The sequence below is a fragment of the Tachypleus tridentatus genome, chromosome 7 (genome assembly GCF_004210375.1).
Source record: "Tachypleus tridentatus isolate NWPU-2018 chromosome 7, ASM421037v1, whole genome shotgun sequence".
NCBI classification, from domain to species: domain Eukaryota; kingdom Metazoa; phylum Arthropoda; class Merostomata; order Xiphosura; family Limulidae; genus Tachypleus; species Tachypleus tridentatus.
The window spans coordinates 39,014,234-39,075,181 of NC_134831.1; the positions used below are offsets into that span (position 1 = coordinate 39,014,234).

Consider the following 60,948-nt stretch of genomic DNA (forward strand, 5'->3'; position numbering starts at 1 on the left):
CTTCTTTCGGTAACATATTGTAATTCTACATGTTAAGCTACTTATTGACCTTCCAGGGCGTATTAATGTCATCTACATGTTAAGCTACATATTGACCTTCCAAGGACGTATTAATGTCATCTACATGTTCAGCTACTTATTGACCTTTCAAGGACCTATTAATGTAATCTACATGTTCAGCTACTTATTGACCTTTCAAGGACGTATTAATGTAATCTACATGTTAAGCTACTTATTGACCATTCCAAGGACGTATTAATGTAATCTACATGTTAAGCTACTTATTGACCATTCCAAGGACGTATTAATGTAATCTACATGTTAAGCTACTTATTGACCTTTCCAAGGATGTATTAATGTAGTTGACAGGTTGAGCTATTTATCGTTCTTCTTTCGGTAACATATTGTAATTCTACATGTTAAGCTACTTATTGACCTTCCAAGGGCGTATTAATGTCATCTACATGTTAAGCTACATATTGACCTTCCAAGGACGTATTAATGTCATCTACATGTTCAGCTACTTATTGACCTTTCAAGGACCTATTAATGTAATCTACATGTTCAGCTACTTATTGACCTTTCAAGGACGTATTAATGTAATCTACATGTTAAGCTACTTATTGACCATTCCAAGGACGTATTAATGTAATCTACATGTTAAGCTACTTATTGACCATTCCAAGGACGTATTAATGTAATCTACATGTTAAGCTACTTATTGACCTTTCCAAGGATGTATTAATGTAGTTGACAGGTTGAGCTATTTATCGTTCTTCTTTCGGTAACATATTGTAATTCCTCAAAATCTTACCCTTAAATTTATATTAAAAACCATAAAGCGTTCAGACATTAATTACGAAGCAATACAGATAGTATACAGAACAGCAAAGACACATATTGATTTGTAAGCATAAGTTATTATAGCACTTTAATTGAGTATTTCTTGTTATGAATTTGAGTTCGTTGTTTTCGTAAGTAATACAATAAAATAAAGGTAAGATTTACTCAAGGTTCTCCTTTGAACCCTTTTATTAATATACCTAAATCGTTTGTGCGGTATAAATTTAAGTTGTAAAATTCTATGTTTGATGATGGTACACCAGTAACATTTATCTCTCCTAATACAGAATAATTATAATTTAAAATAAAAAAATTGAAAACGATAATAAATTGAATTTTAAAATACGTTATCTATTAATATAGATATATGTAGATTAAAGAAGACGTTTGTTGTTGAGTTAAAAATAAAATCATTATGAATTAGTATGGTATTAAATTCTATGGTTACAGTAATGGGTGTGTGCATAATAAAAAAATTAAATTTTGCAGATTAAAATCAGATGCTTTAAAAATATGTTGGCTTACAAACTGATAAAAAATTAGCCTGGAAACAACATGTTAATCAAATATTTTGTAAAAACATAAAAATCTTATCTATTCCCCCCCCCCTCTGTAGTGACACAGCGGTATGTCTTTGGACCTAGCAACTGAGTTTCGTTACCCATAGGCAGAGAGAGCACGGATAGCCCATTTTGTAGGGTATTAATAGTCCAGATGTTAAGAAATCTTTGTTTGTCATTGATAAAATCAGTAATTCAGTGTGGAATGTCCACTTTGGATGGAACTTGTCCAAATACACTAAAAGCAATTATTGTATCACAGAATATTACAACAAAAATACAACATTTTTATGGAATTATAGAAATAAAACCATTTCCAAGAAATATATTTTACTGTCATTTTTCTTCTAGTAAATATATTAATTTTTAAAATATTATTATTAATAAATAATAAATGCTGTTAGTTACAAATACAAAATGATGTTTATACAGGGGTCAAAATACAAAATTCCAATTTTTAAAAACGAGGTTTTAATGTGTAATAGTTTTTGTTATTTAACACCAAATAGATTTAACCATAAAAATACATTTTTGTGGTAACAAAATGATCTATTGTAATTCAAGTTAAAAGTTCTTAGGTTTTGAATATATTTTAATATTTGTAATACCCGTATGTACCATATTAGAGTCTCGCTGATGTCTTTACTCAAACTGTATTGTTATATGTTAAAATAGTTCTAAATAATATTTTGTTTTAAAAGTGGTGTTTTTTGTATTCGCTTCTCAGAAATGTTCTACTTGCGAGCTGTGGATCGTGTGTTCGAATTCCGTGGAGGCGTTACTACACTTTGGCTAATCCCAATATCTGATAATAGAAGAGTAGCCCGAGAGCTGAGAGTGAGTAGTGTTGACTAGCCGTTTTTTTCTTTAGTTTACCACTACTGACTTATGTACGACTGGCACATATAGCACTCGAGTTGCTAAAACAAGATAAACAAAGAAACTTAGAAACGTTTGCGAAAATAAATCTTAAAATTTGATGTAGTATTAAATATTAAACCTTGGAAGAATTGAGCGGGTTAATTAAAGTGTGTTTTTGAAGAGTACAGTTAGTGAAGTGTGAAGAAACTGGAAGATATTTTTTTTAGTTGTAAAGAAACAAGTTCACAGTATCGCCGACTAAACGTTTTGTTAGAAGAATACCAAATTTAGAAACGATAACTCATTTCTCTAAAAGTGTAAAAAATGAAATAAGAGAGACAGTGTACAAACTGACGAGAATAAGAACATTCACAGAATTTTATATAATGTACTGTGAACGAGATTATCACCTGACAGATAATACATGTTAAAACGAGCGATACGTTTTTGTAATTGTAATTAACACGTTATATTCATCGAGTGCTTCTAGGCACTTGAATCTTGGAATCTCCTTTGTTGTTTTTTTTACAACTTGGGCGAAAGCTTTTAAGTGCTTTACACACAATAACAACCTTTGTAGCTCACCATGACAACTTCAGTAAGTAACTATGGCAACTCAAATGTATTGCTTTCAATAAGTTAGTAAATATAAAGTATTCGTGTAACAATTTTACTAGTAGAGATTGTTTGTTTCAAAGATATTACTGGCTCCAAATCTCCGTAATTTTGAACTGACGTCAAAGGAACTGTGTATTTATTCGACAACATCCAGCGCAAATTGTCGAAATACTGTAAACTAATTACATGTTTATAAAGTATGTACGGCCACGTTGTGCGGATTTTGTTTTCGAGGTAACGGTAAGCGATCTATGGGCCTTTAGGTTCATAATTCACTAGGCCTGGCGCAGTCCAACAGAAACACGGATAATAATCAATACTTCTAAAGACAAACTGGTTTTTATTGTCATTTTCTTCGATCGAATTCACTTCGTTTTATGTAATTCAATTAAAATGCTCACAGATGTACATTGCACAACACAAATCAATCAAAATCGCATATATATTGTTTTGTTCTTTAGTCTTAACTCTTGGCCTTTTAAAACATTTTTTACTTGCGTTTACTTAACTATCTCTCAAAATTGATCAAGTCCTTATATCATTCAAGGTGAGGGAAAGATAAACCCTGACGAACGTGCCTAATGTCTGAAGTCTTATCGTGAAATAATTAGCTACAAGAAGTATTGAAGGACGTCTATCGATAAATTAGCCACCTTCTACCCAACTCGTCGAAATAAACTTGATGTGGTTGTCGCGGAGATCAATATCACGTAATTTCATTTATTTTTTTTTTTCAAATTTCAAGAAACCACAAAAGTTTTGAGGAGGTCTTTAGCTGCTTTATTCCTATTTTCAATCGATGTAAATGAAGACTGAAATTATTCATTACGAACAAGAACTGGTTCATCATACATGTGAAGTTTAAACTGCATATCACTGGGGTCAAATTCGACGTAATAGGACCCTGCATGGGCAGATGGACAGAGCGCTGAACACGTAATCTGAGAGTCGCGGGTTTGAATCCCCGTCACACCAAACACGCTTGTCATTTCAGCTGTAGAAGCGTTAAAGTGTGATAACCAATCCCCCTACTCGTTGTTAAAAGAATAGCCCGAGAGTTGGCGGTGGGTGATGATGACTAGCTGCCTTCCCTCTAGTCTTACACTGTTAAATTAGGGACGGCTAGTGCAGATAGTCCTCGTGTAGCTTTGCGCGAAATTCATAACAAACAAACAATCGACGTATCCGTGCTGAGAATCATAATGTATGGGTGATCATGTTATATCTACTCTTCTTGGTACAACTATATAAGTGTTCATTCCTTTGCTATAGGTTTACGATCCAAGTGCGCGCTTAAGAACACGCAAGATCCATTGTAAGTCCGTCATAAGATTTAACAAGTATAGACTTCATTTTCTTCCATAATCTTTTTATGCAAACGTTTATTGTCTTCCATATGAACCTTCTTGAGCTTAAACACCAAATAACTATCTTCTGTAAGTACAACAGGTGATATCTGGGTCGGATAGGACTCTTTCTTAACCATAACTTTCATTTCGCAAACATTTAGTAAGCTTAACTTCGTGCTATATCAGTAGTCACAGACACGTGCTGAATAACTTGTTTGGTGAACCTGGTGTTAAATCAGTAGTTACACACATATACTAACCAAACTATTTCTTAGACGTAGTATTGAATTAGTGGTCTCAAACATGTACTGAGCAACAGTTTGTTAGACCTGGTGTTAAATCAATTGTCTCGAACATATACTAAAGAATGATTAGTAGACCTACTGTTAAATTAGTAGTCTCAGACATGTACTAAAGAACTGATTAGAAAACCTGCTGTTAAATCAATAGTTTCAGACATATACTGAACAATTAATTGGAAGACCCACTGTTAAATCAGTTGGTGTTAACCAGAGAAAACAAATAACATGTCTAATCAGATTATTCTTCTGGTGTAGCTCAAGCGCGGTACTGTTAAGTATTTGTCTTTTATCTGGTTTTCTTTTTAACATCGGGGACTATTGGTGTGGATAGCCCTTGTTTAACTTTTAAACATGAGGACACAGTAGGTCTACTAATCATTCTTTAGTATATGTTCGAGACAATTGATTTAACACCAGGTCTAACAAACTGTTGTTCAGTACATGTTTGAGACCACTAATTCAATACTACGTCTAAGAAATAGTTTGGTTAGTATATGTGTGTAACTACTGATTTAACACCAGGTTCACCAAACAAGTTATTCAGCACGTGTCTGTGACTACTGATATAGCACGAAGTTAAGCTTACTAAATGTTTGCGAAATGAAAGTTATGGTTAAGAAAGAGTCCTATCCGACCCAGATATCACCTGTTGTACTTACAGAAGATAGTTATTTGGTGTTTAAGCTCAAGAAGGTTCATATGGAAGACAATAAACGTTTGCATAAAAAGATTATGGAAGAAAATGAAGTCTATACTTGTTAAATCTTATGACGGACTTACAATAAAACCAAACATTAACTAGACATGAAATGCTTAACGTTTAACTCCATTGGTAGGCTACCTCTAAAATTCACAGATATTTACTAGAGGTGCAGTTTTATGTCGGTTTCAGTGTTAATGGTCAAAAAAGTGACCTTACAAACCACACCTTTAAACCACACTACATCCGTTGTGTCTGAAGCCAACATGGGCTTCTGATCACTAATAGTAAGAGAGAGAACCAAGATAACTGTGGTTCAGTGTGTATTAAAGGTGAACCAGGGTAAAACATATAGTAAGAGAATTCCGTGGTAAGTTGTATACAAATGGATACACCATCTAAACTGTGTATCAATAGAGACCTGGTGTAAGATGTGAAATAAGCTAACCCAGGAAAAGATGTATAATAAAGTAAAGAAACCCGGAGTAAGATCTTTAGTACGAGACCGAGAATTCCAGGGTAAGATGCGTGATAAGAGATAAGCTGTGGGTAAAATGTGTAGTAAAAATTAACGATTTTGAAACAACTGATTTATGTTTCTTCAGTTTCGTCCATCTTCCCTGTCAATATGTCACCCATTTTGAAACAATATGATTTCTTGATAAAATTATGATGGAAAAATATATTTTCCAAAGTGGTCGAGTATGTTTTATTCTTCATTAATTTGGTCATTTTCACTGGCCCGGAATGGCCAGGTAGGTTAAGGAGTTCGACTTGTAATCCGAGGGTTGCGGGTTCGAATCCCCGTCGCACCAAATATGTTCGCCCTTTCAGCCGTGGGGGCGTTATAATGTGACCGTCAATCCCACTATTCGTTAGTAAAAGAGTAGCCCAAGAGCGGGCGGTAGGTGATGATGACTAGCTGCCTTCCTTATAGTCTTACACTGCTAAATTAGGGACGGCTAGCGCAGATAGCCCTCGAGTAGCTTTGCGCAAAATTAAAACAAACAAATCACTTTTACAGCGATGTCTTTTTAAACTTATTCTATATCACACGTCCTCTTTCCTACAATTATCTTAATTTGTCCCATTACAGAGTTTAAATTAAAGGCATTTTAAATGTGTCTTCTTTGTATCGGAGTCGTTGCCTAGGATGCTTCTTACACGGTACCAGAACACGTTGACCGACTTGGACTTGATGGGAAACGACAGTCTATAGAACACGCTGTTTAACATTCAGTGCAGAATTCGTAAATAACTATTGAAGAATGTTGTGAAAGAGAGCACATGTATTCTATATGGTGATGTTCTTTTGTTGCTTTCTTTTGTCACTAACGTAGAAAGTAAGTTATGTTTTTATTTTCGATATTTATTAATTACGTCATTGCGTTCCTGTTGATAAACGGTTTTCTTTAAAATTTCTTTCGGTAACATTCGTTTATTATGATGCTCAGATTTATCAATTCATAGATAAACTCTGCTACTAAGTTTGGTTATTCTTTTGCCGTGTGGTTTTTATCAAGGCCTATCTGTCAGTCAGACTTCTGTAACAAAGTTGATAACAAATGGATGAAGAAATAAAGCATGTTGAACCATGATGCAGTTTCCCAAGTGTCTATAACTTCTTATAAACTATTAGCACGCTGATTTTATGTGCTTTTGTTTTTCGAGTAAAACTGTAGCTGGTGTTCTCCGTTAACCCCAGGAGAATGTTTTAAAATGTCACGCAATATGTTTAGTTCTAATTACGTTAGAAGCATGTAAAGAGTTATATGAAAGGATAATTTTTTTATATCTCGTTGTTTTAATGGCATAAAATGAATTAATTTGAGGAGTTTTACCGTTTTGGTTTAATGAAAGGAGTCGCGCTGTGAAATCTCGTGGTTTTAGCAGTATTAAAGTAGCTGTTTCATAAATTATGCAGCAGAGAGAATGCAAGAGTTTAATTTTTAAATTTCATCGGTTCGAGAGTATTAATAGAATAATATTTAGCTCAAACTCGTTATTATCTTGTATTTTTGTTTGCTTGTTGTTGTTTTTTTGAAGTTTATAATGTTGTATTATTTAAATTATTTGTTTCATCCAATATTATTTTTCGAACCTTACCCACACCTCACCCAGTTCTGTTCGACTTTATGTTATAAATATGAGCGGTGTTCACAAGTATAAGGGCTAAAAGGAAAATTGTATGGGCAGGAAAATATTGACTACTGCCAACAATTGAGAACAGGACAAAGGGAATAACGTTCTGTTATATGTCTTAAATTAAATATTTATAGTGATCGGGCTAACAGCTGGGTCCACCGAGGGGAATCAAGCCCCTGATTTTAGCGTTGTAAATCCGTAGATTTACCACTGTACTAGCGGGGGCATTGACGTTTGACATGAGGGGCACAACATATCATAAGTGGTTAAACACCCGAAATTTTATAATAGATTGAGCCAAATATAGAGAAAGTTTTCGGTAGTTAGTTACAGTATATTACTAATAGCTTTATTATTCATTCAAAGAATATGTAAATTAATAAATAATCGTCCATAATTTAGTTTTCTATTTTTTCCATCCACTTGTTTCGTTGATGTTAAGTTCCCTATTTGTGCTTATCTCAAAGTAAGTGGTTTTTTTTAGACATTTGTTTTATTTGTTAAGACGGATCTATCGTTAATTACGTAAAACTGGAAACTTTTCTTCTTTTTACTGAATAATCCCAGAGAACTTGTTCATCAACAAAAAAAACAATATCATTATTTCTTACAATACATACTTTTTAGGCTTAGTGTATAAATTGTTTTATATTTAAAAAAACAACATATTTATCTTTGATATAAAAAGAGAACTATAGTTCAAACAGTATTAGTTACTATTTTTGCACTTTAAGTATTAGCAAAGTTTCAAGTTAATTAGTTGACTTATTGCTTCGATTTCATGAACGTATGAACTCCGGTATCGACTTTTTGTGTTTAAATAGAACCATGATAAGCTAGTTCAACAAAAAAACTTTTTTAATGTTAGATCTGCATTAGAGTGTTTAAATCTCGTTTTTTTTAAAGGAAGAAACCTAACAGTTGATTATAAGGTCTTCTTGTGTTTCAAGTTAAAGATGTTTGTTTTATTCAGTGTAAGTAGTTATACAAATTAAATCCTTAAGCCTAAGCTATTGTTAAGTCAATCTCATTGGACAAAAAAAAAACCAAAACAGGGATTTGAATTCTCTATCTAAGACGTATTTTATTCTATTGTATAATAAATTATTTCTCTTTTGACATAAAAAATATTTTTATTTGAGAGAAGACAAGTTTAATATCCTCTACGTTTAACTAATAAATTTTCGTAAGTGTAAGCTGATAAAAACAACAACTCGCAAAACAGGAATTTTAAGAAAATAAAAACTGGGGATAGTTTCTTTGCTAAGTCATTTTATATACTTGGTTTTTCTAATTTCTTTTCTTTCAGTATATATCGTAAAAAAATTGTAGTATTATATCGACTAGAGTTTTCACAACAATATGATTACTATACCATAAGGACCACAGGACTAAAGTGACAACTATAACTTATAATAAGGACCACAGGAATGAAGTGGCCACTATAGCTTACTATAAAAACTACAGGAGTGAGCTAAGAACTATAACTTGCTCCTAAACCACTTGTCTGAAACGACAACTTTAGCTTACCACAAAAACTACTAAACTGATGTGACAACTATATTTTACTACAAGAGCACTGGAGTGGAGTGAAAACTACAGTTTACTCCTGAACCACAGGAGTGAAGTGAGAGCTATAGTTTACCACTTGACAGAAGTAAGGTTGGACTGTAGTGAAGTTTACAGAGGAAATATTTGATCGTAAAGAAGCTTACAGAAGTAACATTGGGCTGTAGTGAAGCTTACTAAGGTAACACTGGGTTCCAATGCAGTTTAGAATGGTAACATTGGGTTGTAGTGAGGTTTACACTGGTAACATTGGGTTGTATTCAGGTTTACACTGGCAACATTAGGTTGTAATGAGGTTTACACCAGTAACATTAGGTTGTAATGAGGTTTACACTGGTAACATTAGGTTGTAATGAGGTTTACCCTGGTAACGTTGGGGTGTAGTAAAGTTTACAGTGGTAATATTGACATGTGAAGTGAGAAATGCATAGGACTTTACCATATCGAACTTGTTTCCGTGTATGAGTTTTGTATGTGATATTTCACCCATTGTGACAAACAATAGCTTAATGTAATTGAAACTAGTAACTACAGTTAACTGTATTTTCAGTTATTCTTCCTCTGTATATCGTCATATCGATACAGCTTTTATTTGCGCAACTGCTACACAGTATGCGAAGAGAAAAATATTCCATGAATAGAAGCACGGATCTATTCATACAGTCATCTCGTCTGATAGTCTTCGCGTCTCTTGTCCGTAGAGAAATACTGCCAGTTCAAATGCACGTTTTCAATCTAATGAGAATCTTTAAATAAAGATTTCAGTGCAAAAATAATAATAATAAAAATTAATGATTCAAACGTCTCTTAAGCTAGGGACGCGGAGACCAAGTAAACTCGCAGTTCTAATAACACGTTAATCCGGCTAGTTGAAATTCATTTCCATCTGTACACCACTGAAAAATAAATATTTTCGAAGCTCTTAAGATTTTACATTCAGATAATGTTTAAAATACCTGAAATATATTACCTTTGACCTTTAGTCGTACCAGGTTTATTATAAATGTACATTTTAGAAGATATTTAACACACCAAATCTTGATCTCATAACACATTTCAATGGGAGACGAATTTCCGGTCTTGATAAATCTCTCCTTTTTATAAGTTTTCAAAACTCTCGAATTTTTAACAAAATCTCGAGTACTTTCGTTAAAATTACTTCACATAACATAAAGGTTACTAACAGTCACGTGACTGTTCACGACAAGATATACATTTGTGAGTACTCAGTTCTGATAACTGTTCACACTTTGTACAGTTGATAAATGGAAACAAGATAAAACAAAGTGATTGCATTCGTTTTGAGCTGGTTAAGACAAATTTAACAAAACGATAAGACTTCTGGGCCAAACAATATTTTCCCAACGGTTTTGAAGGAGGTTAAAGATTGGTTATGTAAGCCACTTGCTACTATTTTTCTCAGTACTTGAATAATGGGCAGGTACCAGATGATTGGAGGTTAGCTAATGTAACTTCTATTTTCAAAGGAGGTGATAAAAATTTTCCCGGCAATTATAGGACCATTACTCTTACATTGGTTATTGAAAAGGTTTTGGAAAGTCTGATAAAAAATACTTTGCAATGTCATTTGACAAAGATTAGAAGTTTATTGGATAATTAATATGGTTTCACTAAAGGGAAATCTTGCCTTAAAAATGATTTGACATATTCATTTAAAAGGTGATTAATTATCTAGATTAGGATAATGGTGTATATTTGGTGTATCTGGATTTTCAGAAAGCATTTGACCAAGTGCCACACAAAAGACCCATATAAACTTTTCTCTATAGAGTGATGGTTTCTAGGGGATAAGTTAATAAATTGGATACGAAAGTGGCTGGATGGGTTGTTATAAATGGAGTTCAATCAAACCAGATCAATGTCATGGCTCAGTCTTAGAACCTTTACTCTTTTTTATTAACGTCACTGACATAGATGAAGAAAGAGTTAATAAACTACTTAAATTTATAGATGATATTAAGGTCTTGGGTATCGGTGGTTGTGAAGAGGATGCTGTTGATTTACAAAAGTATTTACATCATTTAATGAGTTGGACAAATAAATATGAAATATACAATAAATGTAAGATATTAAATGTTGGTTATCATAATTTGAATGGGAATAGCTTTAACAGTGTCATAAAAATCTTGGTGTAATAGTTGATTAGTCTCTTAAGACATACAAGCTGTTATTAATTGGGGTTGTATTTAGAGAAATACTTAATACAAGTCTAAGAAAATTATAATTTCGTTGTACATGTCACTGGTTGGGCCACATTTAGAGTATTATGTTCAGTCTAGAAATCCTACCGTAGGAAAGACATTGAATGGTTGGAAAGGGTTCAGAGAAGAATTACTATAATGGTGCCTGGGATGCAGGGGTTGTCATATGAGGAGAGTATGAAATATCTCAAATTGTTTTCTGTAGAAAATATAAAGTTAATGGGAATTTGATTGAGATATTTAAGATTGTAAAGGTAATTGATATTATTGATGTATCGTCGTTTTGAGTATTTAACGGTGAAAATAGCAGAACTAGAAGACAAAAGTATAAATTTTGGCAGAGAATGAGTCATTTTCAGTAAGACAGTTTCATTTTTGTAACAGGGTGGTTTGCCTTTGGAATGAGTTGTCTTCAGATGTTATCGAGGCAGTAAATTTAAAAGAAACTGAGATAAAGCTTGATAAGTACATGAATGTTAGTATTTTGTGTTTTCATATCAATTTAGTTTATAGAGTGGAACAGACGAGATATACCTCCAGGTTCCGTGCTGTCTCAAAACTTTATGTTGTATTAAAATGAACATATGTTGTAAATACACTTAGATATGTTAATCTAGGAGTTGCCAGCGGTCGCGTGATTGTTCAACATAAGTTGTTTGTTCTGAAGAGTAACCGGTTCATCTTTAATTATATAAAATCATGGCATTTCTTTATAGCTGATTTAATATGGCCGAACAATGATATTTACAGTAGAAATACATATTATAGGTGTACATGCACCATGAACTGATTACTTGCGCACCACGTGACAGAGTGATTAATATGAAACATGTAAGAATAGAGAAGAGGTTTTGTTTGTTTGTTTTTGAATTTCGAGCAAAGCTACAAAAGATCCATCTGCGCTATCTGTCCCTAATTTACCAGTGTAAGACTATAGGGATAGAGAAAAGGCAGCTAGTCATCACCACCCACCGCCAACTCTTGGGCTACTCTTTTACCAACGAATAGTGGGAATGACCGTCACATTATAACGTCCCCACTGCTAAAAGGACGAGCATGTTTGGTGTAACGGGGAAAAATAAAAGGCACGTAAAGTTTTGTTCGTATAAAAGTATGTGATATCTGTTTCAAGATGTAAGAAAATAAATTCTATACGTAAGTAATTTTGACGATAAAACATAAGGATGGACGGGATCTGGTACAATATTTTTTAGGCTTAAACTTTCAGTCAGATCTACAACGGCTATTTATTAAAGTTAGTCCAAGCTCAAAACTTGCTGATAAGAAAAACATTTTATTGAGTCATAAATGAACAAATAGAAAGAATCCTGTAAAATTTACGCGGTTTTTACTTTTTTAATGTCGATTAATTTCCTTCATAGTTTAGTCCACTAAAACTCTTCAAATAATAATTCTTTTATTATTTGGTGAAACTTTTCCAGAAATAAATTTCCTTATAAACATGCCTTTGAAATATATGGATCAGTAAACACTTTAAATTACCTGAAACAAAGAATATGAGTCTAAAAGTTGTTAATTATTTAGTGTATGAATTAATATATGTTTACGTAGGTTCCAGGTATCATAAGTAGAGTAATACTTACAGTAGAAATGGGACAGATACCAGTTACATGCAATATGAAATATTTACTTACATAGATACCTCTGACAACCAAAATATTCAAACGTACTTGAGAGACAACTCTAGGTGATAAAGAAACCACGTTAAAATTGTTAGTCATAGAACCATTTGAGAAAGCCAGCAGAGCTCACGCAAAACATTTCTCAATCTCACTGACTAACTACTATTATTGAACACTTCTAATTGTGTAAGGAACAGACTTATGAAAGTTATGAGTGTATCACTAGACCAATAGCATATAGATCACGTGCTAGTGCTAGCGTGACGTAGTTAATTAAATTAAGTAACTAATTTATCAACCCATAGTGCATACATGCACACAACCACAACACATTCTACATCACTAAAATACACTGCACACTATAATGTGTACCATCACATGTGCAACACATAAGCACACTCACAATATGCAATGCACACCACATACATACACCATTATTTGCTCATACCTTAGTATAATGACGCACACTCACACTAATGATACACACATACAGGATATCAACACAAATGAATGAATGATGCATAAGATAACACCTCCTTATGTGAATAATAAAGGAAACAAGGTCGGATTGGTTGATTTAGTGTTTCATGGCACAAAGCAGCTAAGCTATCTGTGCGAAATTCAAAACAACAACAACTTTTTACTGGATGTTTGGCTTCCCTCTAGTCTTACACTGCTAAATTATGGACGGCAGCTAGTCATCACCGCCCACCGCCAACTCTTGGGCTACTCTTTTACCAACAAATAGTGGGATTGACCGTCACATTATAACGCCCCCACGGCTGAAACGGCGAGCATGTTTAACGCGACGGGGATGCGAACCCGCGACCCTCAGATTACGAGTCGCACGCCTTAACACGCTTGGCCATGCCGGGCCTACCAGTAAAAAGTTAAAAGTATGCTAGTAAAATTCATAAAAGGGAATTAAGGTAAAACAAAATAATGTTTAAAAAAACACAAAGAGCATAAAACCAATGTTTACATCAAGTTTACAATGTCAAGAGAAAAACTACAGTAATTCAAGTTGTAAAGGACTTTCTGTAGCGTAACTGTAATAATCATAACTCACCAGGAAGACTAACAAGTAAGTACCAAAACCACCGTTAGTCACCTGAAGTTGGACTTTCTAGTCTTGGTTCTGAGTTATTTAATGTTATGGCCAGTTTCAAATTTCAAATCGAACTAAATGAGCTGTGATTTTTAAAGGGGAGCAACATCAAAAAGGTCTAATGTATAAATTTAAAAAATCTTAAATGGCTTTAAAAAGATTAATGGCCCTTAAAAAACTAAAACCATTGCCAAGGTGGACAGTGACACCATCACCAATAACACTGTCTAACGTTATGGACAAACCTTGGGACAGAACATGTTTAAAATGGTGCCGTTGTTGTGAATCATAACGATGAGAAGAAAGTAAAATGTGGCTCATTGTGATCTGAGTGTTACACAAACTACATACTGGTGCATCAGTTCCAGATGAAAGAAAACAATGAGTTGAAAAACTGTGACCAATGCATAGTCTAGTTAGAACAACTTCCTCTTTCCGATCCTTACAGAAGCAAAACGGCCAAAGTCCAATAAAGGGTTTTATTTTGGAAAGCTAGTTTTCACGTTTCTCACTCTAAGTCGACTGCCAGCTGGCACGGAGCTGAGCCTTGAATACAGGACCATAGTCCATGTATGGAAGAGGTACAGTAGTGATAGTGCCAGAGCAGATATATTTAACTGTAGTGTCAGCAAGTTCGTTCCCGCGAATACCAATGTGGCCCAGTATCCAGAAAAACAGGATAGAAGTAGATGTTAAAGAGAAATGGCCAAATCAGTTTTGAATATAAGCGAGAACCGGGTGTGAACCAACGTGAAGCGATTCCACAGCCAGAAGAGAACTAAGCGAGTTAGTATAAATCGTGCAGTTCGAGTACTGCTTAGCTTCTATGTGATTCAGGGCAATAGAAATGACATACAGTTCAGCAGTGAACACAGAATCTTTAGAGGGGATTCTGTGCACAACCACCAAACACAACAAACCATGGCAGAGCCCACACAGTCACCTGATTTCGAACCACTTGTATAAATAGGAATGGAAGGATGGTTCGAAAGATATTCAGCAAATAACAGACAGTATTTCCAATCAGGAGTGTCTACTTTTCTCAGATGACGTAAAAATAGATCACAATTGGGGACTGTAATAAGCCATGGTGGGATGAGCTGACCAGTAGATACAACAATGTTATCCAAGGACAGATCCAATTCATCCAACTGCGCCTGGATACGAAGGCCAAAAGGAGCAATGGCCCATCGAGGAAGGAAAACACAACCCCAGGTGGGATGCTTTGGTAAGGAACGAAGTTTCGAAGCATATAGTAAAGACAGTTGCAAACGGCGGAGGTGCAAAGAAGGTTCATGAGACTCTATGTACAAGCTCTGAACTGGGGAAGTGCGGAAAGCCCCAGTGCAAAGCCGAAGTCTTTGATGATGAACAAGGTCTAGCATCTTTAAGGCAGATGGTCTGGCAGAGCCATAGACCAGTGATCTATAGTCGAGTTTCGATCGAATAAGAGCACTATATGTCTTTAGTATAGAACGTCGATCTGCTCCCCAAGTGGTGGAAGAGAGGACACGGAGGATTACAGTGCTTTTGTACATTTGACCCGTAGCTGCTTGATGTGTGGTATAAAGGTCAGTTTACGGTCAAAGATAAGCCCCAAGAACTTACTCTTAGAAACCACAGGCAGCACAACTTCACCGATACGGAGTTCAGGATCAGGGTGAATACCCCGTTGGCGGCAAAAGTGCATGCAAACAGTTTTAGAGAGAGAGAAGGTAAAGCCTTTTGCTGTGGTCCTCTTCAGTAAACAATTGAGGGCAGTCTGTAGCTACCGCTCAATATACCTTATGTTCGATGACTGATGAGATGGGAAAGTCATCGACATAGAGCCCGTTTGCAACAGTAATAGGGAGTTGTTCAGTGATGGCATTAATTTTATACTGGAGAGTGCGACACTCAAAACACAGCCCTGAGGGACTCCAAGTTTCTGTAGAAAAGAATGGTAAAGTGTCGAACCCACACGAACTCGGCATCTCCTGTCCATTAAAATTTTTTTAATAAAAATGGGCAACTGGCCACGTAACCCGTATATGTTGAGGTATCGCAAAATGCCAAACCTTCATGTTGTATCATAAGCATTTTCAATGTCAAAGAATATTGATACAAGATGTTGTCGTTTGAGAAAGTCTTCTCTGATTGACGTTTCAAGTCGAATCAGGTGGTTCATGGTGGAGTGCTGTTGTCGGAACCCACACTGGGTGGGCAGGAGGAGGTTGTTTGATTCGAGAAACCAAACAAGACGAGCATTAACCATCCTCTCTAACGTCTTACAGAGACAGCTCGTTAAAGCAATTGGACGGTAGTTTGAAGGAATCTTGGGATTCTTCCCAGGCTTGGAGAAAGGTAGGACAATAGCCTGCTGCTGGGCATCAGGGAAAACATTCTCCTGCCAGATCTGGTTAAAAACAATCAGAATGATAGCAGGAGATAGATGGCGCAGCATCTTATAGTGTATATCATCAGATCCAACCGATGTAATGCCAGACCGATGAAGAGCCAGTTTGAGTTCCACCAGTGTAAAGGGACGATTATAGTCATAGAGACAATCAGCTCGAAAGGAAAGAGGTGATCGCTCTGCCTGAGTCTTGATGGCTAAGAAGGTGGAAGAGGAAGTAGAACTGCTAGATACCCGCAAAAGCTTTCACCTGGAGTATCGGCAATGTATTAGCCACTTCCTGGCCATCAGAGAGCAAGATCGAGAGAGAGACAGAGTTATATTGCCCACTGACCTTTCGAATCTTGTCTCATATGACTCTGAAACTGGTGGTAGAAGATATGCTAGTTGTGAACTTAATCCAAGATTCATTCTGGCTTTGACGTCTTACCCATCGAGCATGTGCACGGGCCCACTGGAAAGCGATGTGGTTCGAGAGTGTGGGATATCTACGAAAGGTATCCCAGGCTCGTTTTTGAGCCTTCCGTGCTATGTGGCAGGCAGGATTCCGCCATTGACGAGGATATAGTGGAAAACGTGTCGAGGTTTTAGGAATACACTGAGCAGCTGCTTGTATAATACAGTCAGTTACTGCTGCCAAACAGTCGTCTATTGATGGCTTAAAGACAATGGCAGGAACAAGTTCTGTGAGAGCAGTGAAAGTGGGCCAATTTGCGTGATTCAGCCTTCACCGGGGCATGCGGGTTGGGTGGCATCGACCACGGCCAGTTTCTCTCAAAATTATAGGAAAATGATCACTGCCTCGTGGATTATTGTCAACCCTCCATGAAAAATGGGAGAATAATGAAGGGGAGCAAACTGAGAGATGAATAGCAGTAAAGGACTTACTAGGTGTGTGAAAATAAGTGGAAGAATCAGTATTTAAAAGAGAAAGGTTGTGATCAGAGAGCATACGCTCAACAGAGTGACCCCTCCTATCAATATCAGCACTTCTCCAGAGGGGATGATGTCCATTAAAGTCCCCCAGGATGAAAAAGAGAAATAGCAACTGTTCAATTAGAGCATCAAGGTCTGATTGATCATATGTCTCTCCAGGTTACAGAGAGAGATAATAAACAGTGATGGTATGACTCAAGGAAAAATGGATGGCTACGGCCTCCAAGTGTGTATCGAGTGGCAAAGAGAGGGTGAACACATGCTGATCAACCAACAGTGACACCCCTCCGTGCACTCGTCCATCACACATCCTGTCATTTCTGTATAAAGAAAACCGCCGAAAAGTGACTTATTGGTAGGTTTCAGAAATGTTTCCTGTAAGGAAAAACAAACAGGATGGTAGGAAGCAATCATTGTTTTGACTTCATCAAGATTAGAGCGTAAATCTCGACAGTTCTATTGTATCAGGGTGGGCATTTTTATTTACGTGTAGGCGAATTGGGTGGAGAACCCTTTTGTTCATGACTACGCCTTTTTTCCTTACTGTCATTATTTGAAGGAGGTTTATCGACCTCCATGGATCCTTCCCTGGGTGGATTGGGCAGGTCTTTGTTGTTGGAGGGGGATTCCTTAGACTGAGGACGTGAACGAATTATTGTTTTGCATCTTGGGGTGAGAAAAGAAGATGGATCCGAGGAAATGCCTGTATCTGGAACCAAAGGATGTGGATCTTGAGATTTGGTGGAATGTATATAAGGGACAGTGATGAAGTTGATTCATCAATTTTTTTAACCATGGAGGTCAAAATATTTTTCATTTGTTTGGAGAACGATTCTTTAGGAGGCACAGAGATATATGTCTGCACTCCCACAGTAGCTGTGGAACAAAGTGCAACAGCATTCGTCCGAGATAAAGTGATGGACAGCAATTTTGAGACTCAGGATAAGTAATGTTATGAATCGTTTTCAAACGCTGCACCTTTTTTTCTTCCTGGCCCGGCATGACCAAGCGCGTTAAGGCGTGCGACTCGTAATCTGAGGGTTGCGGGTTTGCATCCGCGTCGCGCCAAACATGCTCGCCCTCCCAGCCGTGGGGGCGTGATAATGTGACGGTCAATCCCACTATTCGTTGGTAAAAGAGTAGCCCAAGAGTTGGCGGTGGGTGGTGATGACTAGCTGCCTTCCCTCTAGTTTTACACTGCTAAATTAGGGACGGCTAGTACAGATAGCCCTCGAGTAGCTTTGTGCGAAATTCAAAAACAAACAAACTTTTCTTCCAACCATTTAGGCAAGAATGAAAGTAGGGCATGTGAGAGTCATTGCATTTGACACAATGAGGGTCCGTTTCACGCTCGTAGGCATCATGGTCCTTGCTACCGCAACAAGCACACGTCAAGGAACCACAACATGACGTCTTCGAGTGACCGAACCGTTGAAAATGGAAACATCGGAGAAAGTTTGGAATGTACAACCATACCCCGCAGTTAAGATAACCTGCCTTGATGTTGGCAGGTGGACATGGTAATGTAAATGTCAGAATGAGGATATTGGTCGGCACCATAATTCCATCTTTGCGAGTGGAGATACGCCTCACTGCAGAAACTCCTTAGGTGGAGAAACCAGCGAGAATCTCCGGCTCTGGAATATTCTTCAAACCCCTCTCAACAATAACACATCGTGATGAATTCAAAGTAACATGAGGTGTAACCTCAATAGGTATATCCCCAATTGCCTTTGAATGCAAGAGGAGTTCACTATGTTGAGATGTGGATGTTTCAACCAATATATCACCAGATTGAAGCTTTTTTTCTGACTTTGGAGACCCAGCAAGTCCCTCTAGTCCCTTCTGAATGAAGAAGGGAGACATTTGCCCTAAAGGTTTGTCTGAAAGTGAGTGCAGTATACAAAAATGAGATACAACAGGTGGTACGGATGGTGAGGATTTCTGCTCAGAATCTCCAAGTCGTGGTCGTTTACCTGTGTACTGTTTTTTCACTATTTTATTAAGATTTTTAATTGGAGTATCCGTAATAAAGAAAAGGAAATTTCTGTGCCCACTGATCCCACCCACCATGGAGGCCTACGAGAGAACGCACAACAATGTCAAACAAGGACATTGCAGCAACTCCAGGGTTTCATGAACACTATACCCAAACACCAGAATCAGATATAATGTCCACAACACCTGTTGAGAATATTCAACACTGGTACTTTGTTGACCCTAGCCCGAATGCACCAGCCGATTGACCCAAGGGGGCTACCCCAAGGCCGCCCGTCTACGGGAATTCAAGGTTAAAATGTTGTGTTAGGTTTGGACCCCTCAACCACCAGGATCCTCTCCTCCCCTTCACGGGTTGTCACGCACGGCAAACACATGGGTGGATGTTTAGATCCAGATGAGGTAAATTGAAAGAACATAACTTTCCCTTGGAGGTCCCTTCACCACGTACAGGAATACACATCGAGGTCAGAATGGGCATAAACATTTTCTCTGTACTTTTTCACAAGAGGGCAAGTTCAACATTCGGTTCAAGCATACTCGTTTTTTTGTATTTATGATATTATACAATTTATGAGACATACAAAACGTGTCTGTGATTATTCTACTTTTGAATTGAAGTGACGAATCCATGACGTTGATATACAGAAATCTCTCTAACGATTTCTTATATTCGTATTTTAATCCACCTTTATAGCTATGTACGAAATACATTGTCTTATTATGCAACTGCAAAAGGGGGACAAGTTTGAAAGAAAAACAAGCATACAAGTTATGAGCCCGCACGAATATCTTACTCTTCTGGTGTCATATAAACAGATTTTATATATATATTGCATGCTTTTAGATTCACAGAAACCTTTAGTCATTGTTTAACAAACATAACTAAATTTAATCATTTTAATGTACCTGTCTTATTGTATACACAACAGAAGAAATAAATGGACAGATGATAATGTTCAGAGGAAGTTTTATTACACATGTCCGTTCCGACCTTGTTTCCTTAATTTCAATTTTAAATATTTTTCCACTTGCTTGATAACAGAGCAGAGAACAGACTTTAGCATGAGTTACTTTTATTTTCCTTTTGCCACCACATTTTTATGACTTATTTTTCCTTTTTTCTTTCACTTCATTCTTGTGTGACTCTTTGGTTTTGCCATCATATTTTTGTGTGACTCGCTTCTTTTTCTTTTTTCCCGCAAGATTCTTGTGTGACTTACTTTTTCTTCTTTGTGCCGGTTATAAAACTTGTCCTTAAAAATTAATTTCGTTGAAGTCTCTTCTTCTTTTTACAACATTTGAAAGGTTTTCATTAAATATTAATGGCTGAATTAGTTCAATAAGAAATAAGCTTGACTTGTGCACAGAGTTGTGGTTATAGCTGCCAACACACCCATTCCGTCAGGCAATCGACATAATGTGATTTACGAATTATTCGCACATGGATGTTACTTCTTTTAGATGTAGAGAAGAGTTAGAAAATAAACATTTGTTAAACTCTGGATAAGATTGAACATCGCTTAGTCATTGAGTGAAACCATTACAATGATGATTATGTTATAGAGCTCTGGATAAGATTGAAGATTAGTTATGCGTTGACTGAAACCATTACAATAATTATGTTATTTAACAAGTGTTTCTTAAAAAAGATATATATATTTTTTAAATTCCACAGTTTTCTAATTCGAAGCAAGAGAGAGGTAGGTTTTGCTGTTTTATTTCTACATTATTTTATTTGATTATTTTTCCTTGCTAAAATAAATTATCTTTTCCTTGGATTTTCAAGAGGGTTTTACTTGCTAGTTGACTTTTACGAACAAAACTTGAAAGTTTACAAACCACTGGTACCTTCAAGTGGGTTTACTCGCTAGTGACCTCATAAAATTAACCGAAAGAGGAAGTAAATGCACAAACCCACTTTTTCTTACGAGGGTTAACAAAGGACCGAAGTCTTAATAATATAATTGTAAACCCTCTCTCTCTTTAAATAAACCCATTTGGTTCCTTTTCAAATCGCCAGAAGCGAAATTGTGAATCTAGTCGAATAACAAAGACTCTCACGAACTCGATCTTTAATGGTAATCAAATGTTAGGCTGCTGTTGTTATACGTTAACCTGCTGTTGTTTTACGTTAACCTGCTATTGTTTTACATTAACCTTAAACGGTTGGATCGTCAATTGATTTATTTTGCTGCTGTTACACGATTCCATTAATTCCACGAATGATCTAACAGCCAATCGTTTACACAGAACTGAAATAGAGTTGTTAGACATTTCCATGTGCACTGGTAGGGGCCAATGTACGCAAGTCACGATTTTTTACAGAGTGTCATTCAACATAGTACTTTGTATTTGACGTCATAGTCATCAGTTGTTCATTTTACCCCATATTGTTGATTTAGCGACAAATCTCGCTGAAAGAGAGTAAATACTATATACAGTTTACAGGGACACTAAAGACTAGATATGTATTCTGGAGATTTGGAATATTATTATTTTTTTAATCTTCACAACAATACCACCTTTCACCCTGACTTGTCCGATTCAGAGTCAGACCGGTATCTTCAGCTCACAGACAGCTCACACAGCTTGAGCACAAATATTTTTTTCATACATCTGATTTATTGTTACACTTGTACATTTTACTAGAATATTTCCACATATTTTGTACAAACACTTAGGTTTAGTTCGTAAGAAGAATAGGGAATCGTTCACACGTTGTAACTGGAAGAGATCTTGGTATACTTCGCTTGCCTAACCACATGTACTTTTATTTTACAGACAGTGAGACTTAACTAAAACGCATGAAAGATATTGTAGCCTGTAAAAAAAAAAAAAGTGTGTTAGCTTCGAGAATCAATCAAACATTATGTTAGTTTCGACAACTTATCGAATAGTTATGTTGGATTCGTAACAAGAGAAAGGTAGTTAAGCCACTCGATTCGTAATCTGAGGGTCGCGGGTTCGAATCGCCGTCACACTAAATATGCTCTCCCTTTCTGCGGTGGGGACGTTATAATGTGACAGTCAATCCCACTATTCGTTTGTAAAAGAGTAGCCCAAGAGTTGATGGTGGGTGATGATGACAAGCTGCCTTCTCTCTAGTCTTACATTGCTAAATTAGGGACTGCTAACTCAGATAACCCTAGTGTAACTTTGCGTGAAATCAAACAAACAAAGAAACAGAGAAAGACGTGTTGCTTGGACAACCAGTTATCCCAGTGAATTGGGAAACGACCTTGGCTACCGTAGTAAACAACACAGCGAAATTCGCTCCCATCGACTGTACTTCGAAAAAACATGGCGAAATTCGCTCCCATCGCCTGTACTGATAAAGAACACAAAGAAATTCTCTCCCATCGCCTGTACTGATAAAGAACACAAAGAAATTCTCTCCCATCGCCTGTACTGATAAAGAACACAAAGAAATTCTCTCCCATCGCCTATACGTGTAAAGAGTACAGGAAAATTTGCTACCTTCGCCTATACTTGTAAAGAATACAGCGAGATTCTTTGTACATTAACATATAATAAACACTATTAAAGCTCCAAAACGATTCACCAACGTCTTATGTATAATCATGAAGCATGTGTTATATGTAATTTATATGTATGCAACCTGGTCATGTTTTTTTACGAAATACTCGAGAATTCTTTGATATAAAATTCTATGACGACTTGTGAAATAAAATATCTAATTTTGTAGCTCACTCAACAAGTTTAGGATGTATCTCTGTTGAATGCGCCTCCTGGTAGCGACATTATCGTCGTTCACTATTTGTATCGATTATGTCTTTCTTCCATGGACAGCTGCAATCAGTGCGCAGGCTCAGTCAGATACCACACTCACTCTATCGACAGCACCTTAAGGACTGTGATCCCACATCTCAAGTACTGTGGCGACTAGCCACTGTTCGCTACCGAACCATCGGCAGAAGAAACCGGTTACTTGTCGCTTTATTTCATAATTGTAAGGTAGGCAATAATACATTAACAAAATCTTAACGTTAACACTAATGTAAGGGAGAATTTTGGTACAATATCTTGTTAAATATCTGTGTATTTGTACAAGTTATTTATACGGGTTACACATCGTATCTCATGCAGGGCACAAGGTGTATTTTAGGTACATATTGTGTTATATAGAAGTAAACGCAGTATATTGAATACTGCATACATAGGGTTATGTATCATGTGCACAGTGTGTTGTATATTCAATACACTTTGTTACGTGCTAGGCACATGTCGACTATACGGTCCGATACATATTTGGTACCATACATTTATAACTTGAACCCTACCATACACGTTACACACTAACTTATGTACTTAGTACAGTGTGTATAATTGGATACATTGTATGTTATATATTAAGTACAATGTATTTAATTTATTGGGTGCAGTCTATCTTATACGTTGAGTATAATGTGTATAATATAGTGAGTACAGTGTATAGCATTGCATACATTGCATGTTGTACTATTCAGTACCATGTGTACAATACAATGGATGTAGTGTATGCTACACGCTGATTACAGCGTGTATAATATAGTGAGTACAGTGTGTATAGCATTGTATACATTGCATGTTGTACTATTCAGTACCATGTGTACAATACATTGGATGTAGTGTATGCTACACGCTGATTACAGCGTGTATAATATAGTGAGTACAGTGTGTATAGCATTGTATACATTGCTTGTTGTACTATTCAGTACCATGTGTACAATACATTGGATGTAGTGTATGCTACACGCTGATTACAGCGTGTATAATATAGTGAGTACAGTGTGTATAGCATTGTATACATTGCATGTTGTACCATTCAGCACCATGTGTACAATACATTGGATGTCACACGCCGATTACAGCGTGTATAATATAGTGAGTACAGTGTGTATAGCATTGTATACATTGCTTGTTGTACTATTCAGTACCATGTGTACAATACATTGGATGTAGTGTATGCTACACGCTGATTACAGCGTGTATAATATAGCGGATATATTATATGTTATACATTGATTCCAGTGTGTATAACATATTGGATGGACTGTGTATTAACACTGTAAATTGTGTACAATATAGTAGATACATCGTATGTTACACATTCAGTATAGTAGGTATAATATAGTGTGTACACTATATGTTGTACTTGGAGTACAGTGTGTATTATATGCTGAGCATGGCGTGTATAATATATTGAGTATAGTGTATATAATATATATCGGATACAGTGTATAAAACATATTGAGTATAGTGTATATAAATATATATCAGATATAGTGTATAAAACATATTGAGCATAGTGTATATAATATATTGAGTACAATGCGTATAATACATATTGGATACAGTGTATATAATACATTAAATACAGTGTGTATAATATATTGAGTACAGTGTATATAATATATTGAGTACAGTGTCTACAATATATTGAGTACAGTGTCTACAATATATTGAGTACAGTGCATATTATATATTAAATATATAGTGTATATAATATGTTGGATACAGTATGTATAATATCTTAAGTGTATTGAGTATATTGAGTACAGTGTGTAGAATATGTTGAGTACAATGGGTATAACGTATTGGGTATTGTGTGTATAATGTATTGGTTACAGTGGGTATAATATACTGGGCATAGTGTGTATAATATATTGGGTACTGTGGGTATAATTTTTTGGGCATAGTATGTATAATATAATGATTACAGTGTGTATAATATATTGGGTATAGTGTGCATATATTGAACATAGTGTATATAATATATTGAGTACAGTGCATGTAGTATATTGAATACAGTGAGTATAATATATCGGGTACAGTATGTTATACATACCTGCTACTTTCATATTCTACTATGTAAACTTATACCGATTTATATCTTCCTTTATCTTCTATTTATCCACCAAGAATCTCTCATGTTTATTTGTCTGATAAACAGCTGCGCTTTAAAGCTGAGTATCAATAAATGTTCGAACATAAGATAAAAGACACATTAATAAATGTTCATCGTAACATTCGAAGCATTTATTTAAAGTAGAAAAATTATTGATAGTTTTTGTATGGTATCGGAATTTCTTCACTTCCACAAAAGCCCTTACCGAAATAAAATCTCTTCGATGGGACTTGATGTATGAAGTATCTTCAATTGGTTTGTGTTTACCTTATTTTTTAAGACTAATTCGACTGGTAGTAGAATTCTGTTATAAGAAGTGCTTAAATAATATGTAAACCCACGTACGCTGACAACGTTCTACGTTTGAGAGTAAAAAAGTATGTGCCTACTCTTTAGTGTAGTGTTAGTTAGTTTAATGAGTTGTTTAATTACTATACACGTTATAATTATTAAATCGTTTCTCTCTAAAACAAGTTGATCAGGAAATATCTCTAACTTGCTAATTGTTTATGAAACATGTAATCTTGTATTCGTGCTAGGGACTGAATGAAACGGCAACCATTCATATAAACATATTCACTATTATCGTAAGGATAAAGTGGTAAAGATACAGATAAAGTAGTAATCCCTATTGTAACAATACAGATAAAATAGTAATACTTATTTAAGGATACAGATAAAATGGATATCCTTACAGTAAGGATATAGATAAGGGAGTAATCCTTATTGTACAGGCCATAAATAACGTTCTAATCATCACCGTAAAACCTGAATGAAATAATTCTCTTTTCAACAACAAAAACTAACAAATTAGTGATCTAGTGTGTAAGTAAATATATTTCTTTCATAGCAAAATAAAGCAGTCAGTATCCTCCCCATAAAATAGACACATCTGATACTTTTTGCCCATAAATTATATAAATCAGTTAATACAGAGCAATATAATGTTGAAAACAAAAGATGAAGCAGCTAACGATGTTTTCTCTATATTACGTTAGTTAAACTAACGTTTATTTACAAGTGTAGATAAAGAAGTTTACGGTTTTACTAGAAGAGCATATGCATAGTTAATGTTTAATTAGAAATGTAAGTAAAGCGGTTTACCAACAGGGTATAGTTATGTATATATCCTCAATTGTAAAATAAATGAACCATCTTTAATTTTCACGATCAGAGCAACACAAGTATCTGTACTTTCCACTTGGAACCAAGTGGTATGATGACACGGTGAGGATGTTTATGTATATATAATTCTCACCGGTATGTAAGGTAGACGGTGATTGGATGTTTAGTGAAGTTAGTGAATTATTGATATATTATTTGTTACCAGCGAATGTGATATTTACTGTAAAATGTTTCAATATTCTTAACAATAGGCTTTAAAAGGTTGTGATATTTTTGCCTGTAGGCTACTAAGAGATTTTACTACTCTTCTCGGTATCTCTAGATGGGAAATTGGCAATTCAATAGATTCACAACGCTAAACATTGGGGTTCATTTTCCCATGGTGGACGCAATAGATAGCCCATTGTTGCTTTGATCTAAATAAACAAAGAAATACATTTCTCACCAGTAAACAATTTCAATATTTTCAGTAAGAGCAAATAAAATATTTTAATGTTCTTGCTAATAAGCTACTAAAGAGCTTTAATATTCTCGCCAGGAGGGCACTCGGATCTTGTTTCTTTTTGGATACTTGAATAAAGCTACTCAAGGGCTAACTGCACTGGACTTGATGTGGTGTTGATAAGCTAGGAAGAAACCAACACAAAACAGTACTCGTGGGTTGATCATGCTTAACAGTTTGTTTAGAATTAAGCACAAAGCTACATAACGGGCTATTTGTGCTCTGCCCACCACGGGTATCGAAACCCGGTTTCTAGAGGTGTGAGTCCGTAAACATGCCGCTGTGCCACTAGAGGGCTGCTTAACAGAGTATTGAAATATGACTGTCACACTTATAACACATTCACGGTTCCAAAATGGGTGACATAATTTTTATTTTATTTTTGGGAGGTAAGGAAACTCTTTGATAATCTGAAGATGGCCTAAGAAGGTCGAAACGGCCTTTTCTGCTTTATTTTGGTAAAAGTGTTAGTACCCATACCAGCCGTCTTGAGACGCGATCATTGTTCTGGCACAGTACCCAGTAGGCCACGCTAGGTCCACTACATAAAGTTCTTGCTGTTTTCTCTAGCAGGCTTAATCAGTTTTACAATATTCCTACCAGAAGGCTGAATTGAGTGAAAATAATAATCAAACAAACATAGTACTTGAGATGCTAAGAACAGCAATAAAAGGAACATTCGTCTCTACTTCTGTAAACTAATGTTCCAGTGGTATCTCTGTTGTTATCATTATACTGTAAAATTATCTAAAGTAATTTAAAATACCTGATTCTAACAGAGTTTTTTTTAACCAGTTTTACAATTATATGTTTGCGTAAGATTTAAAATATTGCTAAAGAAATGTTTACTGTCGTAGCTTATCGCGTGCACTTTAATGGTCAGTATGTAATAGAGTAATCAAATGAGGTTTATAAATTCTGGTCTCGTTTTGTGTAATAAACCGTTTACAGTTTCGGCTTTCTCACAAATGTTAGTCACTTTGTATTCACAGTTATCTGTGTGTTAAACGTGTTCAGTGCTCAGAACGACATTTTGCATATTTTCAAACTATGTGAAACAAAACAACAACAAACAAAAATGATATAAATATTACATATTCATACGTCAGCGTAAAAAAAACACACTATCCATTGTTAGAAGAAACACACTCATCGTCTGGAATCGCTTTTCAACCAAACAAAAACTTGTCTTTTGTTGCGTTTATGTGGTTCTGATTGTAAGATAAGTGTTTTATTTCAGATAACCGGCTGTTCTAAAGAATGCATAGAAACTGTTTGCATTATAATAATTTCATATCCCACAATTCTTTTCTGTCCTTAGAGAGTGTAAAACCCACTTTCAAGTCGAACAGAACAGGAGTGGGCGGATGCCATCAATAAGTTCTTACAGCTATCACACCTAACTTCCTCCTTCTCACATTCTGCTTCGTCGCCTTGGTGACGATATAACTCCAAACATGCCTACTTTTTGTGGTTACAACAGCTTCTTTTGTACTCGTTAGGCGTATCTTCGGACAGAAATGTTTAATGTCCTCTTTCGTTAAAGATACCATCTTAATTAGTTAAGAAAGGTGTACTTTTAATCCGTTTAAGTTCAAAATTACGTATTTCGTACATAAAATATAATGGTACGCTAAAGGGCATTAGACTAAATCGGAACAATACAACACTAAGTTTTGAGCTTGCTTGTAACACATAAAGATAAAATTACAAAATATAAAATAACTGTTGTTGAAAACATATGTAAGAAATGATAAATAAGGATTTATAAGTGTTTGTCTATATATGTGCACATACATAATAATAATATAAGGTATGAGAAGAAAGGTGTTAAGGTTGTAGCATTTCTTACATTGTGACAGAAAAAAAACAACCATTTAACCTTTGAGAACAAGTGTGAGTAGTTTTTGAACAAGTGTGATCAAATGCAGACGTTTACAAAACAACTCCAGTGGAGATAATGTGTACTTACCCTTTGAGATTTACACCCTAAACTTCATAAAAGTTATTTAAATTAGTAGAACACTGCTGTACATAATAAAACGTGCCTTAAAATCTTGGCATTACATTTCAATGTATAAAAGTAATGTTAAAAACAGCAATATAAATACTAAGATTAATCTAGATAAACTTAAAAATATCACGGCTCTGCATGGTCGGGTGGTTAGAGCGCTAGACTCGTAACCTGAGGGTCACAGGTGCGAATCCACGTAACATGGTAAAAGGTGTGATTATATTACGTTAAATTCTACTATTTATCTTCAAAAGAGTAGCCTAAGAGTTGTCGGTTTATGGTGATGATGAGGTGCTTTACCTCTAATCTTACGCTGCTAAATTACGGACGGTGCAGATAGCCTTCGGATAGCTTTGCGCGACATTAAAAAAAAAAAAAAAAGACATAGTAGATGATAAACAGTGATTATTTAAATAAAGTTTTCTTAAAACAACAGTTTTTTGTTTTTTTTTTAGAGAGAGAGAGAGAGAGAGCCATGTGGTTAGATTTGATTTAGGACGTTGCAGGATTGAATACCTGAGTTTCACTGTTGCTTTTTACCTGCTAGTTATTATGTAACTGAACAGAGACGGTGAATCTTTAGCTCTATTTTGGTTACTTTTTTACAACACTAAAGTGCAGGGTTCTGCGGAGCACAGATGGCCCCTTGTGTAACTTTTTACTAGCATTTAACAATAATTTGGTAGAATTGCAAGTTTTGGAATTTCGAGAACTAATAACATTTTATTAATCATTTTTAGCGAGAATTACTTATAAATTACTTCTCACAGTTTATTTAGTTCTGTTAAAATGGTTGATGTCACAAAAACATCAAACATTTTAATCAGCAGAAACCTAAAAGGGTTGATCTTACTTGAGATTATTACCTTAACTAAAAAAGTCAGAAATCTTAAACATGAGAATCCTGGGATTACCAGCTAAGAAAAGAGGAGATCTTAACCAGGAGAAATTGGAATTAACCTTTAAAAATACAGGAGAGACCTTAAACAGAAGAAAGCTCAAATGAGAACAACAAGGATCTTAAACAGGAGAAAACTGTTTCTATCTTACCTAAGGACAGTAGAGACCTGAAATAGAAGAAACCTGGGATTACTTTAGCTAAGAAGAGCAAACAACGTAAACAAGTGAGAATTAAAACAAATCAGATACCAAGTTTAGCTTTATAATTATCTGATACCAAGTTTATCGTTATAATTATCAGATACAAAGTTTATCCTTATTATTATTAGATACCAAGTTTATCTTTATAATTATCTGATACCAAGTTTATCTCTATAATTATCAGGTACCAAGTTTATATTTATTATAATTAGATACCTAGTTTATCTTTATAATTATCAGGTACCAATGTTATATTTATTATCATTAGATACCTAGTTTATCTCTATAATTATCAGGTACCAAGTTTATATTTATTATCATTAGATACCTAGTTTATCTTTATAATTATCAGGTACCAAGGTTATATTTATTATCATTAGATACCTAGTTTATCTTTATAATTATCAGGTACCAAGGTTATCTTTCGTATTCATTATACATTTCATTGAGATGTGGACAAAGAATGACGGATAAAACGAAGCACGTGAGGACCCTGAAGTCGTCAATGTGTCTTTACTTCATGACAACTGAGCAATAATTTGTTTGATAATGATTGATTTAAATTAAAATATATTTTAATCCACTCATAATTTTTTTGCATTATAGCACTCGCCTTTTAACTCTCGCCAGAGTACGTGATTATGAAACTAATACGAAGAAACTTATCATAATATTGATTCTTTACTAATAACCAGATATCGTGAATGTCTGGATAATTTTAAGAAAACTCTTATTAATATCATTAAATCACCCACGAAGTGATACTTACTAAACTTTCAATATCTCTATTGTTCCAACTTATCAGCCGCTGAACAGTAAGTGATGAGATCAGTTGAAGAACTGATTTTTTTATTTTATTTTGTTTTACATGCTTTCCAGACTTACATGTTCTAGAATTTTTTATTTAAACATTTTTTTTCAGAAAACCCTGTCTTTCCTTATATTCTTTTAATTGTTGAATTGTTCGTCATTACGTGACGAAGACACGTGAGGAATAGTCACCACACGTAAACTGTTGTGTGTTTCCAACAGTGGACACTGTTTTTTTTCATATAAAAATATTAAGCGAAACGGGGGAAATTGATGGCTTGTCTAAACAAACAAGCAATGTGTCTAGTGGGCAACTTTACTGACATAGTTAATTAAAAATGTAATAGATATTAAGGCCGCTGTCAGAAAGATTGCTTGTATACGATGGAAAACGATTTATCTACTGACAATCGCTAAAGCTAATAACAAGAAAAACCTTTACGTTAGTATAATCTAGAAATCATTGTAACTTGTGAAACAAAGCTAAGCAGGTTAGATTAAACTAAGGAAAATTCTAAATAAAGAACGTGGAAATTCTTTTATTTTCAAGTATCTTATCTTTCGTAGAATTATTAGTTTCAAACGCTTAATTAGCTGGAATCTTCGGTTCTTCATTATAAATTTAGATACAAAAACTGTCTTTATTTCTTATTAATATCGAAAATTTGAAGTTTGATTTTATAATAAAAGTGATAAACTTCAGGTATTATTTTTGGTTTTACTGAAACATGAACACTGACAAACATCTTGATGTGGTTCAATATTTATAAATGTTTTACTATTTTTAATAAACGAAACAATAAACATAATAAGGTTGAATTAATGGTAGAGCTAAGTGAGAACGTTTTCGTGAACTAAATAAATGAGATACGAGTGATTAAGGAAAACAGTTACAGTTCCTGAACTTCAACCAGGTAAGTGAACTTATGTGTGAATTATGTATATTGAATTTAATTGGTGTGTACCTATGGTGTTGACTAGGGTGTGGATCTACAGGTTATAAGAGATGTTTAAAGCGGACCAATCAAATTGTTAATCCATAAACATATTTTATTTTCAGTATTATTTCATTCTGTTTCATCATCTCGACAATTAGGTATATTTTTCCCTGATTCCATCCTTGTTATACTAGGATATTAGGTAAACATGGTTCTTCATCCTTGTTCTACTAGGATATTAGGTAAACATGGTTCTTCCGCAACACATAGTTATCGTAATTCATATGTCTAGGTTCAATTTTCTAGCCAAGAGAGAAAACCCCATCTGCACGCCAATCTCTAATTACCATTTTGTTTAAAAACTACTGTTCACAGCATTCTAAAGATCTTCTTAGAGCTTGAATGTAATGGTGAAATTACAGTCTTGTATTTTTCTTTAAAATTACAAATGGCTATGTATATGTATATATATATAAAGATAAAAGGCTTTCTTTATAATCATTCGGAAATTCAACACGAAAGACTAAATCATTCGGGATTGTTAATTAGCACGAGAGTAAAAACAGTTCTTACATTCAACAGTAGTGATAATACAGTTCGTATCTTAGAAACTAAATATTGTTCAGTAAAAACCTTTTATTTCGTAACTGTTTACGAGACTAGTTTTTTTGATTAATTAATCAAAATTTGTAGTCTAATAATGATAACCCTATACCTTTACAAGAACGGCTTTCTATACTTCCTTGACTTATAACGCTAGAATTCTCGGTTCGTTCCTTGCACGGCACAGATAATCCACTAAGCAGCTTTTTTCTTTCTGTACACGAAACAATAACCTTAGAACATTTACTGGCTGGTCTTTTTAACCACATCATATATAATATTTAGTGGTTAATTTCTACTATATCAAACATGGTTTTCAGAACATTTACTAGTTAGATTTCTACAAGTTAGAACATGGTTTTTGGAATATTTACTGATTGGTTATTCAACACATAATCATTTATTATATTCTTTTGTTTCATGGTCTTCAAAATATTCAATAACAGTCTCCTTGTTTGCTATGTTTCCTTCATTTTCTTCTTAATGTGATGTTTCACTCCGTCTTATGTTTTCATCGGTACTTTTCTTTCCTTCTAATTAATATTTATCTATCACTAACTATTCTTATCCTTGTAATGTCCGCGTGATTGGGTTGTGTTTTATTTGGATTAATTATTTTTTCTTATGCACACTTCAGTCTCAAATTTAGAAATACAACAGTTCGGTTAGGAAGCTCAGTAAATGTTTCAGCCAGTGAAAAGAACTACATAAAGTAAAAAAGATATATTTCATTCGAAATAAGAACTTTGAAAAGTTGTAAACTCTTGTTTGCGATCTAAGGGGAAATCAATACCCTGTAGGACTTAGGCATTAAATTAAAAGGAAAAACCTCAGTGATATACAATGACATCAGACGTTTTAGGGAGAGAATAATTAGACCACCAAACAGAGAACGAGTTCAATCTTTCCAAACTGATATCAAAAATTCAGAAACTAATTGTTGTTTTCATGGGAACTTCCTGGTAGAGAATGGATTAACAGCAAGGTAAAGTAAATCTAAAATAATAATAAAAAGAAATGGTGGGCATATACGGTATACAAAACCTGATTTTAATATTAAAGTAATAAAACTCTCATAAGGAGAAATCTGGAGCAGTCCAAATTATATTCTATTCATTGCTTTTTTCCAGATTATTCTAATTTAGATGTTTTCTATCTAGGGGAATTTTTTGTGTTTGGCTGTAGTTTAAATCTTTTGCATCTGTGAGTTTTGTGGATGAATATTGTTTAGATGCTTTCTATCAATGAGTTTTGTAGATGGTTTTAACTTAGATTTTTTTGCACCCATAGGTTTCAGGGATAGTTTGGGTCTAGATGTTTTGAATCTACGTTTAAGGTGTGAATGGTGTAGTTTATATCTCTGAGCCCATTATTATGCTTGTTGGACTGAACTAACTTAGATATTTCCATAGAACATCCGTTTATGTTAATATGTTTTTCAAATTCCTATTATAAGGACATTCTAACGTAACACGAATGGTTTTAACCAGGACTTGAATGAGTTAATCAATATTATATGTATTGAGAATACTTCTGGTGTCACGCAAGGAAGTTCATTTCTACTGGTTTTACAACAGGTTACTATGGGCGAGTATACAGTACTTTCTAGTATCGAACATAGCGTTCCTCTTGTTAGAAACCACAAAACGTTAACTTGTGAAAGAGCGTTTAAAAATATAAGTACCTGAACTCTAGATAAAAAACTTTAAAAACTGGGATTTTAAAAAAAACAACATATATTGCTATATCTCGTACTGGTGTTCAAAGTGATTGCGTCAGTTAAAGTATTTTTGCTTTGAACTGAAATTGCAAAATACGGATTATTGTATGTTTTGAGTTACATTGGATAATATCTGGATTAAGTTCATTGGTTGTAGTTTTTAAGAAAAAAAGTACATGAAACTCCGGACTCTGCGTCTCTAACGTTTGTAACTACGTAACTCATTCCCCCTTCTTTCATCGTAACATCTTCCTTCCTTTTGGTTATTGTTATTTCTCCAAATAATGGATTCGCTTTCTCTAGACCGTATGAGATTATGCTATTCTTATTTATGTTGTGCATTCTTAAAACCACAAGATGATTAAGCCATCATGATGACGTGAAAATTCCCGATCAATATTATCTAATGCTACGATTCTACGTGTTAAAGAGATGGTTCCGTCTTTCTGGAAGATAAGTGTTTCATTGTTAAGTTTTACTTAAGAAAGGTCAGCGTGTGCAATGACAAACATTACCTCAAACCTGACGTCACCAATCTTGAAAACCAGACCGTGTTTTGATGGGATCCATCAGAAGAAACTTGTTTCCACAGTGTTCATTGTTTATCATTTATATCCTTCCTTCTATCATAACAGTTTACTTTTACTGGATTTTCTGTTTCTTTGTTTGATGTTTATAACATTTCTTCTACCATAACAGTTTACCTTTGACTGCGTGATTTGTTTTGTTTGTTGATTATGTCCTTCCGTCCACCATAACAGTTTACTTTTGGATGGACGTTCTGTTGTTTTTGTTTATGTTCTTTGGCTACTTCGACAATTTTTCCTCTCAGTGTTTTGTTTCCTTGTTTATTATTTTACTTTTTATTATTGCCATAAGAGTCACACGTCTTTAGCTTGAAGTTTTACAATAATACCCGATATTTTATTAGAAACGAACATTTCACTCGCGTAGTTATATTTAGTTCACTGTTTGTGAAACTACAGAAATCTTGAGTAGAAGATAATAATTACAATTAGTGCAATAAAGTTTCAGTTATAAAAGATACGTATATAGTTATTATCGGGTATATTATACTAGCTTACCTCTAAGTACATAACCTGCGGTGATAGGAACACAATATTATCCAGCTAGAGAAAAATAATGTAATTTCATGCATATCTTGTAGTTTATGTAAAGTATTTATTGTACGCGTTTTGTAATTAAATATCATTATTGCCATGATATGTTTGAATTTCGTGCAAAGCTACACGAGGGCTATCTGCGCCACCCGTCCCTAATTTTGCAGTGTAAGAGTAGAGAGAAGGCAGCTAGTCATCACCACCCACCGTCAACTCTTGGGCTACATTTTTACCAGCGAATAGTGAGATTGACAGTCACATTATAATACCCCTACGGATGAAAGGGCGAGCATATTTGGTGCGAAGGGGATTCGAACTCGCGACCCTCAGATTACGAGTCGAGTGCCTTAACCACCTGTCTATGCCGGGCTGTCATGATATGATTAATGTAAACAATAATTAATTTTTCTACATTTTAATCGGTTTGGAGATACTTCTTGATTCCCTAATCAAAAGGACTGTATTTGTGTCCAATGTGACTTTGTTTCGATATTTGGTCAGAAAGTATCGTGCGTTTAGTAGCTTATCACAATACATAAACATGGATAAATCGGTACAAATACAACCACAGGTTATCTGTCCAACATAACAAGTTATATCATTACAGACATTACAACCCTTTCCCTGCCCAACAAAACAAAAAATGTGTTATTTCCAAGTTAAAAGTATACACATCGTTTGTTATAGCATGGAAAGGCCCTGAAGAAACACAGTTTCCTTTGTTTATGTATAATACTTTATGTACATAGATTGTTATATTCTCGTAATATGGTGAATTTAACTGAGTAGTTTCATGTCACGCATCAGCCAAACTTTTCTGGTTAGTCAGCGTCGACTGATTTTTATGTTATCTACGTTGTTAGAGAGACAGGAATCAATAATTTATCTCTGTTTACCTGTCTTCGATAAGTCAACAAAGACACTTATCCGCCGATAGCCTAGAGAAGTGGATTCTTTATTCTTAAATTAGCAAATATAGTTTGTTAAAATCTTGACAAAAAGTCACCAAGGAAGAGTGTATTCTTCTCGCAAGGGTTAGATCTATAGAGTGTGGATTGTGTTATGAATTTCGCGGAAAGCCATACGAGGCGTATCTGCGCTAGCCGTCCATACCTTAGACATGAAAGACTAGAGCGAAGACAGCTAGTAATTACCAACCATCGCCAACTCTTAGGTTACTCTTTTACCAACGAAGAGCGGAACTGTTCGTCACATTATAACACCCACACAGCTCAAAGGGCAAGTATGTTTTATTAAGTATGAAATAAAATCTCTACAAACAGAGCGTAGGTGTACCTTTCATTTTCAAAGGAAAATTAGTAGTAGAACAAAGAAAAGAATATGTTATATTATAGGCTATATATAGTCTTGTATAATGTTAAAAATGAGTAGAATATCTTATATTATAGACTATATATACTGTTGTATAATATTAACAATGAGTAGAATATCTTATATTATAGACTATATATACTGTTGTATAATATTAACAATGAGTAGAATATCTTATATTATAGACTATATATACTGTTGTATAATAATAACAACAGTAGGATATCATATATTATAGACTATATAACATTAACAATGAGTAGAATGTCAAATATTATAGACTATATATACTGTTGTATAATATTAACAATGTGTAGAATATCTTATATTATAGACTATATATACTGTTGTATAATATTAACAACAGTAGAATATCTTATATTATAGACTATATATACTGTTGTATAATATTAACAACAGTAGAATATCTTATATTATAGACTATATATACTGTTGTATAATATTAACAATGAGTAGAATATCTTATATTATAGACTATATATACTGTTGTATAATATTAACAATGAGTAGAATGTCAAATATTATAGACTATATATACTGTTGTATAATATTAACAATGAGTAGAATATCTTATATTATAGACTATATATACTGTTGTATAATATTAACAACAGTAGAATATCTTATATTATAGACTATATATACTGTTGTATAATATTAACAACAGTAGAATATCTTATATTATAGACTATATATACTGTTGTATAATATTAACAATGAGTAGAATATCTTATATTATAGACTATATATACTGTTGTATAATATTAACAATGAGTAGAATATCTTATATTATAGACTATATATACTGTTGTATAATACTAACAATGAGTAGAATATCAAATATTATAGACTATATATACTGTTGTATAATATTAACAATGAGTAGAATATCACATATTATAGACTATATATACTGTTGTATACTATTAACAACAAATAGAATATTACATATTAGAGACTATATATTCTGTTGTACATTATTAACAATGAGTAGCGTATCACATATTATAGACTATGTCTAGTGCTGTATACTATTAACAATTAGTATAATTCATATTTTATAGACTATATATACTGTTGTACACTATAAACAATGTCTGGATTATCACACGTTATACACTAAATCTACTGATTTATATTATTAACAATGAGTAGAAAAGTATATATTACAGACTATATATACGGTTCTATGCCATTAACAATATTTGGAATAACATACTTCATAAACTATATATACTGTTATATGCTATTAACAATGAGTAGGATATCATATATAAAAGACCAAATATACTGTAGTATGTTATTAACATGAGTATATTATCACATATTTTATATACTATTAACAATGAGTAGAAAATTATACATTTATAAACAATATATACTGTTGTATACTATTAACAGTTAGTAGAATATTACACATTATAGACTCTATACAAGAGTAAAATATCACTGATTATGCACTATATATATACTGTTATATACAATTACAATCAGTAGCATGATATATATGTATTATAGACTATATATACTGTTGTTTGCTATTAATAAATTTTAAAACATCACATTGTACACAATAAATACTCTTCCTTACTATTAAAAATGAGTAGTATATTACACCTTATAAACCATATATACTGTTGTATATTATTACCAGTGAGTAGAACTTCACTCCTAATAAACTGTATATGCTCTTGTGTACTATTAACAATGAGAAAAATATCACACATTACTGACTATATATATTTTTGTATGCTATTAAAAATGTGTAGAATCTCACATATTATAGCCTGTATGAACTGTTGTATACTATTAACAATGAGTAGAATATCACACATTATAGATTATATACATTGGTGTAAGGTATTAACAATATAGGGAATATCACAATTTATAAAATATATACACTGTTGTGTGCTATTAACAATAAGTATAATAACATGTATTATAGATTATACTGTTGTATGATATTAAAATGAGTAGAATATCACACATTATAGACTATATCCTGTTGTATACTCTTAATAATGAATAGAATATCACACATTATAGACTATACTGTTGAATACTATTAACAAAGTTTAGGATATCACACTTTATAGAATATAGATATAGTTGTGTGCTATTAACAATAAGTAGAATATCATATATTATAGATTATACTGTTGTATGCTATTAAAAATGAGTAGAATATCACACAGTAATTCTCTATATACTGTTGTATATTATTAAAAATGAGTAAAATACAACACATTATAAACTATATATACTATTGAATGTAAATATATATCCTATATATATAACTATATATACTATTGAATGCTACTGACAATGAGTAGAATATTACATATTACAGACAATATATACTGTTGCATACTATGAACAATGAGTAGAATATCACACATTATATGCTATTTATTCTGTTGTACGCGATTAAGAATGTTTAGAATATCACACTTTATAGAATATACATGTATATGTTGAACTGTTAACAATAAGAATATCATATATTATAGAGTTGTATACTATTAAAAATGAGTAGAATATCACATATTGTAGACTATATATACAGTTTTGTACTATTAACAATGAGTAGATTAGCACTCATTATACACTATACATACCATTGTATACTACTAAAAATGAGTAAAATAATATATACTATAGACTCTATATAGTGTTGCATGCTGTGAACAATGTCTAGATTACCAAACTTTAGACACTACATATACTCTTGTGTATTATTAACAGTGAGTAGAATATTATATATTATAGACTGTATATATTCTTGTATACTATTAACAATGAATTAAATTCAAATATTTTAGACAATATATAATGCTGTATGCCTTTAACAATATTTAGAATATCACACGTTATAGAATATATATAGTTGTGAACTATGAACAATAATTGGAATATCATATATTATAGATTATACTGCCGTATACTATTAAAAATAAGTAGAATATCACATATTATAGACTATATATACTGTTTTATATTATTAACAGTATTTGGAATATCACATATTATAGACTATATATACTGTTTTATGTTATTAACAGTATTTGGAATATCACATATTATAGACTATATATACTGTTTTATATTATTAACAGTATTTGGAATATCACATATTATAGACTATATATACTGTTTTATATTATTAACAGTATTTGGAATATCACATATTATAGACTATATATACTGTTTTATATTATTAACAGTATTTGGAATATCACACTTCATAAACTAGATACACTATTATATACTATTAACAGCGAGTAGAATATCACTAATTGTAGACTGCATTTACTGTTGTATACCATTAACAATGAGTAGAATACCATATATTATGAACTATATATACTGTTGGATACTATTAAGATGAGTAGAATATCACACATTTTAAGCTATACGTACTATGAACAGTGAATAGAACATTACTCATAATAAACTATATATGTTCTTCTATACTATTACCAATTAGTAGAATTCATATATTATTGACAATATATACTGCTGTATACCTTTAAAAATATCTAGAATATCACACTTTATAGATTTAATATACTTCTGCATACTTCTTACAAAGAGTAGAATATCACATATTATAGACTATATATACTGTTGTATACTATTAACAATGTGTAGAATATCACACTTTATAGACTATATATACTGTTGTATAAATTTAACAATGAGGAGAATATCATATATGAAAGACTATATATGCTGTTGTATACTATGAACAATAAGTAAAAATTACACATAATAGACTATACATACTGTTGTATTACTATTAACTATATACTGTTGTAGAATATCATATTTAATGGACTAAGTATACAGTTTTTTACTAATAACAATGGGAATAACATAACTTATTATACACTATATATATTGTTGTATTCTATTAACAATGAGTAAAATATCATATGTTATAGACTATTTATACTGCAGTATGCTCTTAACAATGTTTATAATACATATATATAGTTGTGTACTATTAACAATAGGTAGAATATCATATATTATAGCAGCGGTATGTCTCCGGATTTACAACGCTAAAATCAGGGGTTCGATTCCCCTCGGTGGACTGAGCAGATAGCCCTATGTGGCTTTGCTATAAGAAAAACACACAAACACACATCATATATTATAGACTATATATATACTGTTGTACAGTATTAATAATGAGTAGAATATCACTGATTATAGACTATATATAATACTCTTGTATACTGTCAAAAATGAGTAGAATATATCATATTATAGACTATATTCACCATTGTGTAATATCTATAATATTTTCAATATCACAATTTATAGACTGTGTGTACTGTTGTATACTACAAACAATGAATACAATATCATATATGAAAGACTATATATTCTGTTATATGCCATTCAAGATGAGTAAATTATCACATATTATACACTATATATACTGTTGTATGATATTAACAGTGTGTAAATTATCACATATTATTAACTATATATTCTGTTGCATACTATTAACAATGAGTAGTATATCACATATTAAAGACTATATATACTGTTGTATACTCTTAACAATGTTCTCAATACCTGAATTTATAGACTATATGTACTGTTTTATACTATTAATAATGAGTAGAATATCACATATTATAGACTATATATACTGTTGTATATTATTAAGAATTTTTAGAATATCAGACTTTATAGACTATATGTGCTGTTGTGTATTATTAACAATGAGTAGAATATCACAGTTAAGAAAACACAACAGTATTGTATATAAATTGTCATATTCTACACACTGTTAACAGTACACAATAGTAAGTAGAATATGACATTTTATGGACCATACTGTGTGAGAGTTACACATGATACCCTCTTCTGTTTGTTTAGTTTGGTTTCAATTTCGCTCAAATCTCATAAGTGCTATTTGCGTTAGTCATACTAATTTAACAGTAAAAGACTAAAAGAAAGGCAGTTAGTCAACACCCCTCTCTCTCTATCTTCCAGCTATTTGGTTACTTTTTAAGAACATATAATGGGATTGAAGATCACTTTATATCTTCATTACACTTGAAAATACGAGTTAAGAACTTTAATTACCTTGTCATGCTGTTGTGACCTAACTGTTTTGGTTATTCGTGCATAGAAAAACACCAAGTATTAATCATCTGTAGTATCGATGTGACATGCTAGTGGAATTTTGACTGTCACTTTTATCACTTTCCGACTATTCTAAAGTACATAATTCGATTTTGAGACGATGGACAATCGAATCCAAAATGCTGAATGCTATCAACTGGGCCACGCCCGATCTGTTTTGAATTGGAAATACGTGTGTGATCAGTTCGAAATGTGTTTATGCATGATTTATAACATTCAAAGACTGATATTTTATGTGCAAAAAAATCTCAAACTCGTATTTCCTCTGCTTGCACTTTTTGTTTGTATTCTAGAGCCGAGAGAATATCTTAAAATTTTTATAACACTCTATACACTTGATCGTGCACGTATTCTAATGAAATATTTATAAACAGTCAAATTTTCTGTTTTAGTTTATAGAAAATTTTCGTTTCAACAACCTGAGCAGTCATAAATATTATATGATCTTTTTTGTTGGTGTTTCTTTTTCCTATGCCTGGCATGGCCAAGCGCGTAAGCCGTGCAACTCGTAATCCGAGAGTCGCGGGTTCGCGCCCGCGTCGCGCTAAACATGCTCGCCCTCCCACCCGTGGGGGAGCATAAGTTACGGTCAATCCCACTATTCGTTGGTAAAAGAGTAGCCCAAGAGTTGGCGGTGGGTGGTGATGACTAGCTGCCTTCCCTCTAGTCTTATACTGCTAAATTAGGGACGGCTAGTACAGATAGCCCTCGAGTAACTTTGTGCGAAATTCCAAAACCAATTCTTTTTCCAACAGTTCAGTGAAAAATCTCCTTCAAGATGCGCTAGGCTTATTCTTATATCATTGAACAAAACGAAGCCGAACTAGCAACAGAATTGTTTATTTACACGAGAAAAAAATAGGGCTTAGGCTTTCGAAATATATTTTGTTCAAGCGCTTGTTTCCATATTTAAACTTTCATCGAATGTTCTTGACAAACAACAAAAATTACGTAACAAAAGCTCTTGACTGCTACATATCTGATCGTTTTGTGACTGAAATATTCACTCAAACACGAGATAATTTGTTGTATATTTAAGACCAAAATATCAGAGTTATGTTGTTCTATGGTTTTTGGCTGATCACAATAAACGATTCTAATTACATGAGTTAATCATAATAACGGTTTGGACAAGCTGGATAAAGCTCCCTTGGAGTTGTTTATTTGTTTCAAAATAACATAGAACAAATTGTTAAAATATACAATCAAGAAAAAGGAAACAAGAGTTTATTGTCTTAAGACCCAAGTTTAGGTTAACTACAGATAATTAAAATCTGAACAGTCTGGAAATAAGCATATAAACTGCTTTTTTAAGTAGCTTTGCATATAAAACAAGTTGTTTCATGTCATCAGTAAACAAATAGACTTGTGTGATAATGAAAACTTTGCCGCTTTTAGCTCGGGATTTGAAAGATTTATAATTAGTTCTCAGGGACAATCTCAAAGCTCAACTAGTTCTATGTGACAACCCCAGTAGTTGCATTAGTTCTAGATGACAATCCCAAGGATTGAGTTAGTTTTAGGTGACAATCTCAGTGGTTGTGTTAGTTCTAGATTGAAATTCTAGGAGTTGATTTAGAGACAACAGGATTGAGTCAACAGGTGCTAACTATTCATGAGGAGGTAGAATATAGCTTCTTTACTGATGCTACCAGAGACTGTAAACTCTGCTAATGATTCTGTTGATTTTTCTCATAGTGTTTTCCAGCAGCCTCATGCTCTCAAAATATTGATGAAGACCTTTTATGGTTGCTACTGTAACTTTACTAATGCCTGGGAGGTTGGTACACTACCAGTAGCGTAATGCCGGATTCTATATGGGAGCTACTCTGGAACGTTCATCCAGATGGTGTCTTCTTATGCAATTGCTTTGCTTTTTGCTATCCATCTAGGGACCAACTATTCATTCATTTAAATATTATTTTGTTGATGGCATTGTTTTTGTAGTAACTGCTTTCAGATCCATCTTGTGTTTCTTTTAGAAACCTTGAATGTTCTACCAGCCTTATAGTAAAGGTTGTTATTATCTAAGACTATGTATATTCAAGCACCTCTATCGTTATTTATTTGGTAAGAATCACCTTTGGCTATGATGGTAGGTGATTGTCCATCATTTTCTTCAAATAGCTGATTACAGTTTGTTTTTTCTTTAATTTCTGCCTAATCGCCACACACTCTGTATAGGCCATCTTCCATAGATTTCACTGGCATCAGGTTTTTATTCTAGATGATCAAATCAGGTGGTGATTACAGGTGGTAACATCAGTAGTGAGTTTATAGAACCTATCTATTCACGCATTTATTCTGAAACAACCTTTAGACAATCCATTGTTTGGTTGGTATCAGGAGGGTCGTTGGGGAGCTTCCTCAGTTGAAAGGGCATGTCTCTATGAAGGAGTATACTGGTCTTCACTCTGTGATACCCTAGTGAATAATATTGGTTGTAGTGTTTTTGGTGCTCTCAAATTATGCTGAGTCTTATGTGTTATAATAGGGCCTTATAAAGTAGCTGAATTACGTTCAGTGACCATTCTTAAAATGGTTCATTGTATCTTTTTAAAACTCTCTGGCTGTGTAGCACTTGTACTTACTCATCATTGGTAGTGCACAATCCAGGATAGAATAAATAATATTTCGTATAGCATACGTAGGTCATTTCTTCAACTCAATTTCCTGCTGTAACTTTATGTACGTTACTAACTTTATTAGTTCTGTCTATCTTAGTGTAAATGTGGTTGAATGTACAGAAGAAAATAGCTGCAACTTTGGTAGGATTGACACTAGGAAATGTTAGTATTTAGTTGGACTATCAAGGTGACCTAGAATCGTGATGCAGATGATGAACTGGACAAAACGGTCAAAACATATTCAATCACCAAATGGTGTAGACACTTCAACTGTATTGAATATCTAGGTTGCTCTTTACAAAGAAAGACGACCGCTAAAATTCAGTAAATTTCAAATTTGAAGAAAAAAGTCAGTTCAATTACATTGTGTACCTCGCTCATTATGAGTATAAATTCACTAGTACGATATAAACCTCGATATTGAAAACAAATTACTCAAACTCTACTTAATCATATATTTTCTGACTCGGCATAGCCAGGTGGCTAAAGCACTCGATTCAATCCGAGGGTCGCGAGTTCGAATCCCCGTCACACCAAACATGCTCGCCCTTTCAGCCGTGGAGGCGTTATAATGTGACGATCAATCCCAATATTCGTTGGTAAAAGGTAGTCCAAGAGTTGGCGGTGGATGGTGATGACTAGTTGCCTTGCCTTTAGTCTTACACTGCTAAATTAGGGACGGCTAGCGTAGATAGCCCTCGTGTAGCTTTACGCGAAATTAAAAAACAACAACAGTATTTCACTTTATGCATTGATAAAGAACGTTAAACGTGTGTTCACGATATTATGTTTTTCATATTTGGCTGAATACGTTCATTATGTACATTTCAGTTAGCGTACAATTCTTGTACACTTTATATTTATTTAGACTTCATGAAATTATTACTTATGTTCCTAACAAATATGTTTAACCACATAATACAAGTTTGTATGTGTGTTTTTCTTATAGCAAAACCACATCGGACTATCTGCTGTGTCCATCGAAGAGAATCGAATCCCTGATTTTAGTGTTGTAAATACAAAGAGTTACTGCTGTCTCAGCAGGTGACAATACAAGTTTCCTTATAGAGGAGCTATCATCAGAAAAACATGTAGGTTCAAGAAGTCTTGATACAGAACGATAAACACCTTGTATGTAACTCTAGCGCTTTCTAAAGATGGATCTTTCTTCTTCAGTTTGCCCCTGGAAAAACGCCATCAGCCATAGTAACACTAGCTTTAATAACACAATTTGTAATGTAATAACATCAGCCATAGTAACACTAGCCTTAATAACACAGTTTGTAATGTAATACCATCAGCCATAGTAGCACTAGCCTTAATAACACAGTTTGTAATGTAATACCATCAGCCATAGTAACACTAGCCTTAATAACACAGTTTGCAATGTAATACCATCAGCCATAGTAGCACTAGCCTTCATAACACAGTTTGTAATGTAATACCATCAGCCATAGTAGCACTAGCCTTCATAACACAGTTTGTAATGTAATACCATCAACCACAGTAACACTAACCTTAGAAACAAAATTTATCAAGTCATACCATGAGCCCATATAAACACAATTTCCCCTTGTAAGGTGTATGCAGTTAAATATATGTACGAACAACGAAACTGAAACGAGATGAAATCCTACGAATGTGTCGTAACACTATCCGCCTGTAGCACCTTGGTAACACCATCTGCTTATAAAAACTCGGTAAGAACATCTGCTTATAGGAGCTTGATAGCAGGATCCACTAATAGAACCTCAGTAACAGTATCAGCTCCAACCAATGCGCCCTGTGCTACCACTTTATGGCTTAACAACCCATCCTATGTTGAATAATGCTCGAACTATGATGTCACGTACATCTGCTAGTAACTCACTCTCTCACAGCAGACAACTTCCGTCATCAAGTGTCATGGCAGCATGATAACTTCCACTTGTCAACTGTCATATTAGCCTATCAAATTGCTCACAGGTTTAATTCGAGACATAGTCGTTCATTGTTCATGGCACTATGACGTCATCGTCACTACCCCTTCCCTATTGCCTAAGGTCGACACTCACTGTAACTACTGGGATTTGTTAATATTTTATCAAATTTTACCAAAACATAATAATTATAACTATATATTGCAATTACAAAAAAAAAGCAGTTCTCCAGCATAAAAACTATTTCTAAAACATGAACCATGTACATGTCTTATCTTTTATGTGTAAGAGCTATTTTAAATGTGTGTTTGTTGTAGGTCGATTTAAAGTTATTTATAAGCTGGAAGGATTTCATGACATAAAGATATCAGACAAAAAAAAATCCAATACGTCTGCTGTTTTCAACTGAGGAAGTATTTCAGCCAAACCTTTAGAAACCGGAATACATTACCAACCCAAGCAAGACGTCGGATTTTAAAAGTCAGTTAGTTTTTACTAATATTAAATTGGCAACTTGCCGGATTTTATTGATTGAATATTTCTTTTCTTCAACGACATTATCTGAGCACTTTAAACAAAAACAAACAAGAAATTCAGGGTAATAGTAATAAAGTAATACATTTTTAATATTTTTTTTTAATCACGAAGGATCTTGCTACTTAAGTCAATTGTCAAAAATTAAAATAAAGTTGGAAGAAGGTAAAATCAAATATAGGACTAAGAAAAATATAAAAACACAATATGTAGTTATAATACAATATAATGTAGTTATAATACTGTAGATAACTGGAAGTAGAGGTATATCCGTGTTTCCACGTATTAAATGTTTATTTAATATATGCATAAATTGAGTTAATGGTGTAGCAATGGTTCTACCCGTTTCCTAATACACTGTAGAAGGTAGGCCAACTAAACCAACTGTTAGTGTGCTAAGAACACAAGACACATTATACTGATTAGTATAATGGGAAGAAACCAGTAATAAATGTTCTATACAGTTGGAAAATAATAAATTGTAGTTTGGGATATACCATGAAAGTGTCCCACACTACGGTATTTCGTATTGTAAGAAAAAATATATATTTTACACTTTTAATATACCAGCAAAACAACCGACAACAAAATGTTTAGAGCGGAAAAAAAACATATATAAGAGTGTGTAATAATACACTACGAAAACAACCCACACTATATGAAGAGCAACATACATCATATTGTGTACTATAATAAATACAACATACACTCTACTATTTAATGTACTATTCAACTATTACTCTAATATCTTACATAGGAATAAAAAACATTTACACTCTAGCATTTGTTTTTTTTTAAACAGAATCTCGACAAATGAGCTGCGTGTGTTGTACTCAAGGGTATCGAAAACAGACCTGAAACATTATATGTAGTATTTAGCATACAAGAAAAACAATACTTAAGAGTGTTTAGTATACTAGGAAAGTAACAAACACAGTAGTGTTTAGTAGACCAGGGAATAACAAAAGCGCTAGAGTTAAATATACTAGGAAAGTAACAAACACAGCAGTGTTAAATATACTAGGAAAGCAGCAAACACAAAAGTGTTTAGTGTACTTGGAAAGAAACAAACACAGAAGTGTTTAATATACTAGGAAAGTAAAAAATACAAAAGTGCTTAGTATATCAAGAAAGTAACAAACACAGTACCTAAGAAAGCAACAAACAATACAGTATTTAATGTATTGGGAAAAACAATATATATTTTAGTTTTAAATATACTAGAAAAGCAACATATCAGAATGTTTATTATACTAAGAATAAATACTTAACTCAATATACATACAAGGACAAGTCTGTTACTAAAACTAAACTCAGTATACATACAAGGACAAGTCTGTTACTAAAACTAAACTCACTATACATACAAGGATAAGTCTGTTACTAAAACTAAACTCAGTATACATTCAAGGACCAGTCTGTTACTAAAACTAAAGGCAGTATACATATACCCGGCATGGCCAAGTGTGTTAAGCCGTTCGACTCGTAATCGGAGGATCGCGGGTTCGAATTCCGTCGCACCAAACATGCTTGCCCTTTCAGCCGTGGGGGCGTTATAATGTTATGACGAATCTTTCCACTAAGAAATACGAAACATACTTTGAACATCCACTATTCAATAGACTTATGTGAGAAAATTGTCTCAATTCATTTTCTTAATTTTTAAAAAATGTACAGTGGATCACGTTTGTTTCTTTTTTTGCATATTGTTTATAATTTTCTGTAAGATAAACCAATTCTACACACAATAAACCTGTGACAATATAATCCTGTCAGTTAACATGCAGTAAGGATGTTTCTAAAGGAACGTTGTTACAGATGTAGATGTAACATGCAGTAGGGATGTTTTAAAGGAACATTATTACAGATGTAGATGTAACATGCAGTAGGGATGTTTTTAAAGGAACGTTGTTACAGATGTAGATGTAACATGCAGTAGGGATGTTTTTTAAAGGAATGTTGTTACAGATGTAGATGTAACATGCAGTAGGGATGTTTTTTAAAGGAACGTTGTTACAGATGTAGATGTAATGTTTTAAAGGAACGTTGTTACAGATGTAGATGTAACATGCAGTAGGGATGTTTTTAAAGGAACACAGATGTAGATGTAGGGATGTTTTTTTAAAGGAACGTTGTTACAGATGTAGATGTAACATGCAGTAGGGATGTTTTTTAAAGGAACGTTGTTACAGATGTAGATGTAACATGCATAGCAGTAGGGATGTGTTTTTAAAAGGAACGTTGTTACAGATGCAGATGTAACATGCAATAGGGATATTTTTTAAAGGAACGTTGTTACAGATGTAGATGTAACATGCAGTAGGGATGTTTTTAAAGGAACGTTGTTACAGATGTAGATGTAACATGCAGTAGGGATGTTTTTAAAGGAACGTTGTTACAGATGTAGATGTAACATGCAGTAGGGATGTTTTTAAAGGAACTTTGTTACAGATGTAGATTCATGAGATCTTTTCCAATGCCTTATTTTCCTACTTGAATTTTAATAAAAGTAAAATATGTATTGCGCGAACTAATATGAATCGAGTATCGTAGTAACACGTAGCATCAAAAGAAAAGGCGTATAACACTTAGATCTCTTTGTGAGGCATTATTTATGACTTCTACTAAAACTGATGAAAGAGAAACTGACAGAAATTACTTCAAGATATAAAGGGAAATGGATTTCCACTTGTAAGCCGTGTTATTTTATTTCCGTGTATGTATACTGTTTAGTAAAAAGTTACATACATGGTTATGGTTTAATTATATTCGTAGACGGATGCACAAAGTCACCATCTGTACGTACTTAACACTTAATGTCATACATACATTATGAAAACATATATCTATAAATCTATGTAGTTCAGTTGCCGACATTCATGTAATTAAGACTTACTTAATTTATATAAATATGGTTCCAGTTTTCACATTCAAACATACATACACATACCGTTTAATACAGTTACCATGAGCCTCACCTAAACATTGATTGGCGTAATATGTAGATCATTCTGTCTTACAGTTTTCATTTAATATAAATTAAATGCGTTGATTGTCTTCAAGGTTTTAAAGTATGACGTACCAAGAAGTAATAGTAATAAAATTAGTGTATTGTGCTCCAGTGGCACAGCGGAATGTCTGTGGATTCGTATTGCTAAAACCGGGTTTCATAACCGTGTTGGGGAGAACACAAATAGCCCATTGAGTAACTTTGTATTTAATTCCAAACAAACAAATTATTGTATCCATGACAACAAACTCTAAACTTCCAAGTGTTGCGTACCAAAGAAACTGATTTTAACAGCATTATTTTATCTAGGTAAACAAACTCCATTTAAAATTCCGAAGCGAGACGCGCCAAAGGCGAAATTTATTTAAGTCCATTGTAAGAATACCTGAAAGAAAAACACGATATAAAAATTTTTTAAAAATCCAAAACAAGCAAACTTTCCTTGTTTATATATCTCGATGTTCGTAGCTTGCGAAGGAATGTGCGAGTCCTAACACTCAATGGTTATCGATTGTTACATTCCTGGGAAAGTTCCGAATTCCTCATGCACAAGTTAAAATAGGATATAACATTCCTAAGCCTAATGAGATCTTTGTGATGGTAAACAGTAATTCAGAATTTGGAACAGTTTGATAACTAAATATTTTAGGCCTATATTAAACATGAAACATTCCACCTAAAGTTATAAGTTTTCAATTTTGATTTATTGAATGTTTATCAATCTCAGTGCTCTTTTATTGTTTAAGTCTGTTCATTATTTTGTTTTTTAAGTGTTACTGTGACTATCTAAACCTGTACATTATTTTGTTTTATCAGTGATTCTGAAACTGTCTAAACCTGTCCATTACTTTTTCTTCAGTGATTCTGTAACAGTCTAAACCTCTCCATTATTTTCTTCAGTTCAATGTTTACGTAACTGTCTCTAACTGTCCATTATTTTATTTTATTAATTCTTTCTCTAATTCCCTAAAATTATTTATTATTTTGTTTTGTTCAGTGATTCTCTAACTGCCGTCTAAACCAGTCATTATTTTTATTTTCTACAGTGTTTCTGTAACAGTCTCAAACTATCCGTTATTTTCTTTTGTAAAGTGATTCTCTAACTATTTATACCTGTCCATAATTTTGTTTTGTTCAGTGATTTTCTAACTGTCTAAACATGTCGATTATTTCCTTTCCTTTGGTGAATCTGTAACTGTATAAACGTGTCCATTATTTTGTTTTCTTCAGTTATTCTCTTACTGTCGAAACCTGTCCATCATTTCATTTTGTCCAGTGACTCTATAACAGTCTAAACATGTCGATTATTTTCTTTCTTTCGGTGAATCCGTAACTTTATAAACCTGTCCTTTATTTTGTTTATATATTTGTTCAGTTATTCTCTAACTGTGTAAATTTGTCCATTGTTTTGTTTGGTTCAGTGTTTCTGTAATTGTCTCAAACTGTCCACTATTTTGTTTTGATCAGTGTTTCTCTAACTGCTAAACCTGTCCACTATTTTGTTTTGATCAGTGTTTCTCAACTATCTAAACCTGTCCATTATATTGTTTTATTCAGTGTTCTTATAACTTTTCCAAACTATCTATTATTTCGTTTTGTTCTATCTTTCTCTGTCTAGAGCTGTTCACTACTTTAATTTCTTCAGTGTTTCTATTACTGTCTCAAACTGTTCATTATTTTATTTTGTTTAGTATTTGTCTGTTTAAAGCCGTCCATTAATTTCTTTTGTTTAGTGTTTTTCAAACTGTCTAAAAATGTCTACTATTTTGATTTGTTCACTGATCCTTTCTGGGCTAAACCTGTTTTGTATTTATTTTGTTCAGTGACTCTCTAACTTTCTAAACCTTTCTATTATTTTTGTTTTGTTCACTAATTATTTAACTATCTAAACCTGTCCATTATTTTGTTTTGTTCAGTAATTATTTAACTGTCTAAACCTGTCCATTATTTTGTTTTGTTCACTAATTATTTAACTGTCTAAACCTGTCCATTATTTTGTTTTGTTCAGTAATTATTTAACTGTCTAAACCTGTCCATTATTTTGTTTTGTTTAGTAATTGTTTAACTGTATAAACCTGTCCATTTTTTTGTTTTGTTCTCTTATTCTCTAACTGCTTAAACCTTTCTATTATTTCTTCAGAGATTCTGCAACTATCTCACACTGTCCATTATTATTTCATGGATTTTGTAACTGTCAAAACTGTCCATTATTTTGTTTTCTTCAGTTATTTTTTTACTGTCAAAACCTGTGCATTATTTCGTTTTGTTCATTGTTTCTCTAACTGTTTAAACCTATCTATTATATTTCTATTAAATGATTCTCTAACTGTATTAAAATATCCATCATTTTATTTTATTCAGTTTTCTCTAACTGTATAAAAATATCCATCATTTTGTTTTATTTAGTTTTCTCTAACTGTATAAAAATATCCATCATTTTGTTTTATCCAGTTTTCTCTAGCTGTCAAAACCTGTCCATTAATTTTCTTCACTGATTCTCTAACTTTCTAATACTATCCATTATTTTATTTTGTTCAGTGTTTCTGTAACTGTCACAAACTGTCCATTATTTTTTTGTTCAGTGTTTCTCTAAATGGCTAAACCTGTCAATTATTTTGTTTTGTTCAGTGATGCTTTAACTGTTTAAGCCTGTACATTATTTTATTTTGCTCAGTGATGCTTTAACTGTCCAAGGCTGTACATTATTTTGTTTTGTTGAATGATTTATAGCTACCAAAACCTGCCTATTATTTTTCTTTCATTGAGTGCTTCTGTACCTGTATCAAACTGTGTATTATTTTGTTTTTTAGTCATTTTCCAACTTTCTAGACCCCTCTATTTTTTGTTTTGTTCAGTGAGAGTTCTCTAACTGTGTAAAGCTGTCCGTTATTTTTATTTTTTCAGTGATTCTTTAACTGTCTAAACCTGTCCATCATTTTCTTTCATTCAGTTTTTATATAACTGTCTAAAATTGTCCATTATTTTGTTTTGTTCAGTTTTTCTCTGTTTACACCTGTCAATTATTTTGTTTTTTCATTGATTCTTTAAATATCTGAACCTGTCCATTATTTTGTTTTCTTCAGTTTTTCTCTGTTTAGACCTGTCTATTATATTGTTTGCTCAGTTATTCTGCAACTTCCTAACCTGTCTATTATTTTGTTTTGTTTAGTGATTCGCTGTCTAAACTTTCTAAAGATGTTTTATTGTTAATATATGTATGTGTCTACAGTTAGTTTCTTGTTAATATATGTATATGTCTACAGTTAGTTTCTTGTTAATATATGTCTACAGCTAGTTTCTTGTTAATATATACATATGTCTACAGTTAGCTTCTTGTTAATATATGCATATGTCTACAGCTAGTTTCTTATTAATATATGTGTATGTCTACAGCTAGTATCTTGTTAATATATGTATATGTATACAGTTAGTTTCTTGTTAATATATGCATACGTCTACAGTTAGCTTCTTGTTAATATATGCATATGTCTACAGTTAGTTTCTTGTTAATATATGTATATGTCTACAGTTAGTTTGTTGTAAATATATGTATATGCCTACAGTTAGTTTCTTGTTAATATATGTATATGTCTACAGTTAGTTTCTTGCTGGTTTAACCTTCAACATTTTTCTCCTTGTTGTTATTGTCGTCGTTTTCGATAGAACTGGAACTTTCGTCTTATAATATTGACCTACATTGGTGAAATAAGCCAGAAATGTATGTGGCACATACCAAATTACTCGCATATCTTACTTGTAAATTTAAATACCTTATTTAAATGTTTCTCATTTTCACCTTCGTATGTTGATGGTTTCACTCTCTTCCTATTGATAAACCGGACTAGCTTCTCATTAATGTGCGGACGGCTTGACTTCATGTCTAGTTATAAAACACACTAGCTTCTCATTAATGTGCGGACGGCTTGACTTCATGTCTAGTTATAAAACACACTAGCTTCTCATTAATGTACGGATGGCTTGACTGCATGTCTAGTTATAAAACACACTAGCTTCTCATTAATGTACGGACGGCTTGACTTCATGTCTAGTTATAAAACACACTAGCTTCTCATTAATGTGCGGACGGCTTGACTTCATGTCTAGTTATAAAACACACTAGCTTCTCATTAATGTGCGGACGGCTTGACTTCATGTCTAGTTATAAAACACACTAGCTTGTCATTAATGTACGGATGGCTTGACTGCATGCCTAGTTATAAAACACACTCGCGACTCATTAATGTACGGACGGCTTGACTTCATGTCTAGTTATAAAACACACTAGCTTATCATTAATGTGCGGACGGCTTGACCTCATGTCTAGTTATAAAACACACTAGCTTCTCATTAATGTACAGATGGCTTGACTGCATGCCTAGTTATAAAACACACTCGCGACTCATTAATGTACGGACGGCTTGACTTCATGTCTAGTTATAAAACACACTAGCTTCTCATTAATGTACGGATGGCTTGACTGCATGCCTAGTTATAAAACACACTCGCGACTCATTAATGTATGGACGGCTTGACTGCATGTCTAGTTATAAAACACACTAGCTTATCATTAATGTGCGGACGGCTTGACTTCATGTCTAGTTATAAAACACACTAGCTTCTCATTAATGTACGGATGGCTTGACTGCATGCCTAGTTATAAAACACACTCGCGACTCATTAATGTACGGACGGCTTGACTTCATGTCTAGTTATAAAACACACTAGCTTCTCATTAATGTACGGATGGCTTGACTGCATGCCTAGTTATAAAACACACTCGCGACTCATTAATGTACGGACGGCTTGACTGCATGTCTAGTTATAAAACACACTAGCTTATCATTAATGTGCGGACGGCTTGACTTCATGTCTAGTTATAAAACACACTAGCTTCTCATTAATGTACGGATGGTTTGACTGCATGCCTAGTTATAAAACACACTCGCGACTCATTAATGTACGGACGGCTTGACTTCATGTCTAGTTATAAAACACACTAGCTTCTCATTAATGTACGGATGGCTTGACTGCATGCCTAGTTATAAAACACACTCGCGACTCATTAATGTACGGACGGCTTGACTTCATGTCTAGTTATAAAACACACTAGCTTCTCATTAATGTGCGGACGGCTTGACTTCATGTCTAGTTATAAAACACACTAGCTTCTCATTAATGTACGGATGGCTTGACTGCATGCCTAGTTATAAAACACACTAGTTTCTCATTAATGTGCGGACGGCTTTACTGCATGTCTAGTTATAAAACACACTCGCGACTCATTAATGTACGGACGGCTTGACTGCATGTCTAGTTATAAAACACACTAGCTTCTCATTAATGTGCGGACGGCTTGACTGCATGCCTAGTTATAAAACACACTAGTTTCTCATTAATGTGCGGACGGCTTTACTGCATGTCTAGTGATAAAACACACTCGCGACTCATTAATGTACGGACGGCTTGACTGCATGTTTAGTTATAAAACACACTAGCTTCTCATTAATGTGCGGACGGCTTGACTGCATGCCTAGTTATAAAACACACTAGTTTCTCATTAATGTGCGGACGGGTTTACTGCATGTCTAGTTATAAAACACACTAGCTTCTCATTAATGTGCGGACGGATTTACTGCATGTTTAGTGATGAAAAACACTAGCTTCTCATTAATGTGCGGACGGCTTGACTGCATGTTTAATCACAAAGCGTACTAGTTTCTCGTTAATGTGTAGACGGCTTCATTCTGCTTCTGGTTATAAACCACATCAGTTTCTCGTTAATGTGTGGACGATTACACTGTGTGGTGATTGTAAACCACGCTAGTTTATAATTAATATGTGAGAAAATTCGATATCATTAAACTTCAAATGGAGACAAAACTGAAAGATTGTACTATATATATACATATAATCTTAATTCTGTCATCAGATACTCGTAAAACCAAACCTGTGACTGATAGTTTGAACTAATTACATCTCCTTTGTGGGGTTTCCATTGTTCATCTTACGTTTTAAACTCGATTTATGAATATGTCTTGAAATCATTTCTTTCATAACCAGCTCAGTTTAATTGTTTTCTCCAAATGCGACATAAAATATTCGTTTTTTATTTGTTTGGTAGAAGTGTGCATTTTTTTTCCTTGTCGAGTCACAAAATCGATTGCAATTTACGAGTTCAATGAACAAACTATAAGCCTAATACACAACGCAGCAAATCTAGAGTTACTACCATTAACTTCTATTCGTTTTCACATTAAACAACTGAGTAAAAGGCCACGACTTATTAATAATAAATTTTTAGTAAGTTTTGATTAATACAATAAATTTTAGAACTATAATAGTTAGTTTCCTGGTATGTCAAAGGGAAGTGTACGGACTTACAACGATAAAATCCGGGGTTCGATTCACTGAGGTAGAAAATGAGGAAATAGCTCATTGTTTCGCTTTTCGCTGAAAAAAATTCAAAACACAAAAACGCGTTATAACGTTTTCTAATGTATTAATAATATTCTCCTGGTGGATTATTAGTAGATATACAGAATTTCAATGCCAAGGTCCTCAGTTCGATTCGCTGCAGAAGAAAGAAAACAAGTGGTTCTTTGTTCAGCTTTGCGCTAGGTAACACAAACAAAACCAACAGCGCTAATAATAAAATGAACTAATGCACTGGTAGTAATATTATTTTTTCACTAACAGGATTCTCTGTCCAATAAATATACAATGATGTTTTGAAACTTTATGTTTATTCTTGTTTCAACCAAGACGTATTTGAACGATTTATTATATTCCATGTTGTGGACTAAGATATTATATTCTTCGTTTTTGTTTTTGTTTCTTTTTTCAGAACGTTCACTCCCAGGATTTTGAAAACAACACGCATAATGGTGGATTAGAAAATCCACGTTTTTGTGATAACAAAATGAATAGACACCACACAGCGCGACTGCTAGAACCGCAGTCCGTCCTTTGCATAGATGGCTTATCATCAGACCGTCTCTCAGAAGTCCGCGTTGTTGTCAGTTTTGTAATATTAGGAACAATTAACCTGACAGTGATTAGTGGTAATCTACTTGTAATTTTGTCTGTTTTCATCTCGGCCAAACTTCGAACAGTAACGAACTTTTTTATTGTATCACTAGCAGTGGCTGACCTTCTTGTAGGAATTGTTGTTCTCCCTTATTCGATGACGTTAGAGGTCCTGGACGTGTGGATCTTCGGAAACACGTGGTGCCAGATTTGGTTGGCAGTGGATGTCTGGTTGTGTACCTCATCAATACTCCATCTGTGTGCCATCAGTGTGGATCGTTATTTAGCCATTACCCGACCGGTTCACTACCGAAGCATCATGTCGTCACGAAGAGCGAAGCTTCTTATTGCCGCAGTCTGGGTGGTTGCTTTTGTTATCTGTTTCCCTCCTCTTGTCGGCTGGAACGACAGCAGTACCGGAACGAGCAGTGTATTTCCAGAATTCGGAAATGAGACGTTTTCAATACACTACAGTGCCATTAGTCAAGGCGTCGCAACCAGTCGATCAACTATCGCCCTCGACCAATCCGTCGAGCCGAAGAAACCCGGTACACAGTATAACGGAAGCCCGGAAAGTTGGCTAAGTGGGAATGCTGTTGAGAATACGATATTTCCAGTTAACTCAACTACGACGTGCATTACACAAAGCTGTTCGTTAATAACCAACAAAGGCTATGTTATATATTCCGCTTTTGGTTCCTTTTACATTCCAATGTTTGTGATGTTATTTTTCTATTGGAGGATATACGCCGCTGCTCTGAAGACTGGAAGAGCTTTAGAGAGGGGGTTTAAAACTACAAAATCAAGCAAGGGCAAAAACGCGAAAGGCGAAGAGCAAAGACTGACCCTGCGTATCCACAGAGGTCATACCATGGCAGAAACGGGCAGTCACGAAAAGAAAGGTCAGGAAGGAATATCGTACAGGAGGTACAACACGTTATCATTTCATGGTAAGTCAACTCGGAAGCTGCAAAGTAGAACAGATTTCGATGGGAAGACAGTTTCAACATCATTGACGTTCGATCCTGAGTTCGAATCTCGTCACAGCAAGCATTACAATGAAGTAGATAATCCATCAACGTCAGGTTACCAAGGAAAAGAAAACGTGGAAATAAGAAGAAGAAAAATGTACTTTTCGCGCATGAGCAGAAGAAACATTAGGTGGCACGCGAGACGGTTTAGGTCAGAGACCAAGGCCACAAAGACAGTTGGAGTTATTGTGGGCGGTTTCATAATCTGTTGGCTTCCTTTCTTTACAGTATATCTGGCTGGAGCTTTCTGTGATCAGTGTATCTCTCAGCTTTTGTTCTCTGTTTTCTTCTGGTTAGGATATTGTAATTCGGCCATCAATCCTTTCATTTACGCTCTCTTAAGCAAAGATTTTAGATCCGCTTTTAAAAGACTTTTATGTCGATGTTTGGTAAAAAAAGAAAGTATTTCATCTCTAATCCGTCAAATTCATCTGTCGACGTTTCTGGAAGAGAACACAGAGTCTGGGTGAAACCAAATATCACTTCTCCTACAAATTCATCTGTCAACGTTTCTGGAAGAGAACAAAGAGTCTTAATGTAACACAGTTATCAGTTATTTCCCAACTTCATCTTTCGAAGTCTCTATAAGAGAACGTATAGTTTGGATGAAACCGAGTTATCACTTATCTGCCAAATTCATTTTCTACCTTACAGATTGAGAATATAAATCATATTTCCACATCTGTCTGAGACTTTTGGAAAGGATTTTGGGTGAAACATTTTCGTCTTTAAATCACTAGATTCTTGTGTTGTGTGTTCTCTATGAAATCCGATCGTTTCTCGTCAGTCGGTGATTTTGTATTTTCTCAGCCTTCAAATCCGTCTGTTTAGGGTTCATAAATTAAGCTCAGATTTCGGACGAAATGGACAATGCTAAAACTTACGTCTTTTCAGAAATATCTATTACACACAGCGGAAATGAGGCCTAAAGACTAAGAAACATTATAAATATTGAAATAGGTTAAAATAACTTTAAAGGTAATCAAATGGATCTATGTGTAGCTGGATTAAACATAATTAAAAAAAAAAACGACAACATAAAAACGTTGCCAGTATAAATGTGTTGAATTACTTCTGTTTCAAATGCTCAAAGTTCGTATATACTTGGTAAACTCTATTAACATATAAATAATACTGTAGTTCAGTTAGTGTTAACCGAAATAATTTGTTACATGAAGCATGAATGTTTTTCCTCTCAACTAAAAACTATATTTTTTGTTACCTTGTACAGGGTAATATTATATTTCGTTTTATATTTATTGTTATTTTAATAAAAGTCCATGTGATTTTATGTGTTCATTCCTCTTTTTAGGTTTAAGACAAGAAACGTTTGGTAGCCCCCTTGGTTGCTGAACAGTAAGTCTGAGGACTTATGATGTTAAAATGGATGGGCACGGTACAAGTAGCATATTATGTAGCGAGGTCCTTAATGGCAAACAAATAAACAAAGTGCTTGTAGGTACGTGTTGACGGAATATCCTGACAAAAGTACAAAAACATCCAGTCCAAGTCTTTCACATACCTGTATTTAATTTTCTACTATTTCTACCCTAGTAACCTACATCTTTATCTATGTTTCTTTCTTTTTTTCTAAATTTCAGATATGTATTTAACGTTTCAAATCAATTTGAAAAATTAAGCATTCAAGGAAATATGTGAAGAGAACAAAACGTATTTCTTTGAACAAAATTCACCACTTCGTTAAAGATGGCTCTTTCTTAAGTTGACTAACAAGTTTATGCACCAGTACGCTATGTTCAGATAGTGTCAGCCTTCATTACGGATACAGTTAATACTTCTAATTTAACCTGCATTACTGATATTGTTAATTTAAACCGTATTGCGGATATTGGTATTTTTACCTATATTATTGTCCCTTTTAACCTGTATTACAGGTACTACTGGTTGAACCTGCATTATCGGTACTGCTAGTTTAACCTGTGTTATGAATACTACTGGTTGAACCTGCATTATCGGTACTGTTAGTTTAACCTGTGTTACGAATATTAAGAGTCTCTATTATGGATATCATTAACCTCTATTACAGATACTGATGCTTGACCAACATCATGGATAGTGTATCAATATAATATTCGATATAAACACGTTTGTTTTGGCTGTCATAACAGTTTTTAAATTACTAGTTAAATTAGGAAACAGTTCAACAAAAGTTAATTTTGTCTGTGTATTTTTCTCAGTGTAATATACTTAAATATCTAGTTTTTTAAATAGAAGAAAACGCAAGTTTCAATTTATCAATGAAAAATTTCAATACTGCTATACTTACTAGAATTGTAAGCAAAAGATCATTACGCCCGTCTTTATAATCGAGGAAACTAGTCTGGAAACCAGTATCGCAATGATAAGGCATGGTCTACCTCTATAACACGAAGGTTTGAAACTTGTATTGCAATAGAAAGCCAAAGATTATAGAGACTGATTATATTATAATGGTGGTATGCAGACACACGACGTGTTTCTTATTTGAATCTCTAAAACAATTATCGTTTCTGTATTCTTTAGTTTATAACGCGGTTCAAGTGAGCCACTAAGTTCTTTTAGCCCTAATTACCTACTAGACGGGGTCACTCAACGAAGGTGTCATGTTTCGTTTTTCGTAAGAAAGGTTCCTGTAAGTTGAAATAAATTGCATCGAAATGCAGCTGTCTTTCAAGTAGCAAATCAAATGTTACCTCAGTATTATTCAGCTGTCTTTCAAGTAGCAAATCAAATGTTACCTCAGTATTATTCAGCTGTCTTTCAAGTAGCAAATCAGGTGTTGCCTTAGTATTATGCAGCTGTCGTTCAAGTAGCAAATCAGATGTTATCTCAGTATTATGCAGCTGTCGTTCAAGTACCAAATCAGATGTTACCTCAGTATTATGCAGCTATCTTTCAAGTACCAAATCAGATGTTACCTCAGTATTACTACTTCCTTTATTTCGTTGTGAGGAACTAGCAGTGACAAGAATGAAATCATTGCCTTTCTATGTTTAAAATTCATTGAAAATAATTTCTATAATTCTATAACTCTGAACTGCTTGTTTTAAGGAAAATTATTTCACTTGAATACTACAAGTGTGGAAGAAGGATAACATGACTGCTTGTTTTAAGGAAAATTATTTCACTTGAATACAACAAGTGTGGAAGAAGGATAACATGACTGCTTGTTTTAAGGAAAATTATTT

At 33.8% G+C, this 60,948-nt stretch overlaps 1 protein-coding gene across 1 annotated transcript; it reads left to right on the forward strand.

Annotated features, from left to right (window-relative positions):
* The first annotated feature begins 23,088 nt into the window (after positions 1 to 23,088).
* On the forward strand, positions 23,089 to 58,997 carry Oamb (Octopamine receptor in mushroom bodies). Its single transcript, XM_076511205.1, has 2 exons — positions 23,089 to 23,227; positions 56,548 to 58,997. The coding sequence occupies exon 2, from the start codon at positions 56,623 to 56,625 to the stop codon at positions 58,228 to 58,230; it is 1,608 nt and encodes a 535-aa protein (XP_076367320.1). The 5' UTR covers positions 23,089 to 23,227; positions 56,548 to 56,622; the 3' UTR covers positions 58,231 to 58,997.
* Positions 58,998 to 60,948: the final 1,951 nt, after the last annotated feature.

What these genes read in the sequence shown, in the direction of transcription:
- Oamb (XM_076511205.1), top strand. Translation starts at nt 56,623, where the DNA reads ATGAATAGACACCACACAGCGCGACTGCTAGAACCGCAGTCCGTCCTT.